Source organism: Phoenix dactylifera, chromosome 7 (assembly GCF_009389715.1).
Source record: "Phoenix dactylifera cultivar Barhee BC4 chromosome 7, palm_55x_up_171113_PBpolish2nd_filt_p, whole genome shotgun sequence".
NCBI classification, from domain to species: Eukaryota; Viridiplantae; Streptophyta; class Magnoliopsida; order Arecales; family Arecaceae; genus Phoenix; species Phoenix dactylifera.
In genome coordinates this window covers 9,011,122-9,075,933 of record NC_052398.1, presented here as the reverse complement: position 1 = coordinate 9,075,933, position 64,812 = coordinate 9,011,122, and the positions used below count along the sequence as shown (strand labels likewise).

At 41.2% G+C, this 64,812-nt stretch overlaps 1 protein-coding gene across 2 annotated transcripts; it reads right to left on the bottom strand.

Moving 5' to 3' along the window:
• Positions 1 to 15,524: 15,524 nt before the first annotated feature.
• Positions 15,525 to 41,197, bottom strand: LOC103695975 (tryptophan--tRNA ligase, cytoplasmic). 2 transcript variants are annotated; one of them, XM_008777436.3, is made up of 12 exons: positions 40,829 to 41,194; positions 40,613 to 40,732; positions 38,489 to 38,674; positions 30,198 to 30,249; positions 30,031 to 30,096; positions 29,763 to 29,849; positions 23,835 to 23,927; positions 20,878 to 20,958; positions 18,433 to 18,504; positions 17,255 to 17,323; positions 17,011 to 17,121; positions 15,525 to 15,996 (listed from the first exon to the last, which is right to left on the bottom strand). In XM_008777436.3, exons 1-12 carry the CDS (start codon positions 41,041 to 41,043, stop codon positions 15,946 to 15,948), a joined length of 1,203 nt encoding a protein of 400 aa, XP_008775658.1. In that variant the 5' UTR covers positions 41,044 to 41,194; the 3' UTR covers positions 15,525 to 15,945. The 2 variants fall into 2 exon arrangements, 1 of the variants encoding a protein (XP_008775658.1); XR_003383236.2 differs by lacking the exon at positions 15,525 to 15,996 and adding an exon at positions 17,661 to 18,113 and having other exon boundaries at positions 17,103 to 17,121; positions 40,829 to 41,197.
• Between the last annotated feature and the right edge of the window lie 23,615 nt (positions 41,198 to 64,812).

The following is a 64,812-nucleotide window of genomic DNA, read 5'->3' as shown; positions in this document are numbered from 1 at the left end:
GGCTAATGGCCAGGGGGCACTGATTGAGGTCAGTGGAATTGAGGGTCGGTGTTGAATGTTAGTGTTCCTCTGGCATCGGTCACATTTTTGAACGAAGCTTGCGGCGTCTTTTTGAAGCGTAGGCCAGTAGTATCCTTGGCGTAGAATTTTGTAGGCCAAGATCCGACTTCTTAGGTGGTTTCCGCAAATCCTCTCATGAACTTCTCGCATGGCGTAATCCACCTCCGAGGGGTGGAGGCATTTGAGGAGAGGAGACGTGAAGGAACTGCGGTAGAGCTTGCCTTCGTACAAGAGGTATCGGAAAGCCTGGCGCTTCGTACAGAATGGCTCCAAATCACTCTCTAACGGCTAGTTTTCGAATGGAACCACTTAAATAGCCAGAGTGAACAGTAGTAAAAAAAAGAGAGCTATTCCATCTAAGCATTAAAGCATTTCAACCACCAAGAGCTTCCATTGAGTAAATCCAAGAAAAAGAAGGAAGAAGTGCATTCAACTCAAATCTGAAAGTGATTCCTTCGCATTCAAGGCTCTACTACTGACCTCCATCATTCGGCACATTCAAGAGGAGACTCAGAAATCGAGATGCCCCCACTTTTCTATCTAAAATCTGTTTGAGGGCTTCTAACTCTACTTTGCTTATATTATTCTCACACTTGATTTTTAGAAACTTTCTCTGTGAATTCCCAAACTTTGTTTTTCTTACTTGATTCAATCAAGAGATTGAATTAAGGGTTGTAAGGTTTGTTGGTGAGCCAAAGATAAAACCAACGGTGTAAGGTTATGGTTGGTGAACCGAAAAAAACCAACTGGGTTTGATTGTGAACCCGGAAAAACAATCGAGTGGTTCTAGTCGGTGAGCTTATGAAAATCGACCGAGTTCGTTGTAATCTCGTGAAAACAACAAGTTGGGTTGTGAGCTTGTAAAACAACCGGCTGTAATCTGAGGGATTATAGTAAACTCCCAAGTGTGGCTTGGGGAGTGGACGTAGGAGCAAGAGTTGGCTCCGAACCACTATAAATCTTTTGTGTTTGTATTGCTTCATGTCTCTTTCATTCTCTTCACTCACTGCATCTAGTAATCTAGCTAATTCGCTTGCAATAGATTTAGTTAATTACTCATCATATTTTTAATTGATCAATATTTAATTAAAACCCAATTCACCCCCCCTCCTCTTGGGTTGTCTCCTTGGGCAACGAGTGGTATAAGAGCAGGTGCTCTCATATCGATTGCTGTTCCAATCCTTAAAAAGAATAAAAGATTAAGATGACAATCCTTTTTGGATCTTCTCTTAGTGAGGGGCAATCCACCAATAGGCCTCCATTGTTCAATGGTGCTAACTATACCTATTGGAAGGCTAGAATGAGAATTTATCCAAGCCCAAGATTATGATGTTTCGAGCATCATAATTAATGGACACATATTCCTTCTATCTATGTTGATAACATTGCTATACCCAAGCTTGAAAGAGATTGGGATGATAATGATAGAAGGAAGGCACAACTAAATGCCAAAGTAATGAATGTTTTTTATTGTGCCTTGGACCCTAATAAATTCAATAGAATCTCTACTTGTAATTCTGCAAAATAGATATGGGATAGACTTGAAGTGACCCACGAGGGCACAAATCAAGTCAAAGAATCTAAAATTAACATACTAGTTCACAAATATGAACTATTCAAAATAGAGTCTAATGAAACCAATTTTTGCATGTTCACAAGATTTACTGATATTGTCAACGGCTTAAAAAGCCTTGGCAAAAGTTATACTAATAGTGATCTTGTCAGAAAAATTCTTCGCTCTTTACCAAGGTCATGGGAAGCCAAGGTCACGGCAATCCAAGAAGCAAAAGACTTGAATAAGCTGCCACTCGAGGAGCTTCTTGGGTCTCTAATGACGCATGAGTTCAAACAGATTTATGTAGATGATATTATTTTCGGTGCTACTAACAGTCATTTTTGCGAAGAATTTGCTGAATTAATGCAGAGTGAATTTGAGATGAGCATGATGGAAGAATTGAACTACTTCCTCGGACTTCAAATCAAACAATCTAAGAAAAAAATTTTTATCAATCAAGCTAAGTACATCAAGAAAATGCTAAAGAAATTTGATATAGATGGAAACAAGTCAATTGGCACTCCCATGAGCTCATCATGCAAACTAGACAAAGATGAACCAGATAAGTCAGTAGATCAAAAGCTGTATAGAGGTATGATCGGATCATTATTATATCTTACAGCAAGTAGACCTGATATCATATTTAGTGTATGCATGTGTGCTAGGTATTAATCGAATCCTAAGAAATCACACCTAATTACAGTTAAGAGAATTTTTAAATATCTAATAGAAACAAAAGACATAGGTTTATGGTACTCTAAAGAATCAAGCATTAACTTAATAGGGTACACTGATTCCGACTTCGCTAGTTGTAAACTTGATAGAAAAAGCACCAGCGGGTCATGTCAATTTTTAGGAGAGAACTTAATTTCATGGTTTAGCAAGAAACAAAACTCGGTTGCACTATCTATGGCGGAAGCCAAATATGTTGCTGCCGGAAGTTGTTGTGCTCAAATTTTATGGATCAAGCAACAACTTGAAGATTATGGCATTAAACAAGATAAGATTTTCATAAATTGTGACAATACAAGTACCATAAATCTAACTAAAAATCCAATTCAGCACTCAAGAACTAAACATATTGAGATAAGACATCACTTTATAAGCGATCATGTGTTAAATAGTGATGTGATGCTTGAATTTGTTTGTACTGATGATCAACTTGCTGATATATTCACAAAACCCTTGAGTGAAGATCGATTTTGTATTCTTAGAAGAGGGTTAGGAGTGATTGATCCATTCCTGTGATACTTTTCTCAAATTCATTGATTTTGATGATTAGCTTATGTTGGATATAGGATTTCACGTCTATGATCATCAAATCATTCCTTAAGTTCTAAAGATTTTCATATCTCTCTCTTTTGGAACGGAATTAACTGATATTTTGAGTATGTGCCAGAGTTCGAGTCGACTCAAATGAATTTAAGAGTCGACTCGTGGGCAAGTTGACTCATGCATATTCAGGAGTCGACTCGAGGTCGAGTCGACTTGAGGTCGAGTCGACTTGCGCTTTACTGGAGTCGACTTGAGGTTGTGAATCCATCTTTTAACCCTAATCAAAATGATTTTTTCCAAAAAAAAATTTCGGCCGCCACTGTTCCAAAAACCCTAGAGTCATCTCCTACCTCGTCTCCGACCTCTTTCTTCGTCCTTTCTCCATTGTTTCTTCCCTTTTTTCCGTATTTCCATTCTTGTTAGGTCAAAAATGCCTAGGAAAGCTGTCGTCCCTAGCCGGAAGAGACCTCACAGCGAGCGGCGCCGAGAGACGGTCGAAGGCGCGGAACGAACCCGTGAGGCCACCACCTCCGGTTCCTTCTCTGCCTAGGTCGATTCCCTCACGTCCGTGCGCCGGGAGGGTTGTCTCCATCGAGAGGAAGGTTAATTTCGACTTCCTCTCCCAGGAAGGGTTCACACTAGGGCATCACCTTAGGGCCCAAGGCTTAGATTATTTTTGTTCCCTTGACCTCCCTACATACCCAGGGTTAATTAAGAAATTCTATAGGACCGTCACACGGGGTGGCGGTGGTATTCAAGTGACCGTAGCAAATGTCTCTATTTCTATTTCGGAGGATCTCATTGCTCGAGTCCTCTACCTCTTTCGAGAGGGGATTGCTGCCACTCATCCCACCGATAGGACTGAGGCCCTTACGGCCATCCTAGGAAGACCACCTCAATCTCCTATAGAGGAGGTGTTTGCAAATCAGCTTTCAGCTAAAATGCGACTCCTCCTGAGTATCATTTCTAGGACCCTCTTTCTCAAGACCGGTAAGTTTGATTTCATTTCTAAAAAAGACCTAGCCTTGATGTTCTATATCCTACATGACATTCCCCTCAACTTTCCAAAACTCATTTACAGCTACATTTGTGAACCTCTAGACAAGCCTAGATTGAGTCTCCCCTACGGAATGCTTTTTACACTAATCTTTAGGGAGTTAGAAGTTTCTATCCCTGAGGGGGAACCCTCTCGCTCACTCAGATACACAGACCATATGGGTAAGGAGACTCTCCACCGAATGGGTTTCCACAAAGTGGAGGATACTTGGGTTAGGAAGTCATCCACATCCATACTATCTGAGCCTACTACTCATCACTCACCTACCTCTGACCATGATCAGGACCACTCCACAGATCCTTCCACCTTCCCATCCACAGCTGGCCCCTCATTCACTGTCAAGCCCTCGACCTCTGCTGGACCTTCCACAGTGCCACCACCTCAGCAGCCGCTAGAGATCAGGATTAGTCCTGAGCAGCTCCGAGAGTTGAGGGATGACATAGTGAGGGAGCTCAGAGGTACCACCAGTGCACCCTTTACTGACCTCACCCCCTCCACAGTAGCAGTATCTATGATGGTAGCTGAAGTTAAGAAGGAGCTATCCAGCTTGAGGAGTCTAGTACAGGGTCAGTACTTGAGCCTCACAGCTATTAAGAAAGACACGAAGCAAATGCAAGATTTTATAAGATCTGAGCTGCTAAGGCTAAATCAAGGAGCAGAAAGGCTTGCAAATGTAGTGATAGATAAGCTTGATACAATCAATGAAAGTGTAACCCAATTGACTCAGACTCAAGCTCAGGCGACTTCTAAGATAATTGCGCAACTGGGAACATCTATGAAGGGATGAGTTTGGTTTTGCAGGCTCAAAGGCGGAGTATGGGTGCTTCATATTCTTCTACCAGACGTCCTTAGATTTGTATTTTTATGTTATCATTTAAAGTCCTTTTGGTCTTTCAATCAATGTACTCAAATTTTGTAATCAATAAACTGAAGTCATTTTCTGAAAAATTGAGCATTGTGCCTTTTGTGTTATGACTTTGTGTATTATGTGCCTCTACGTTGATTCTTTGATACTTTACCTTTTTGCTATGATGACAAAAAGGAGGAGAAAATATGATACATTGAATGTAAAGGGAATCACTAAACAAGAACATTTTTAAGCAAAAAGAAAACCAAATATGATTTGTTCTCAGTGGAGAAAATAAGATATAATTGCAAGTAAACCAAATGTAATTTGTTATTAGTGGATTCGATACCTCGAGGTTCATTATTCCTCTGTTGGGGCTCCTCAAGGAGTAATCTCCAGAATCCATTCAATAAATATTCGGAGATTAGTTAAATCATATTAAAGAACAAATTGTCAGATTTTTTCTTCTCTAATTAAAAGAAATTTTAAAAAAAAACCTGAATAAAGTTCAAACAAAATAGAATGCAAATATTGAGGGGAAGAATCTGAAATTCTAAGAAAGCAAATTAATTAAAAGAATATAAGCCAAACAATTGAATGTATATTTTTGAAGGCTTATATAATTCCAAATAAAAGGGGGAGCTTTAATTTCAAAGTATACTGACTCATACCTTTTAATTTTGGATACACTAAATGACTAGACATTTGAATTCATTTCGAAACTTTACTACAATTTACTTTTTGATTGAGCAATTCACTTTACAAATACTCAATGTTTTGTCATCATCAAAAAGGAAGAGATTGTGGAGTGATTGAGTAAACCCCTATTTGATTTTGATGAGCTCAAAGCATTTGAGTATATTTTATGTTGTACTAATGAATTCAATCTAGTGTTTCAGGCAAATATGTGTGAATTTCGAGTTAAGTGCCTCAAGTTTTGGTTCAAAATAATTTGGATAAGTATTGGACTCAATTTGAACCAAAGTCTGCATTCCGAGTCGACTCCGGAAGATTACGAGTCAACTCCAAGTGGTTTAAAAGTTCTAGCACAAGCTCGAGTCGACTCCGGTACTCTACGAGTCGACTCCAACTGAGAACAGACAGAAAGACAGAAAGAAGAGTTTCAGACCCTGTCAGCGAGTCGACTCCAAAAGGTTTTGAGTCGACTCCGATGCTTGCCGAGTCGACTCCCGACGGTTCCGATTCGACTTCAAAGGATAACTCACAAAAAGACAGAACGATGGATTTTAGACCCTATTACCGAGTCAACTCCAGAAGGTTACAAGTCGACTCCGACGTTTGGTGAGTCGACTCCTAGTTATGTCCGAGTCGACTCCCAGAGGAAAGCAGTCTGAAAGGCAGAGAACCAATCTCAAAAACCCTGTAAACGAGTTGACTCCAAGAGTTCCAAAGCAGACCCCCAAGTCAGCCGAGTCGACTCCAACAAAGCGCAAGTCGACTCCGAGGCAGATCAGTTCAACAGACAAAGAATCGATCTTTCGGACTCTGAGAACAAGTCGTCTCCCGAAGATCTCGAGTCGCCTCTCAAGACAGCTGAGTCGACTCCAAGAAAACCCGAGTCAACTCGAGGAAGAAAAACAGAAAGATGGATTTCTGGAACCCTGAAAATGAGTCGACTCCTAAGTGCTCGAGTCATCTCCAGATGTTGGCGAGTCGACTCGAGGTTTGGTCCGAGTCGACTCCAGGACGGGACAAGCACGTTAATTCAAATCCTGAACAATGGGCGAGTCGTCTCCAGTAAAGCATGAGTCGACTCCAGCAACAGTCGAGTCGACTCCAGATCGCACGAGTCGACTCCGATCCCAATGGATACATTGTCAGGATGTGCAGACGGGACAGAACGGCTCCAAATCACTCTCTAACGGCTAGTTTTCGAATGGAACCACTTAAATAGCCAAAGTGAACAGTAGTAGAAAAAAAAGAGAGCTATTCCATCTAAGCATTAAAGCATTTCAACCACCAAGAGCTTCCGTTGAGTAAATCCAAAAAAAAGAAGGAAGACGTGCATTCAACTCAAATCTGAAAGTGCTTCCTTCGCATTCAAGGCTATACTACTGATTTCCATCATTCGGCACATTCAAGAGGAAACTCAGAAATAAAGAAGCCCCCACTTTCCCATCTAAAATCTGTTTGAGGGCTTCTAACTCTGCTTTGCTTATATTGTTCTCACACTTGCTTTTTAGAAACTTTCTTTGTGAATTCCCAAACTCTGTTTTTCTTACTTGATTCAATTAGGAGATTGAATCAAGGGTTGTAAGGTTTGTTGGTGAGCCAAAGATAAAACCAACGGTGTAAGGTTGTGGTTGGTGAACCGGAAAAAATCAATTGGGTTTGATTGTGAACCCGGAAAAACAATCAGATGGTTCTAGTCGGTGAGTCTGTGAAAATCGATCGAGTTCGTTGTAATCTCGTGAAAACAACATGTTGGGTTGTGAGCTTGTAAAACAACCGGCTGTAATTCGAGGGATTATAGTGAACTCCCAAGTGTGGCTTGGGAAGTAGGCGTAGGAGCAAGAGTTGGCTCCGAACCACTATAAATCTTTTGTGTTTGTATTGTTTCGTGTCTCTTTCATTCTCTTCACTCACTGCATCTAGTAATCTAACTAATTCGCTTGCAATAGATTTAGTTAATTACTCATCATATTTTTAATTGATCAATGTTTAATTAAAACCCAAATCACCCCCCCCCCCTCTTGGGTTGTCTCCTTGGGCAACCTCATGGTTCTCGGGAGCTCGCTCATATGGGAGGTTGCCAGCTTTGATAGCAGGTCAGCTCTCGCGTTCTCTGTTCTGGGGATGTGCTGAATGTCAAAAGTATTTAGCATGGAGGTGATGTCCCGCACCTTCTGGAGATACTTTTGCATTAACGGTTTTCTTGCTTCGAAGTCTTCTAAGATTTGGCTCACGACTAGTTAGGAATCACTGAAGACCTTTAGGCTGCCGACCCCAAGCTCCTTTGCCAGTTTCAGTCCGGCGATGATGCCTCGTACTCCGCTTCATTATTCAAGGCCGAAAACTCGATGTGTAAAGCTTGCTCCGCGACCACTCCATCCGGACTGGTGAGAACGAGGCTTGCCCCACTACCCCCCGAGGTTGAGGAACCATCCACATGTAGGATCCATGGCCGCTCTGCGGTGTCTTCCTTTGGTGTGAGCTCAATCTCGGAGTCGTCGGGCAGGGTGCATTCCATTATGAAGTCTGCAAGCACTTGTGTTTTGATTGCTGGCCTCGGGCGATATTCGAGGTTGAATTCTCCAAGCTCGACTGCCCATCTTGCAATTCTTCCCGCATGATCCGATCATTACAAAACTTGTTTTATGGGCTGATCGGTTAATACGGCTACGGTGTGAGCCTGAAACTATAGTTGAAGCCTTCGGGCCGAGATGAGTAGGGCGTAGACGATTTTCTCCAATTTAGAGTATCGGGTCTCTGAATCTCGCAGGATTCGACTGGTGTAGTATATCGAATTTTGGGACTTGTCTTCTTCCCGAACTAGGACCGAGCTCATTGCTACGGGGGACACAAGAAGGTATAGGTAGAGGAGCTCACCTTGCTGAGGTTTTGTGAGCAATAGAGGAGAGGCGAGATGAGACCTGAGTTCTTCTAAGGCTTGCTGGCACTCTTCAGTCCACACGAAGTTCTTTGGCTGGTTGAGGATCTTGAAGAATGGGAGGCATCGCTCTGCCGACCTCGAGACAAACATTTCCAAGGCCGCAACTCATCCAGCGAGCCGTTGTACTTCCTTGACCGTCCTCGGTGGTGCCATCTCCTGCAATGCCCGGATCTTTTCTGGGTTCGCTTCGATTCCGTGTTGAGTAACTACGAAATCGAGGAACTTGCCCGATGTGACTCCAAAGGCACATTTCGTGGGATTGAGCTTCATCTGATATTTTCTGAGAGTAGAGAACGCTTCGTCGAGGTCAGCTATGTGATGTTCGACCATCTGGCTTTTTACCAACATGTCGTCCACATAGACCTCCATATTCTATCCTATTTGGTCCTTGAAGACTTTGCTGACCAGCCTTTGGTAAGTTGCATCAGCGTTCTTCAACCCGAATGGCATCACCTTGTAACAAAAGAGACCTTTGTCAATGACAAAGGCTGTCTTTTTCTCATCTTCGAGTGCCATTCGGATCTGGTTGTACTCCGAGAAGGCATCCATGAATGTCAGCAGCTGGTGTCCCGAGGTAGAATCGACGAGCTGGTCGATTCTGGAGAGTGAAAAACTGTCTTTCGCGCAGGCCTTATTCAGATCGGTGTAGTCCACACACATGCGCCATTTTCCATTATCTTTCTTCATGAGGACCACGTTGGTGAGTCAGTCCGGGTAGGTGGCCTCTCTCATGAAGTCGGCTTCGATGAGTTTGTCCACCTCCTCAACCGCCGCTTGCTGTCGTTCAAGTGCAAAGCTCCATTTTTTTGCCTAACAGGCTTGTAAGTCGAACTCACCTGGAGTCGGTAAACCATAACTTCGGGATCTATCCCTGGCATATCAGTAGGCGACCAAGCGAATACGTCGGTGTTGGCTTGGAGAAATTTGATCATGCGGTCTCATTCACAAGGGCTCAGGCTGGAGCCAATCTGTACAGTCTGATCCGGGCAGTTCTCTCTTAAGGGGATTTGAAGTAGAAGCTCCCAGGGCTCTGCTCATTGCTTCTTACGCTCGTCCCGCACTTCCATGGTCTCTGTAGGTAGTGCCAAGGGTGGGACTTGGGTTGACATTTCAACTGGTTATTTTGCTTTGAGCGTCACCATGTAGCATTGCTTGGCCGTTGCTTGATCCCTTCGAACTTCGCCAACCCCTCGTTCGGTGAGAAACCACATGAGCAGGTGATAGGTTGAGACTATGGCTCGAAAGGTGTTAAGCCTAGGTCGGCCAAGAATAGCATTGTAGACCGAGGCCACACAGACCACTAGAAAATCCATCTTCACTACTCTTTCTAAGGGCATGCCCGGCCGTGATAGGTAGGCTAACTATCCCTTCAACTGGGACTGAATTCCTAGTGAATCCGACCAGTGGAATGTTCATTCTCCGAGGCTGGTCCTCAGTCATTCCCATTTTTTGGAAAGCATCGTAGAATAACACGTTTGCAGAGCTTCCATTATCAACCATAACACGTTTTACATCAAATTTATTCATGACAAGGGAGATGACCACGGCATCATCATGAGGAGTTTCGACTCCTTTTAAATCTTCATCCGAGAACAAGAGGGCTTATGTTGTGCATTGACGCTTCAGGGGGGCTTCTTTTCTAGCTGGTTCTTTAGCCGAGCTTCCTTCGGCAGGGCCCCCTCCTATGGCGTTGATAGTGCCGGAAATGAGTCTGTTATTATTTTGATCTTTAGATGGCACGGCGTTTTCCACTGGTGCTCCTTCATCACGCTGGTTCCGTGCGAACCGATTGAGTATTCCATGATGGATAAGCACTTCAAACTCGTCTCGGAGTCGGAAGCACTCCTCTGTGTCGTAGCCGTGATCTCGATGGAAGCGGCAGTACTTTCTTGAGTGTTGTCGAGCTTCCGACTCTCGCATTGGTGGTGGAGCTCGGAGATAGCCTCAGCCTTCTATCTCCATGAGAATCTCGGACCGAGTAGTAGTGAGGGGAGTATAGTTTCTATACCTCATTGCTGGCATTCTCTACCGAGGCCCTGATCTCGGTTGGGGCCGCGGCCTCGAACGAGGCGGGCTCCTCAATCGAGGCATGTTCTTCTCACGGCGAGGTAATCGACTTCTTGGACGGCCGCGTTCCTCGCGACGCCTCTTTTGCCCCTTTGAAGGTCGTTCGGCAGCGTCTCGCCGAGAAGCCATGGCCTCTTCAGCCTTTGCATACTTTCGAGCTCGAGTCAGCATCTCCGTGAAGTCGGCAGAAAAATTCTTCTCAATGAAGAAGAGGAACTTGTAAGACCGAGCTCTTGTCTTTAATGCCGACATGGCGATTGATTGATCGAGCTCGCGGACCTCCCAAGTAGTGGCGGTGAAACGGTCAATGTAGTCTTTTAGGGATTCTCCTTCCTTTTGCTTGATGTCGAGAAGAGAATCCGATATTCGCTGCTGGCGCCGGCTGGCGGCAAAATTGGCCGCAAACTGCTTGCCGAGCTGAGGACACGGTGCTCGAATTAGCCCAGAGAACCAGAGGCGGGCTGTTCCTCAGAGGGTTGCTGGGAAGGCCTTGCATAACAGAGCCCCCGAGGATCCTTGCAGTGCCACGAGGGCCCTGTAACTCTCCAAATGATACAGTGGATCGGTTATTCCATTGTAAAGTTCTATCTGGGGCATCTTGAACCTCGGTGGGATTGGCTCGTCCTCAATCAGGCAGGAGAAAGGCGACTTGGTGATAAAATCAGGATCTCCCTCACGCCCTACTCTTTGATCCCGGAGCGCCTCGATTTGCCGTTCGAGCTCTTCGACTTTCTTGTTGAGTTCTCCGCCTTGGAAAGTCATCGTGGTGGTCCGTTCCGGTATTGAATGACCCATGGTCGATCCAGCTTCAGAAGGTTGCGTTCTCCTATCCTGGCGACTCTTCGCTGGCTCCTCCTGGAGGGACGCTCGGGAAGAACCCTGGTGACGGCGCCTTTCCCCATTATTGATCCTCGAGGAACAATAGGGATCACGACCTAGGGACATAAGCCCATCTGGAGGGAGTGCCGATCGGATGTGGACTCATGGAGGTGGCACAAGAGGGGCCCCCATTTGTTGCAGACTTTGGACTACAATGGCTAGTGCTTGAACTTGCTGTACCAGCACATCGAACTGTTCAGGTTGGGTTTGCGGAACTTGATCTGTCGGAGGCCTTGGTGGTGGATTCTGGACTGAGTGTCTAGGAATTGGTGCACGATGCCGGGAGGCATTAGAAGTTCCTCTGCTCCTTAGTTTTATGATCACGACTCGGGCCCTCCTTCTAGCGCCAACTATTGCTAGAAAATAAACCCGGAGGCGACCGCGAGCCGAGGAGGAGGATCTTCTGCTGCGATGCGGTGGCGGACGGCTGTCTCTGGCGGACCTGCAAAAAGCCTTTGGCCGGGGGTTCCGATGAAGGCCCTCCGATGCTTAAGTCAGAGAGGGGCTTTGGAGATAATGGACAGGTGTTTTTCTAGCCCAGGAGAAGATCCTCTCCCTAGAGTTCTCCCCTTTTTATAGGAGAGGGTGTAGTGGTTACACGCAATTAGGCATGATTGCGCAAATCTTGGTTTAAATGAGTTACCTTAGACGACCCGAGATTTCGGGCTAGCTGACGATCGGTTGAGATTGCGTGGATTCAAATATTGATAGCCGTTGTGGCGGAGATTGCAGGATTTGATCCCGGATATGGAGGATTTGATGGTTCTTTCCTTAGGCGGATCGGCTTGATTGTTGGTGGAGTCGGGGTCGGCTCGAGGTCAATCGGGCTTTGCTCAGCCGAGACCATGCGTACCGAGATCGTGCCTGCTGAGGTCATGCCTGCGGAGGTTATGCCTGCTGAGATCATGCCCGCCGAGGTCGTTATCGTCAAGATCATTCTTCTTGAGATTATGCTTGCTGTCGTATTCAGGTGCTTTAATTGTATTTTGTAGGGTGGTCCACTTTTTCCCCCATCACATACCAAAACAAGTATTAAGCTAAAACTAGGCTAAAATTCAGACAGACACGAAGCCTGGCCTGATGGTACATTATTTTAACTAGAATAATATTACTTATTGGGGCATATGTAATGCCCTAATGCTTTGTTGGTGTTCGGGATTAAACTGAGGATAACCAAAAAATGCTCTTTTTCCTGCTGTCCTCATTTCTTCCAGTTGGAAAGCAGCCTAATGCTGCTGCTGTGAAGGGGAAAGAAATCAAGGCAGAAGGGTTGTCTCGGACAAGGGATGAAACTTGCAAGAGATGTCAGTGTAGGGGATGCAGCTTGCAAGAATTGCCACAAGTTCATCAGGAAGATGCCGGTGTATGGAGCATCGTAAAGCTGAAATTGGAATACATGATTTTTGATGTGGGTACATGATTTCTACTTCATCTGTTTATTCTTCAGCATGGATCTACCTGTCACTATATCTAGGAACCATTGGGTGCCAAAGCGTCCGTCTCTCCCAGGTCCTGTAATAGGTGATGTTTGTGAATGGACGGGGAATTATGTCAAGTTTTAGAAGTGGCAAATGTTAGTTCCTCCAGGCCACTTGCGTCGTCAATCGTGAGAGTGCGGCTAAGGGTAGAATGCTGATATTAAACATAGAAATCAGGCTTTTGGAAATTATTTAGTCATCGTTGGACCATCATGCAAGCCATGCATGTTCTATAATGCTTATGCTAGTACTTCCTGGTTTCAGGAGCACACAATCTTACAAAGGATGCATCTTGATTCCTAAGCTCAGCTTGTTATGCTTGTTCCTCGGCACTTGCTCGTAGGTTATAAATATCCCCTTCAATAATTCCACCAATTTGCTTCAGCTGTTCTGCTAAGGATGACTTGCTTTGCAGGTTTTTCCACATCAGGAAATCAAATTTAGCCACCATGTTGCATCGGCTGTCAACATTAGAGGGAAGCATTGCTGCAGTCTAGGCAAGATCAATAAGCATGTTATTGTGCCACCTGATGTAGTCTCCCTCCTGGATACTATGATTCTGACCGATGCTGGTGATGTTTTCAAATTCAACTTCTCTCAAACAGGCAAGAAGAACGTAAATGCAAAGTTCTGTAGAAAAAGAGAGTTCATTCTTGTACTAGGAAGTCACATAGCAACAGAAAACCGATTGTGATTTGTATGTATTAAAGAACAAAATCTATAGCTAATGGTACTAGAGCACATAAAAGATATAGTATCAATCTCCTGGAAATTTTCCTAATATACTTACGATTTTTGCTGCTTGACAGTGATCATCGTATTCATTCCTTTCAGATTTCTTACAGAACTCAGTGGTACCAGAAGCTTGAAAGATAAAATTGCCAGTTAATTTAAGTGAACAACTTTCTTGGACTGCTCATATCTTGTTTTCAAATCCACATTCAAGTTTTCCCTCTTCACTTTGTACACCCAAACGTCAATTTATATAGTCAACAATTTTTTTCATCTTATTTGTTAAGGTTCGACAAGGGGCTCTCCTTGGTGGGATATGATGAAAATGGCTACTTAAACAATGTAACTTCTCACTCTCTGTAGGCCTGAATGAAAATTGTGAGGTATGATCCCAGGGGGGAAGTGAAATAACATAGGCCCTTAGAACAGAAAGCAGTTTTGTTTGTGGACTAGATGTGTCCACCAAGTGGTTTATTTTAGTGACAAAGCACACTGACTGCTTTCTTTATAAAAAAGGGGCCTTCAACTTCCTGAACCACAAAACAAGATGAAATCTCTATCAAAATCCAACTAGCTTACATTATCGATGGGCTGCAGTTCACAGTGCATGAAGTTTCTGTTCAAGTGAAAATAGATTACTATCCACAAACAAAGGCGCTTTGTTGCCCCGTTGTTGGTCAGATCATCTGAACTTACAGGCTACATGCTGATATGAGTGCAAGAAAGAGAACATTACCCAGGAAGTCTTGCAAACAGTTCATTCTTAGTGTTGGGTGAATGTTATGAGAATAGTCCTCTCAAAAAAGAAAGTGATGAAAATAGGGTCTTTGCAACTTTTGTAACCATGCACTGATGCACATGAAGATTTCAGGAGAAGAAACTTGAAGTACGTGGTTATCAAGACAGGGAAGCCTGTGAGAATACATTACTGAACATCACCATTTATTTCCATGATACCATCACTCTCATGCTTGCAAGATTAAATATCTGCAACTACAACTACCCAATAGACCATGGTGAATTTTGTTGAGCAAAATTTCATTGCTTTATTATGACCTAAGCCAATTACTCCAAACGGCAATGACTAGGAAATGCAGTTTATCTCATAACCGGAAATGAATCTGAATTGAAGTTTTAATATCATACTTACCAAGTAGACAGTGAAAAAAACTAAATATTAGTGCAATTGAAGGCAATTGACTACTACTCTGTTTGCATTTCTCAGCTCACACGTGCTCTTGATTGCGTCCAAGAATGCAGGAACAGCATCATAATTAGGGATTTCCTTGAACACAGGAATATAGTTTAGGTCCGCTATGACATGGTCTCCACTGCCTTCTTGAATCTGAAATTTGCACAACAGTAAATAAAGAAACGTCATTTAAGTTTCTTGCCAAAAAACGAATTTCTGATGCTTCAAATAACAGTCTTAAAGAACTTCCTAATTAGCATGTAGAGAACCCTAATAAACCTCATATCGTGTAAATCATGGTGGATATTGTCATATTGCACTCAGCAGCAGCAACAGTAGGGCTTAAAGATTTCCGGTAGAGAAGGGCATGGATCACTTACAACAACATCAAGTCCAAAAATATTTTTCAGTCGCATGGAGAATCACAGCCATTCAAATTCCTATCAGACACTCTGTTTAGCACTGTTGTATGAAAAAAAAAATTTAGCTTATGGACACTCATGGATGCAGATGTCATCTTGCTTCTAAACCACATAGATTTGATATTACACTCCACTCAGTTTATGTTCCATCAGGGTGAAAATGATAGAATTGCATACAGCAAAATGTAAGAGCATTTATCAAGCTACATAAATAAAAGGGAAAAAAATGGATCAGATAAGAGGACCACAACCATCTATGCTTCCTACCACGTACATGGCACTGCAGGGAACTAGTTAAAAATAATACAAAATTAATAGCCTCAAAATGATGAGAAGCACTTAAGTGAATTTCAGTTTATACTTTATAGACACATAGAACCACTGGTTGAAATAACAACTGGATTCAGCACAACAGCATGCAAGCTGGACAAAAGAAATAAACACCCACATATTTTGCTAGTGTTGAACAAAAGAACAAAAGCACATTAAATTAATTCTGTTTTCGTGCTGACAGGAGCAATTTTCCAACAAAAATTACTGTCAAGTTATGAAAGACAAATAAATTCACTATCCTCCCGAATTCTTGATTCTACAAACTTGATTTCTCTATAGGCTCTTTGGTTGTGATATAAATGGGAGTACTATAATAATTCGTTCAGTGATAATCAGTGAAGAGGAACTGCTTTGTTGTTCACTCATTTGCATCATTGAGACAAGTTGAGTTGACATCCGTGTGTCAAAAGCTATTTAGCTGAACATATTGGGTAGAGGTCTGACAGCCATGAAAGCATCCACCATCTGAAAAAAAAAGCAAGATTTGTTAGTCATGGAACTCAATTCTGGGTTAAATTTAAACAAGAAATGTGCATAAGAGAAAGGGAGGGCAAAAAAGTTCTTGGTACGGCAAGAAAGAGGAGATAAAAATAAGAAGACTTGACAGAGTCCATGTATGGTTCTTAACTAGATGGTGGAACAAACATCATATGAAAACTCAAGTTTCGACAAGAAGATTTGACAAAGTTAAAAGTAGAATAGACATGCTACTTAGTTCTCCTGGATATTTTTCAGTTTTCTTTCCTTTTGAATATACCGCATCTTGAGACTCATTTACTCCGAAATTTAGACAGAAATGGAATCGTTATGCTGGGATACATAAACTAAAAAAAAAGGTAGATTCTTTTTTTGTTTTGGTAATAGAAGATGCTTCTCCATCATCAAGAAGGCAGTTTAGTGGTCATTTTTGTGAATCAAGGGGTACTGTGTGAATTGTTCAGTCTGAAAGGAAGATGACAAGAACTTCTCCGTCCCCTCCACTGTAGCCCAAAATCAATTTTTCAAAGGCCCTCTTTGGATGCATGAATGGGTTGTTCATGCATATGTACCCACAGGCGAGGGAGTTAACAAAAGGAAGAGGACATTGAACAGACAGGACAAGATGATCTTCAGCATTTTCAGAGGTGGAAGATTGCGCCCTCATTATCCCTGTAAGTCAGGGATAAGTTAAAATCACCTTCTAAATCAAATTCAATATCCTAGTTTTTAGGTAGCCAGTGCCAGCAACCGCCAGCAATCTCTTCAATTTCTCCAGATATCACGGCTCCTCAACTCCAGTCATCTGGGAAGTTTATGCACGAAAAGCATGTTTGTGCATCCAAACAGGGTCTAAAAGCTAGTACCAGAACTCTAGGAGGTCCCATGGAAGATTGCAAAGAATCAAAACTGATGCTGCTACTAATTCTTCTTTATGAAAAGACACTGAAGTCTTTTGGAAAGTGAACAGGTTGCAAAAAATGGTTCTAGTTAGTTGCATACCTCATCAGTAACTGCAGCCCGAGCCTTGCGATGTCGCTCAACCAACTCTGAGAGGACCTCAATAAGACGTTTCTTGACCTCGCCGGTTAGCATCCTTCCAGAACCATATTCCTGGAATATGTTCATAAAATGAACAGTGGAATTACATAAACAAAACCCAGTAGGCACCAAACTAAAGGGCAACTTGTTTATCAATAAAAAAGAAAAAGTTGACCTTAAACTGAACAAATCTAGAAAAGTTTACCTTCTTAATGTGCTCAAGTTCATCATCATCTTCAAGAAAGAAACTAAGGTATTTGACAGGAATATCCACCTGAGAAAAATCCAGAACAGGAAAGCTATTGAATTGTTAAATTGTTCAATAAGCAGACTTTGAATGCTCAGTCTAACAGATATGGGAATCTTACAATCTTATAATGTAGCTAATCAACATAAAGTGCAGCAAATGCAGTAAACACCCTCAAGGATGAAGAGAACGATAACACAGCTATGGATGCCATGACATGGACCAGACACCAAGGACTAAGCAATAAAGGACATGCACATTGTATACCAGTTTAAAATAAACTTTCATGTAATAAACTCAATGAAACATAAGAGTGAACTATTGGCCTTATCCTATATTTCTCAATCACCCTCACGCATCACACCTTGAATTTGATTCCTGCCAATGGCCAAATCCTCAAAGGAATCTTGAATGCCCATTTCACGACCTCTATCCAAGGTTTTGTTCTTTTTGTTTTGGTTTGCCTCATTTTCCAACTTCTCCAGCTTAATCCGCTAATGCCCTTGTACCACACCCAACTTTTTATGCCTGTTTGGACACTGAGCACCCATCTTCCATGCAGGTGGGTGTTGCTAGATATAGAAAGGGAAGGAAAACTAAAGCAAGAAATTCAGTGGAAGATTCCTGGGAAGCTGAAAACCACTTAAAAAAGTGGTTCTTGAAATCCCAAACTTCTTGGGTTTGCAGGAGCTTGGAGCCTTGGATTCCTTCAATCAGTCCAACTTCATCCTCCCATCTCATCTGTTAAGCCTCTCGACTCCCATGAAGATATCAAACAGGCCTTTGATCAATGTATGATCGATTAATCAATCAATCACTGCATGCAACCAAAATTTATGCACATTAATATGCACATTATAAGCACAGAGGACCATGACAAGGGAAGCTTTGAAGTCTGAACAGCTAATGCTTCAACCAAAGAGTCAGGTGAAATTAAAATTATTTATAAATAATGTTGAAAATACTAGAAACTTTCCAATGAAAATTTTGAAAAGCCTACATCAGCACTTACATCTGCTTAGTATAGTTACAGTAATATGAACTACTAAAATTATGTCTCATGTCATATATCTGCAAGGGCTATGAACTTGATGAGCTTAACAGACATAACAAACAAAATAGAGAAGACACCATACCTCTAGGTTGGCTCCATATTTCCTGTGGTTCTCTATAGAATCTTGGCCACCAGAGAAGGCATACCTATTCACCTTAAAAAAAAAAGAAGAGAAAAAAGAAGAAAGTATCAGTATAGAAAATGCCATTTTGGATGGGAACATACAGAGATACCATACTTGTTTGTCCATGACATGCACGTAGGGTTAGTGAAGGATCAAGCTGGGCTAGGTCAGCCTTCAGCCTTTGCAAAGATTGACCAGGACCCAACCAGACCCATCAAAAGTTGCATCATTTAACCAATAGCCGTGAGCAAGCCAGAAGCTCCAGGCAAAACTGCCATCAATCCTCTCTATCCCAAACCAGATCAATCTAAATAATGGCTTAAATTTCTTTTTGGGTCAATAATTTTAAATACAACCCCTCATCAATTTTAATGAACAAAGCCTCATTCACTTACATAAGATTGGAAAAAGAAACTGCACCATGTGGAAATAATTATAATTGTTTCAGAATGAAAAACAAAGTAATAAGATTATAAGAATAACCAGCACATATATGCAAAAAAAAAATCTAGGACTCAAATTCCCTCTGCCTGATCAGCTTTGCTATGTAGCTATCACAAAAGTGAACTGATTTCATGTTGTCGGGGTTACCATGGTGTTGCGTGGAAACAGACGCAAGAATCAGATTTGGAAATGTTGTATCCAACTTGGCAAGATGGGGAGAGAGAGAGAGAGAGAGAGAGATGAAGGGCCACATAGGGGAAAAATAGCTAAACTACATATATTTATCTTTTATATAATTATTTTTTGTTATTATATGGAAAAAGCATTTGTTTTGGTTGTTCAATATATATATGTATGTATACTCTTGTCTAAACTCCCAAATTAGCTGTAGGATATAAGAAACACAACACTTTAGCAAATTTATTTTTAATATCAACATCCTTCACCAATCTCTAAAAAGAAGGCCTACTGCTAATGTTATTATAATGGGTCAAACTAATTGATTTTTTTTTTTTTCGGGGGGGGGGGGGGGGGGGGGGGGGATACTATACATTATTTCTTTGGTAATGAATTTGATGATTCAAAAAACCAATTTCAGAACATTGAGTCTACACCACCAAAAAATGCCTTGAAATCATATATTATATGCATCAGAAGTCTTGGTCTCTACCCTATGCAGCCAAATAGAGGACTACATCACATGCCTCCTTGACTTTTAGAAGGCAAGGAATGCAGTGCTGTTAAATAACACTATAAATTCGAATGTTGGATGGTGAAAAGGGTCCTAGATCTTAACTTAGTAACGGTAGATGGAAAATAAGGGGGGACACAAGCAAAAGAAGAGTCTGAAATGAGTATATTATTACACCAACAGAAGAGAAATTGAGGACTGAAATTCTATTGAGACAGCATTGGCAAGAAAGAACTGAGGATACCCCAATAAGGACAGTCATAAATATGTTTAAGGATAAGGAGTGAAGACCTCAGAATTCTAAGATGCAACAGCGTAGGTTGGCAATGAAGATGGTTGTAGCTCCTGGTAGAATCAAATGGCAGAGCCCATGTATTCAGGACGGCGGCTTGTTGGTTATGGTTGTAGGTAGCATGACACAATTGCATATAAATGACAAAATACTTGAAGCATTGTGTGTAATCAAGGCTAGGACCCAAAGCCTCAAAAATCAGCCATAACCCAGTTTTCTCAAATGAGATGTGGGATGTAGAAAAGCTTAGCAGATTTGCAGCAACCATTATATGTTATTGACAAAAATGAACAGATTCAGCTCAATTCTTGATTACATTGGCATGTCATTGTCAGCATCTGCCTTATGTTCTAATGTCGAGCATGCCATTGACTGAAATATTTTAAAGAAAATGCATGAGCACACACACACACACACACACACACACACACACACACACACACACACACACACAAAACCTTGAAAAAATAATTATGAGGAAAGATTAGGCTGCTCAATCGAGAGAAGTGAAATGTAGAATGTACCGAAAACTCCTGCACTATATTTTTTGTACGTTGAAGTTGTCATATAGGAAAAACTTCAAGACTAAGTTTCTGTTTGATCAATTTTCAAATGCACAAAGGCAGTCAATTAATTCACTAGTGTCATACAGTCTATTTTAGTTGCTAATCAAATATCTAGTATGAGGATTCTTCATACACTAAACAGTATCCTAGTCTAACCCGATACCAATTATCTGATAAAGCATAACAGAATTGTAGGAGCTCATGTGAAATGCCATGATCAAAAAAAATATATAGCAAAGAACAAATATTGATCCTAATCCTTGAACAATGAAAAGTGAAACTTCAACTAGAGGAAAATGCCTAGTTAACATTCAGGATTAGCAATACGAATTAACTCTTAATTTTAATAAAAATTAACACATAAGATACAGAGAAACATAAAATTGGCTGATGTGATACAGGAAGCCAACCTTATTTTTTATGTCTTTGGAGGAGTCTGTCACATATATTGCAGAATTTGGATCACTTGCTGACATCTTTCCTGTCTCCCCCTGTTCATATTGAGGTTCAGAAAATGAATAGGCATGAGTGGCTGGTTCATTGGAAACCATACATCTAAATGGCACTCACTCAAATCAGTAAACTCTTCCACAAGAAAATCACAGAGGTCGATAGATGGTGAGTGGATTGCAAACAGCATAGTCTCATTCAACATGCATAATGATTTTCATGTGTTTATATACCTAGTATTTTTATGTTTAGATGAACATGCGGAAAAAGTTATCATAGATCTCACTCCCTAGTTCCACAATCCACTCCATGTGAGCTGATAAAGGCAGATGTCATTGAGTGCCACAAAAAACTGGTTACCAGTTGTCCTGGTATATTGCTTACCTGGTTCAGCATGTAATGCATGTGGAATATTAGTAAGAGAAGTGGCACATCAAAGCATACATCTCGCTATAGTATCATGTTAAGCATCTATCTTGCAAATTTGTCATGAATCCAAGAACTTCATCCCCTGATGTGCCATTTTAATGTTTTGTTTAGATCTGAAATGATATTCACATATTTTAAGTAGTAAAATTATATTTTTAACATTGATAACCAAGAGATTCAATATCCGTCCGACAAGTAAAAAAATGGAACAAGCTACTTGCCCATGAGATGATAAGCAGTAAGACGAAACATGAAAGTTATTCTCACCACTTTATAGCAACAAATGCATTTCCTTGTCAATGCAAACTTAACCAGTTTATTTGTAGCCCCATTTCAATTTTTATGCAAGCAATATGTGGGTGGGGGTGGGGTGGGGAGTATCATTATGATAAATTTCGAGTGCTCATTTAGTTCTAATGCTGCTAGGGAAAAGGTTTCACATGATATAACACTTGCCCAACCAACAAGAAGATTTTCGGAAGGCGAGATAGAATTATGAAGGAATATACACAGAAAAACTTATTCTACTTCGCTCTCATTTTCGCCAAGGAACTTGATACTGTTATTTTACCTACTAATAGGGGTAAAGAACTTCTTAATTATAGACCAATATACAATGAAAGGTTCAGCAGATGTGCTATGACAGAAAATTATACCTTGATGGGGCAGCCATGGCGGGCACTAGCATACACTCCCAATCTAGTCTCCACTGTCTCATTATCACCTCAAAACAAGCCTTACATGTTAATGATATCACCACCACTCTAATTTAGAATAACCTCTGCACTTTCATATTCCTGTTCTCTAAATCTTTTAGAGATTAGACCACCAGCATCCTCCCCTAATTCCTTCTCTTCATGACAGAAATCTCCTTAGAAACTCCCACCTACTTACAAATTTTATCAGTTTACACATCCCTCCTCAATCTGAATCACCATAACCAACTATCTTTCCTTTGAAGTCATCAATTTCCACCAAAAGCAGCAGAGCAACTTCTTTCTTCCCACCGTGTGAATATCTCAAAGTGTTACCTGCTACCTGCTACCTCATCATCACACTTCATGACTTCATGTCCATATTCCTGATCACATCTTTTCCTGACCATCACTCTGGAACTAAAGGCAACCCTTTTAGATATTACTGAAAAAAAGAGAGAAAAACTAAAGGCCTAGTAAATTATAAGGTGGAGTATATAAAAGAAAGGAACAAAAAGAGACCAAAAAAAGGCCAATTATCATCACAAAGCTCATAGATGTGAAGGATCATTGCAGTTTTTCGTATCTAATAAGAAGGATATAAGCATTGAATCTTTGGAAAAGAAGATAAGCAGATGTACAGTCAAATCCTCACTTGACTATTGTCAAAAATCTTAACCAAAATATGGCACCATTTTCAATGATTATGGACAAAACTTGTATGTAAATATATGCATCCATTCAACCTTTCTGACTCTGTGCATACATATAATATGTTCCTTCTTCCTAAATTCAGGTGTCATCCATGCATCAATAATGCTCCTGAAAAAAATGTTGACCCTTAACACAGACATGCACTTCTTGCTTCGGAAAAAAAAAAAGAAATGACATGAATTAAAACCTTGAAGCAGTAATATATCACACTCTCTAGTTGTTTACATTGTCATCTTGGTGAACTTTAACCAGCAGCAATTTTTATGGATAATTTGAAAGACTGAGCATGACAAGAATTTTGGAGCAATTTGAAGATAGTCTGGGCGTGCAGATGCCATATGAAAAAGCTTGGGGGAAAAGACTTAGAATTGCACCAACTGGACTTCTAACGAAGAGAAATACATAGTCAAAACAATGATAGTTAATTGTGCCGACACAAGGCTCAATCAATGAAAGGAAAATTAAATTACTGCAAAAAATAGTGGAAATATAGAATGATGAAATGATAGGGCCTACTTGTTTCAACTGGAAGAGAGAGTGCTATCCTCTTTGTTTTAGGAGTCCATCCAAGCCTACTAGGGGTATGACTGAAACAAAATAGAAATTGTACATATTGATTTAACTTGGTAAGCCATGAAAGTATATCTACATGATGTTCAAAAATAAAGAAGAAAATGTGTTATACAGTTAAATCTTTGGTCAGGGAACCAGTGCTATTTATAGCTGATGGATTTCATGAAAGATTATTTGGTGCAATCCAGATGCCACTTCTCAATGATGGATTCTGAGTTCTCTTTCTTTATCCTTACTGTTATCCCTCATCAGCTTGCAAACCTAAAACTGTCTTGGTTTACGCTAGGGTAGTTGGACAATAAGAGCATTGTTTTGCAACTACAATACACATCCATAACATTTGACAGATGACAGTGAGTGCTAATCTTTTTTCTGAATTGAACAAAACATACAGTTTCAGATAGAGAGAAAAACCAAACATGAATTTACCTTTCTATTAAAGACTACGATAGTACAGCATGTAACTTTTGTGCAAATCCAATTGTAAATGCATTTCACTTAAGTACCTGAAGAGCAGGGAAGAATGACGATTCAATTAAAGCCGGTTTTTGGTATCCTATCCTGGGAGCAACATCTCGTGTCATTCTGAAATAAGGATCCTGGAATGAAGGGAGAAACAAAGTGGGGTTGGGATACTGATCAGAAACAGTTATATATATTATATCATAGTATACCAGGGAAATGGTCGTGAAATATAACATTTTAAGGAAAAAAGGATTATGGAGCAAGAAAATAATTAAAGATCAGGTAAAAGTACAAGTAAAATCAAATAACCAGAAAGCAAAGAAAGGAACTTATTGATCACCTACTAGGACAGGCAAAACAAGACACATGAAAAAGAACGAAAAAAGAGCATAAGACATCATATCAACCTCTTATATAATACATCTGAAGTGAATAAACAATTCATCTATTTGCTTATTATAAAAAATTCATCTCTAATTTTCAAAGATCTTTGAAAGAAATTTCATGAGATTATAGTGACTAAAAGAATACCTCGTTATTTGTATCATCAATAACATTATAAGGTAAACAATAATTTCTTAGTGGCGATAATAGCCATTATATACAAACAAAAGTATGCAAATACCAACAATAAGACTATGCTCGCATATCCTTAGATACACAGGTGCATGTAGCGAGTTCCATATTGACACCAAAAAACACACATCACCCCCTCTCAGACACAGTGAACAAAGTAGAATTTGCTGAAGAACTGAACAGCCTCATATGTCAGACAACTGCAATGTGACTGGTGATTGTAGATAGAAAAGCGAGAGCTTATTAATAAGTGATGACCAACAAAGCAGGAATCAAACTAATATTACATATGCTCTCACTGTGAATAATAAAAATAGTTGCAAAATAAATTGAATTGCATTGCGTGTATGCTAGGATTTGCCAGCTGCCGATGATCTCTAAAATGTGTTGTTAGACAGACCCAACTTTAGAGCCAGAAGAAAGATTAGAAGCTAGTACCAATCAGTGGAAATACTAATAAACAGCATTAATGCAAGAATCAATATACAGATGAATTTGATTGAAGAAGGCTGAAAGTGACTGATGATTTCAATTAAAAAACCAAAAAATGCTTTCAAAAAGTGCAAACCGGTTGGACCATGGAGCACTAACAAACCACCTCACAAGCCAAATTATAAATATACGATGGGTGAACTGATGGAGCATTTTATAGTTCCTACAACAGCGACCTGAACTTTTCAGGACCAAATGGAGGTCCTAAATGGTGAGTTGAATAGAATTTCTCCCAAAGTAAGCTGAACCGGTACCGTGCCCTATACCGATCGACTACCAGTTCGGCACGATACCAGTACGCCATTTTTTTTATTTTTTCAAAAAATTTTAAGATTTAATGAAAAGTAATTAATTTCTTTTGAATATTTTAAGTCTAATTTGATCTTTCTTGATGTCTTTTGATATTTTTATTATCCGGTGCATCTTAAATGATACGTTTTGACGTGTTGGAGTGATTTTACTATGGTATTGCTATGAAATAATGCTATCTTGGGGAGGCAAAAATTTCGCAAATCTGTGTCATTGCATTTGCTACCCCCAACTATATCTTTTGCGTGAGTGGAGTCAAGATTCCGAACTAAAGATGATTATAGATCTTCGAGTAAGTAGTTAACTAGCAACAAAAAATATAGTAGTATAAAACCAAAATAATGATGATCTTTAGAAATTAGAGCATTAGGTCGAAATCAAAATGTAAAGAAAAAAGTCAGCAATCCTAACTCAGCAATCCTAACTTCACATGCCAGAAGAAGCAATATGAAATATTCTAAAATCAATTAGTAAAAATACAAAACCTATAATGATACAATTAATTTTATGTATTTAAAGTACAACATCCATATCGACATCTAAATTCTCATCGAATGGCGATGTCTCTCATAGATATCGGAATTATTAGTATAATCAGATGGCACATCAATCTATCCTTCTAACCATGTGGCCTTGTAGTCATGTACGCTCATCTTATAAAGTAAGCACTATAGGTTATAACTAATCTCGGATCTCTCATTGAAGCTCTATCTCTAAGTGTCCTCTGACTGATAATACGGCTGTGGAGGGGCCCATCCGAATATACTGATAGCAAAATCCGATCCTTAAGGTGCTTCGAGTTGCTTAGGATAGTAGCTACTGGAAGACAATGCCTCGGACACACCATATCCATATCTGTATAGATCATAGGCTGTCTATAGCTGCAAGTAATATAATTCAGCATATGACTCGAAATCTGATACATCCATGAATTCTACTCCATGTGCAAGGTCATCTGCAGTTGCATCGTATCCTTCTAAACGACCTCGAGATATTCATCTCTTGCAACAATCATATCCTCGCATGCTTTACCAGCTCGTGCACTGTGGTCTCTATCCTGTGTGGTATGTATAAACTGAAACACATCGCTGAATCAAATACCATCTTGCAGCTATCTTAAAAATAGTGATCTCATATCCTCCACTCTTTGGCCACCAAATCCATGATCATTTGAACTATCATTGCTGCTCTCCCTGGTCTGAGTCTGAGTGAGGGGTTGCAATTGCCTTTTCTTTTTTTTCTGGCTATATTGAGCAGCTGTTTACTTTTTCTATGTGCCCTTTTCTGCCTGGCTATGCTGGGAGGATGAATGTCACCCTCTTGACTGAGTCGACCAAATAGTATAATGACCTCGTCTAAGCAACTCTCTGTCATATCTCTAGAAGGATATCTCGAAAATGGATTCATATAATGATCGGCTTCCAACTGACTCCTGTAACTATGGCTGATCAACTGGAAGCACGCATGGAATATTACGATCTACCTATTGCTCTCTGCATCCACCCTAGCCTCGTTAAAAATGAAATTGACTGATCATGGAGGCGATTCTAGCTCATTGAGCTCCTGCTGCTGGCCCACAAGCCATTTGATCATAAGATCATCCTCATCTTAAATAGAAGCATTATAGATTGTATCTATATACTTCAACTCCACTTTCTTCTGAACGCAATTAAACCTCAACCTCAGATTGTAGTGAATCTATACGGGATCATTAAAGCACCTCTATGTCAGATAGCTCATGAGCGAAAGTGAACTAGTTGCACTCGCAGCTGCTCAAGAAGACCATCTAGAAGAGAATTCGGATGTTGGGCCACCTCATCATGCTATCACTGATCATTCCGGCTTGCCTAAATGATGCTTGAATCTATGCCTCCTTGTCATCTGGAATGTAGGCCTCCTTTAATTTTCTGGAGTGATATAAAGATGCCTCTGTTGCTCAACAGTTCATCTCTACCTTCATTCAGGCAACCCTCTACATCGCTGCTCTCGAATTGGTGAAGTACTTCTTCATAAGCTGTTGGACCTCCTATAGACATTTCCAACATCAGTTGTCGGACCTCTTATGGATATTTTCAATGCATAGATACGTCGAAATAACTATCAGCTAAATGCTGCTTCAATCTGTTTATTCCTCTTTAAACTCTATGTGCACTAATTGCACCTCCAATGGTGCCAACCTAAAAGTATTTGCTGAAAATCATAACCAATGTCACACTCTAGGTTCTTTTTTCTTGATGTATGCATTCCTACAGCTTTATCAAGCATATATTAGTTTATTAATTATTAAAAATAGTAAAATTTCACTATGATGAAAAAATATATTTTCTACTTCATAAAAAACTTCTGAATTATCTAATATATAGTACTAATTTTTTATATTTTTGTATTAATTATATATTTTTAAAAAAATTTAACTAAAAATAATTTTAAATATCAAAAATTAAGAAAAGTATTTTCTACTTCAGAAAATATTTATGAATTAGAACATAGTACTAATTTTTTATTTTTTATATTAATTATATATTTTTAAAATTTTTTAAAATTAACAAATAATTTTAAATATAAAAATTTTAAAAAATAAATTTGAGCTTAAATGCATATAGAACCCTATCATGGATGCTACATATATAGTTTCTCAACCTGTGAACATGCATCAAAGGCTACTTATTTCTCAATTTTATTCAGATATGGACTTATGGCACTTAAATAAATGAACACCAAATTTAAATTGGGAGAAGTTTGCATGCCCCTAAACAAGCTTCTAATTTTACTGATATTTTTTAAAATATTTAATCCAAAAATATATTTTTTAATTTAATATTATAGATCTAATGAAAATTAAAGATTTTAGTATTATTGTGTAGATCATCCATATATCTACAACATATCATGAAATCATACCAAAATCAAAAATTTTGGCATTACCTCTTTTTTATTTTTCTTGTCGATTTTCGGCCAAAAAAAGGAAAAAAAAAGAAATAGAGAGAGGGAGGGCAGGAATACCTTGAAAATGGCTTGAATCTTGCATTTTATTGATGAAATCAGAATTTATTAGGGGGAATTAGGTGGATTTTGAAGTAGGGAGGAGTGAGAAGCAATGGAAGCTTCTCATGGCCTCTCTCTTCATTTATAAGAAGGGAGGGAGCCGATTCAGCACCAAATCGGTATGAACCACCAGTTCCGTGCCTAAACCAATTTCTAATGGCGAAGTAACCTAGTTTCCAGGTGGTTTGGTCCAGTACGCCCCAAACCGTATACCATGGGTTTACCACTTCTCAGGTACATTGCAAAGCATTAAAATATCAATATAACCCAAAATTTCTTGCATCTAAAAGCTATTGAAACACCTTATTAAGGTTCAATGATGACCAAAAGTTGTAAAGTATGACAGGCAAAATTGAATATTTATTCTCCATATATTAAGTAGTTCTAATTCTTCGAAATTAAGATGCATTAACAAGGTATCCTCAGAGTCTACATAATTGGTTACTAAACAACCAGAAAGTGGGTCAAGTAATCAAGCTATAATAATCAACCATGAGATACATGTGATACAACCATATCTGATGACTTCATTTTGTACAAACCAATTTGTCAAAATGTGATTTAAAAATTGAAATCTGATGTCCTTACATTGTCTCTAAGTTTTCTCACAACTCTTGGTTGCTTTATCATGCTCGTGAACAAGCAAAGAGTTCCAAATTCTAAACTAGATGTGCCATCTCTCTTCAATAGATAACAGCCATACTTATGCCAAGATTTTCATGAAATAATTAATACAATAGAAGACCAGTATGTTGACTACTACTTCCAAAACCAATAATAGCAACCTAAGAAAACACAACCAGCAATGCTTTCTCATAACATCAAAGAACTTGGAAATTTGTTGATGGAGAGTTTGTAGAGTCTATAGATAAATAAGGTTCTTGCATCACAGTAGCAACCGATACTTTTCATTATTCTACTGATCTATAAAGCAACAATTGGTCACTTTAAAATCCAGGAAATTTGAAATATCTTTGAACTTCAACATTTTGATACTGCATAAAATGACACTGCACTGATTGACATGATGCTTTGTAATACAAATAGCACCACTTTTCATGTCAATCGTTGGAACTTCTAATAATTATTGCTATTATGACATTATTTTCCCAAATGAGTACTTGGAATTTGTAGTGAACAGTGTCAACCCAAACATAATATTAGGGTCTTGTTAATATTTTCCAAACATGAGGAAGCAAATCCATCAAGATGTATGTTATTTGAATAAACTCGATGAAGTTATAGATAAAAGTCAGAGACTCCAACCCTTCCTCCCACCAAATGCATAAGCACATGCGCTTGCGCATGCAAAGTATAGGACAGAAACCAGACTAAACCATCAATTGATAATCTCTATGTACTTACATAACACATGAATAGAAAAGGGTGCACTAAGCTCAATTTTAAATGTTTAAGTCATTCACTTGTGCCAAATCAGTGATCAGGATGAACAATAACCTACTTAGTGGGTAAGTGAAAATCTTTACTACACAGCATACCCACCTTTATGTTCAAAACTATAGTATTTAAGAATAGGAAATTAGCACCTGGTCAATGGCACATGGTATCAAGCAACGAAGCTGGTCCTTGCCAGGGAAGAGGTGTGGAAATGAACTAGGAAATGATGGGACTGCCTGCAGAAGGAAAAAATTTATGTATGATATTAAGCTCAAGCAGTTCTTTCGAAACTGCTAATGCAGATATATTAGAGAAAAGAGCAAGTCAGGTGCACACATATATGAACCTTTATGCACGTAGACCATCAAGCAAAATATCTGAAAATTCATAAGTATTTTAACAGTATTTTAACAGAACCTGAACAGGTGGGAAGCTAATTTTTCCGATATGATCTTCTGGTGTGAAGCCAAATATTCCCACAACCTAAGTTGCACAAATGCAAGAAAAAGTTTTGCTACGTCAGGTGGTGATTTATGTACATTACTATAATAAGAGAACATATCCACAAAAGATTTAACATTTACCTTATTAAATGTGACACATTTTGCAACCTTGACCATGTTCTCATAAAAGGCACTGCAATAAAATCAAGAGCATTAGGAGGCTATGATGCAGGACGGAGGTAGGGAAGGAGAGTCAGAGAGGAAGAGGAGGAGAAGAGGGGGAAGGAGAAGAGAAGGAAGGAGGAGGAGGAAGAAGAAAGGAGGCTAATTTTCATTCATCGTTCATTAAACCCTAAACATGAGGGTGGACCCATATATATAGGGTCACAAAATAACAAATAGGCCCCTGCAAAGAAAACAATCCGAAAAGACCCTAAAGTGACAATATGCAAATAAATACAATCAACATAAAATATCATAAATCAATCCTGCCACAACGAAAGTGGCTGGACCGTCCTCCTGTGACGACCGTGACCTCGTAAAACAATTAGTCCGGTACTGGTGTCCACACTAACTCCCCCCGGGTAAGAAGAAGTCGACCTCGACGAATGGCTCTGGTAGTACTCCAAAAGATCTGGATCAATGCGCTAGAACTCCTCTCGTGTAATCCATGTAGAATCGGACTCCGGTCGTCCTCTCCAGCGAACCAAGAAATGCTGAATACCCCCATCACTGGTAGAAACAGTCTACTCATCTAAAATGGCATCAATATGTTCTTTTTGTGCTGGTGGTAAGGGTAAATGGGTCGGAGATGGTATGGAATCAGGAATAGTTGTATCATCAAGCTCAAGGGATGGCTCAGTGAAAGGGTCAGTAGGAATGGATGGTGGACCCTTGTAAGCAACCAAATCTTCAATATTAAAAGTGGAGCTAATACCAAAATCAGAGGAAAGATCAATGACATAGGCATTAGTACCAACCCGTTGCAATACGCGAAATGGCCCAGCACTACGAGCCTGCAGTTTCTTGACGGTTCCAAATGGAAACCGCTCAGGCCTAATACGTATCATAACATAATCCTCAGTTTGAAATTGCTTATCCCGCTTATGAGAATCAGCTTGTAGCTTAAATTGAGCATTACTTATATGAATGCGCTTGCTAATTTTCTGATGCAGAGTATGAATGTGTTGTGCAAATGCATGTGCAGACTCAGAAATTCTAATATGTGGTGACATAGGTAGGAGGTCTTCTAACTTTATAACCATGGACTACCTCAAATGGACTCATCCCGATAGATCTATTAACCGACATATTATATGCAAGTTGGGCGACAGGAAGGATGGAATCCCAATTACGATTGTTTTCACCTACTAGACTTCGGTTGACTACTTCAGTTTGTCCATCTGTTTGAGGATGATAAGCAGTAGAAAATTTAAGTTTGGTGCCAACCATATGCCATAAGGTTTTCCAAAAATAGCTCATGAAGCGGACATCCCTATCAGACACAATAGTTTTTGGTAAACTATATAATTTAACAATCTCATCAAAGAAAATTTTGGCTACTCGAAAGGCATCAGAACTTTTGGAACAAGAAAGTAGGCCATTTTAGAAAAACGATCCACAACCACAAAAATGGAATCATGTTTCCTAAAGGTATGAGGGAGGCAGAGCACGAAATCTATACTAAGGTCAAGCCAAGGACGATCTGGTACAGGTAACGGGTGTATAGGCCAGTATTTTGTTTTTTGTGCTGAGCTAGTTGACACGTTCGACACTAGCCCACAATTTTAGCAACATCCTGTTTCGGACTTGGCCAAAAAAATTGATGTTCAACCTCTTCTATGGTCTTATCACGCCCAAAATGTCCAGAGAGACCACCGACATGCACTTCCCATATCAAAAAATCTCTTACGGAAGTCTGCGGGACACAAAGCTTGGAAGCTTTGAATAAGTAACCATCTTGAAGATAAAAACCATCAATCAAAGGTCCTTGTCCATTAGCAAGGGCATTATAAAGTTGTCCAAAATCAGGACAAGACAAGTAATCGTTCTGAAGTCTGTCAAAACCTGTGATAGAAACAGACATAGCGAACAACAGAGTTACTCGTCGACTTAGCGCATTAGCAGCTTTTTTCGCTGCACCTGACATATGCTTTAGAACAAAAGTGTAGTCTTGGAGAAATTGAACCCACTGAGCATGGCAATTATTAAGCTTTTTCTGAGAATTAAGAAAACGAAAGTGCTTCATGGTTAGAATAGAGAACAAATTCATTTGGAAGGAGATAATGTCGCCAATATCGTAGGGCCTAGACTATTGCATAAATTCTATGTCATAGGTGGTATATCTCTGTCTAGCCTCATTCAGCTTTTCACTAAAATAGGCTACAAGATGATGTTCTTGACTAAGCACCCCACCTATACCTAAGCCAGATGCATCACACTTCACCTCAAAAACTTTGTTAAAATCAGGGAGTCGCATAATTGGCGCTTCCGTCATTCTTTTCTTAATTTCACTAAATGCTTTAGCAACAGTGCGTGTCCACTGAAAGTCACCCCTTTTAAAGCAATCCGTGATGGGTGATATAAATGTACTAAACCCCTTTATCAAGCGACAGTAAAATGTGGCAAAGCCGTGAAAACTACGGATGTCACTAATATTCTTGGGTTCAGGCCATTCTACAATTGCAATGATTTTCTCGGGGTCAGCAGATAAGCCCTCAGAAGAGACTGTACCCTAAGAAGTTTATATGAGAAGTGAAAAATGAACACTTCTTAAGGTTAGCATAGAGGCTCTTGTCGCGTAAAGTCATACAAACCTGCCTTAAATGGGCTAAATGTTGCTCCTTAGATTGGCTATAAATAAGGATATCGTCAAAATATACGACTAAAAATTTGCCCATGAAAGGTCGTAGTACTTGAGTCATCACTCGCATAAAGGTACTAAGAGCGTTTGAGAGGCCAAAAGGCATTACCAACTATTCATATAGGCCATCTTTTGTCTTAAAGGTTGTCTTCCATTCATCTCCTAGGCAAATCTGAATTTGATGGTAGCCACTTTTTAAATCAATCTTGGAGAAAATTGTAGCAGCTGCCATCATATCCAACATGTCGTCGAGTCGGGGACTAGAAAAATGGTACTTGACCGTGATTCTATTAATGGCCTGACTGTCTACACATGTCCTCCAAGTCCCGTCTTTCTTTGGAATAAGAAGTGCAGGTACGGCACAAGAACTTAGACTCACAAATAAATCCCTTTTGTAGGAGCTCTTTTTCTCCACACTTAATGTAAGTGTGGAAGATTGAGGTTCGTCTCCAGTCATCAGTTTCCTTAGGTTGGGCAATTGCACACCTCACTACATTCATATTGGATTGGTCAGATTCATGGGCAATCATCAGCGGTGTAGTTCGGATACATCCTAAAGTGTCTGATTCTTTTTCAGGTTCGTCCTCTACATCTTGAATATTCTCTAAATTTGGCTCATAAATTTGTTCCTCCAAATTATCTGTCATCTCTCTTGGATTTGTGCATCAATAACAAGGGTCTTATTTGCACATTGGGAGGCAACATGACCAAACCCTTGACATTTAAAACATTGAATTCTTGAGTTTGGCTTTGGAGGTTCATTTCAGAGGATTATTGAATCCAAGGAAGCTAGTGCCTCCCATTCATCGGGTCTTGAAGGGGACGAATCCCTAGAACAAATCCCATAACAACAAGGCTCTGTTCGGCAGGGCGATTTTAGTAATAGGTCTGTTCTAGGTCATCATCATGCCTACCCTCATCCTAGAGGACCTGGCCCCTTTCCTAGTATTGATAGAGGTTACCGACATAACGTAGATCCTCGTGAATCTCATGACCCTGATGAAAATGTAATGAGAGGCATTAGGGTTGAAGCCTCCACTTTTGACGATCGTCTTGATCCGAAAGTCTTCTCAGACTGGTTACACGAAATAGACCACTTCTTTGAGTGGTACAATCTGTCTGAGGAAAAAAAATTCGATTCGCTAGAATGAAGCTCCTTGATCGAGCTAAGCTTTTCAGGCAAAACACTGAACAACTGTTAGCTAGGAGACATCAACCTGCTATTACTGATTGGGTAGAAATGAAAAAAAAAAATAAAAGAAAAATACCTTCCATTAAGCTATCAAGATGACCTCATGTTTAGGGTTTAATGAACGATGAATGAAAATTAGCCTCCTTTCTTCTTCCTCCTCTCTTCTCTTCTCCTTCCCCTCTTCTTCTCCTCTTCTTCTCTGTCTCTCCTTCCCTACCTCCGTCCTGCATCAGCTGGTTGGTGCAGACACCAGTACCGGACTGATTGTTTTGCGGGGTCACGGTCGTCGCAGGACGGTCCAGCCACTTTCGTTGTGGCTGGATTGATTTATGTTATTTTATTTTATGTTGATTGAGTTTATTTGCATATTGTCATTTTAGAATCTTTTCGGATTGTTTTCTTTGCAGGGGCCTATTTGTTCTTTTGTGACTATATATATGGATCCACCCTCATGTTTAGGATTTAATGAGCGATGAATGAAAATTAGCCTTCTTTCTTCTTCCTCCTCCCTTCTCTTCTCCTTCCCTCTCTTCTTCTCCTCTTCTTCTCTGTCTCTCCTTTCCTACCACGGTCCTGCATCAGCTTGGTATCAGAGCCAAGCTGGCTTTGCCCCTGCTGCTAAAGCCACGATCCAGTTTCTGTTCTCTCTCTCGGCTTCCATCAAAATCCCTCCTCGTGGCCGAGTCTTACCCCATCCGCCACCTCCCATCCTCTTTCATCCATCCCCAGCACCCAAAACCCCTTCCGCCTCCACATCTCCCCACCACAGGCCGACGAGCCCCAACCCGCCGTCCCTCATCTCCTCGCATTTCCCTCTACATACCACCCGATCTTACCACTAAACCCAAACCCCCCAACCCTCGGGCCTCACAGGCCGCAACCGACACCACCCTGCATCCGCCTTCGCTACTGGAAGCTACCTGCCGGAGTCGTGACCGCCTTGCCGTCAGCTCGCCACCGAATGCCGCCATTTGTCTGAGTCTCCCGTCGCCAGTACAGCCACCGTAGCCCTCCTCCCCCCCCCCCCCCGGCAGCCGCAGCCGCAAGGATCGGAAGCCCTCCTCTCGAAACCATCGGAAGGTTGAAGAAAGGATTAACGGGTAAGGCCTAAATTCATTAACTCACAATTCAGTAGCCCGGATCTGCCCAAAAAAAAAAAACAACGAAAATGGCGGCAAAGCCGGAGGGGCGCTCAGAGGAGGCGGCGCTCGGCAACGGGGCGGCGGCGAGCAACGACAGTTGGACTCAGGCGGCGGGGAGGCACTGTGGAAGAAACGGCGGCACCTCGGCGGCTCGGCGAAGACGGCGTCGGTAGGTAGACGATCGAGGAAGAACAGGTAAGAGTTTTTTTCCCTTTTTCTTTTTTTTTAAACTCAGACCCGTTAGGATTCGGGTTATCGGGTTTGACCCGATGCGATACCCGTACGGCTCGCACATGCAACTGACGTGCATTATTTTTTTTTTTGGGCGGATCCGGGCTACCGAATTGTGGGTTAACGGGTTTAGGCCTTACCCGTTAATCCTTTCTTCAACCTCCCGATGGTTTCGGGAGGACTTCCGATCCTTGCGGCTACGGGGGATGGGGGAGGTGGAGGGCTGTGGCGGCTGTACTGGCGATGGGAGACTCCGGCAGACGGCGGCGTCCGGTGGCGACCCAATGGCAAGGCGGTCACGGCTCCGGCAAGCAGCTTCCGGTAGCGAAGACGGAGGCAGGGTGGTGTCGATTGCGGCCTGAGAGGCCCGAGGGTAGGGGGTTTGGGTTTTTTGGTAAGGTCGGGTGGCATGCAGAGGAAAAGGCAAGGAGATGAGGGACGGCGGGTTGGGGCTCGTCGGCCTGTGGTGGGGAGATGTGGAGGCCGAAGGGGTTTTGGGTGTTGGGGATGGATGAAGGATGGGAGGTGGCGGATGGGGTGAGACTCAGCCGAGAGGATGGATTTTGGTGGAAGCCGAGAGAGAAAACAGAAAGAGGAGAATAGAAACTGGATCGTGGCTTTGGCAGCAAAGGCAAAACCGGCCTGACTCTGATACCAAGTGATGCAAGACCGAGGAAAGGAAGGAGAGACAGAGAAGAGGAGAAGAAGAGGGGGAAGGAGAAGAGAAAGGAGGAGGAGGAAGAAAAAAGGAGGCTAATTTTCATTCATCATTCATTAAATCCTAAACATGAGGGTGGATCCATATAAATAGAGCCACAAAATAACAATAGGCTCCTGCAAAGAAAACAATCCGAAAAGATCCTAAAATGACAATATGCAAATAAACCTAATCAACATAAAATAAAATAATATAAATCAATCCAGCCACAACGAAAGCGGCTGGACCGTCCTCCTGCGACGATCGTGATCCCGCAAAACAATCAGTCCGGTACTGGTGTCCGCACCAACCAGTTGATGCAGGATGGAGGTAGGGAAGGAGAGACAGAGAGGAAGAGGAAAGAAGAGGGGGAAGGAGAAGAGAAGGGAGGAGGGGAAAGAAGAAAGGAGGCTAATTTTTATTCATCATTCATTAAACCCTAAACATGAGGTCATCTTGATAGCTTAATGAAAGATATTTTTCTTTTAGTGTTTCTTTCATTTCTACCCAATCAATAATAGCAGGTTGATGTCTCCTAGCTAAAAGTTGGTCAGTGTTTTGCCAAAAAAGCTTAGCTCGACCAAGAAGCTTCATTCTAGCAAATCGAACTTTTTTCCTCAGACAGATTGTACCACTCAAAGAAATGGTCCATTTCGTGTAACCAGTCTGAGAAGACTTTCGGATCAAGACGACCATCAAAAGTGAGGGCTTCAACCTTAATGCCTCTCATTACATCATCAGGGTCACGAGGCCTGTGGTGGGGAGATGTGGAGGCCGAAGGGGTTTTGGGTGTTGGGGATGGATGAAGGAGGATGGAAGGTGGCGGATGGGGTAAGACTCGGCCGAGAGAAGGGATTTTGGTGGAAGCCAAGAGAGAGAACAGAAAGAGGAGAACAGAAACTGAATCATGACTTTGGCAGCAGGGGCAAAACCAGCTTGCCCTGATACCAAGCTGATGCAGGATGGAGGTAGGGAAAGAGAGACAGAGAGGAAGAGGAGAAGAAGAAAGGGAAGGAGAAGAGAAGGGAGGAGGAAGAAGAAAGAAGGCTAATTTTAATTCATCGTTCATTAAACCCTAAACATGAGGGTGGACCCATATATACAGAATCACAAAATAACAAATAAGCCCCTGCAAAGAAAACAATCCGAAAAGACTCTAAAATGACCATATGCAAATAAACCCAGTCAACATAAAATAAAATAACATAAATCAATCCAGCTATAACGAAAGTGGCTGGACCGTTCTCCTGCGACGATCGTGACCTCGCAAAACAATCAGTCCGGTGCTGGTGTCCGCATTAGGCTAACCCATTGAATGAGAGTTAAATTCAGCATCACATGAAAGTTTTATGGATGAATGCAAGAGGAATGGCATAGAAGTTGCAATGCCACTCTATGGCTTGACTTTATTTTTCAAAACCAAGAAATTAATAAGATATAGAGGCAAGGTTCGCCGTCTCAATACTAGATCTCGTACCGATATCATCCTATTACAATGTCAGTACGCGGTACAGTACGACATGGCGAGGCGACCAAGTGCTAGTAGGGTACAAGACTACATACAGATTCAATACCGATACGGTATGATATATCCGATATGGTACAACCAGTACGGTATGGAATCAACCATTACGGCAAACATTGCATAGAGGAATATATGCATAGACACGGTTGTGACGATTTCTAGCTATTTGTCCCGTAAACACAATGTAATTATTCTTCTGTAGACTGCAATTACTATTTATTTTATTCTATCTAAAAAAATCAGGGTCATTATTTATAAATGATGAGTTCAAAATTATCCAAAACTTTGTATGCATGTTACCACTCCAGCTGAAGTTGAAGACCAAAAAATAATAAGAAAAATGATGATGATGATAACATGAATAATGCTGCAACCTATCAAGTTTAATGCCCATCGCCAGCATACACAAATGAATTTTTCGTATATCAATAATATAACAAAAATTGTTAATATCAATGATAGGAAGAACTAAACAACATCCACAATGCAAATAGAATTAAAATGATCTTGAGGTCAACCACGTAAGAATATTCAGCACAATAATAACTTAGCTTTTAGTTATAGGAGAAAAGTATCTATGCATATCAATGCCCCATTGTGAAATCTATGAACTAAGGAAAAAAAATGAAATAGAAGTCAAACAGATACAGCATTAATTCTATGTCAAACATAATCTCAATAACAACTCTGCTGTCAATGCCTTCCCACAATGAAAATGCAGCCAATAGATATCGGCATATCTATTCATGCAAGTGAAAGGAAAATATTCAACCACAACTTACCCACCAACATAATTAAAATCTGAGAAAATAAAAGTTCTTGTCATGTCAAAGCCACATGCAATTATGTCTTTTGCATTCTCACGAGCAAGCCTTTTACTCTCTTCTACTGAGAGGTTCTTCCACATGCACTTCTCATCATCAGTTAGCTGTATTACAAGAGGAACCTTAAAAGCATCCTGCAAATATCTGCAAACAATCATAAGGAAAACCAATGACTAATTACTGATTTAGCTTTTTCTAGAAAATTGATATAGCTAGAGAACTTACAGAAGATAATGTCAAAATGATGAAATGCACACCATGTGGAGGGGGGAAAGAACATTTCACTGATAAAACTTGTCTAAGACAAGTTCATCACAAGTCCAAGCATGATTAAGTTGATTGGCTGCACTAGGTCATGATTCAAGCTGGGCCAACAGATGATGGGTCGTAGAAATAGGCAACAATTCTTTTTCAATAAGTCTATTTTCATGTTGCACATGATTTTTCATCAAATTCTCTATATAAAGATTGAGCCTATGTCAGTAAGGATTTGAAAGAACTAAAAGTAACAATGGATGAAGCCTAATAGTTGACTTCTAAGACAAGGAGACTCTTAAGGAATGAAAGCACATCTTCACAGCCCTCATTTTTAAGGAGTTTAAAGCTGATATGCTTCGAAGAAAGTAAAAGGACTTACAAAAGTCTGAGGGGAAAAAAAACTTTAAGCAAACATCTTACCACAGGTTTTCATACATCCGAGCAAAAATGCTTTCAATGGAGATAACTAAATTAACAAATTTTCCTAAGGCAGAGACCATCAAAATGCTGCATAAGTGACTATGTAGCCTACAAAGGGGCTTAACCCAGCCAATCATGCTTTTCTAGAATGGAAAGAGTGAGTGGCTTATTGTTCCATCAAATCAGATTACCCAGAGAACAATTAATGATTTTGTCAAGCATACATGTTGATCAAGGTGAAAGGAATGAAATTGAAAACAATTAATGATTCTATCAAGACAACATGTTGATCAGGGTCAAAGAAGGAAATAACAAGGTTTTACTTAAAAACATCAAGAAGGCATGGGGATAAGAAAGTTGAAATTCCCCAACCTAAAGTTGAAAAAGGCATAATGAAGCATTAATACTAATTCCTTTTTTCTTGCTTGCCAATGTGAATGCAGCTGAATTTTTCAAGTTCTAGTGCATTTGGACAATATTACCTAGATATGTCATACAGATCTCAAGGTGTCTTTAAAAAAAAAAGGAGGTGGGCACAGGGGAAGGGGGGGCAGACAGCACAAATAAAAAACAACCATATTTTATATAGGCCAAAGTCCGTAATATATATTGGTTGCATGGCATAGCTTAATAATTAAACAAGATCCAAAAGTACATTATTTATACCTAACACTTTGCCTGAAATTTGAGGCAAACAAAAGATATATTTGTAGGCATATGTCAAGATAAAGCATCCAGAGAAACCAATAAGTGTTCAAGTACCCAAGTACTGAAGTATACCAAAATGCCCAGGTCTCCTAAATCACTAACATGTCAAAGAACCCAAGAGGAACATAAATTTGATGTCCAAACTCCGATAAAGCAACAGGCATAATCACTCCATCAAGGCGTACAGAAAATTCTTTTAATTGGGTTTAGAGTTCACAGAACAAGAAGAAGAACCAAATCAGGATCCATCCTCAGGACTCAAGTGGATTACACCCCTTACGACAATGAAAGAAAAATTCAATTCAACAAAGGGAAAGACACTATCAGCAAATTTTTTTCTGGCATTGCTCTGCTGATAGATTTTTATTTCTTGACATTATTTTTCATTTAATATTATATTGATCAACCCAATATGGAACAGGCATAATATTCATCACATGATTTTCAAGACTGTGAATTGGGATCGAGTTTAACTCCCCAACTTGCCATCAAGAAATTTTCATACCAATGCATCTAAAGATTAAATTTTGACAACAACCAACCACAGAAAATCAAAATTAGTGCAACAAGCAATCAAGTGAAGTTTTCATTACACCACAATAATGAATGCGAATCCGAAATGAACTCACATATACAATTATACAAACTATCAACAAAGTCAAGAACACTAAAGAGTCCAGTGAGACGAAAACTTACTTCGTGAACATGAAGGGAACCAGATGCCCCAGATGCAGAGCTTCGGACGACGGCCCCCTCCCTGTATACAAATAGAACTTCTCCCCCCTTTCGTAAACATCAAGTATCTCATTGAAATCCCTGTCAGACAACAATCCATACGGAAATCACTCAATACCACGATCAAAACATAGAGGGTAACGGAAAAGATCGGATTTTTGAGAAATCTTGAGGGACCTGTGGGCGAAGAAGACGCCGCGGCGAAGGAAGACGTGGGCGGGGCGGCCGGTGAGGCGCTCGACGCGGTCGATGAGGGAGCAGTCGAGCCGCTGGCAGCCGAACTTCTCGATCAGCTTATCGTAGTCGATCTTGCCGCCGTCTTTGGCGGTGACTTCCCACGGGTTCACCACCTGCTCCTCTTCTTCTCCTCTCTTCTGCCCGTCGTCTGCCATTGGAGGATGGCTCTCGAGATGGTAGGGCTAGGGTTTTGGCTAGGAAGAAAGGAAGGGGGAGGGGGGACGATGACGGTGGGTTGGAAGCGGAGATAGCAGGGATTAGGGTTCGGACGGCAGGGTTGGGAACTTGGGATCCTCTACCAGAGTCTGCAGTCTCGGCAACGACATCGGGATATCCGGATATCCACTGGATCAGATCTTGAGATCAGGAGATCTTGGATAGTAACGCCTTCGGAAAGCTGTTGGAAGTAGAGCTGTCTGAAATAAAGCTTTTATAAAAATCTGTTTGCTGTTTGGTAACTATATTTCTAAATTGCTGTGGCACTTTAACATATATTTGGTAAATAAACTGAGAAACTACTTTTGTATGACAAAATTACAATAAAGGACATTGCATAGTATTATACAACAGAGCATAATAAAACATAACATATATTAATACATAATATACAATATAGTATAATATTACTTTAATGTAAAATAATATTATTATGATATAGTAATATGACATTACATAGCATAGCATAATAGTAATATAATTATTAGAGTAAATTAATTTTCCATAATATAACATAATATTAAATTATTTAATATAATATATTAATTTATTATGATATAATGTAATATATATTATATTTATAATATAATACAATAATAAAGATAAAAAATATTATAATTATTAGTATAAATCAATTTCCCTTAATATAACATAATATTAAATTATTTAAAATAACATATTAATGTATTATGATATAATGTAATATAATATAATATTTATAGTATTATACAATAATAAAGGTATAAAATAATATAATTATTAGTATAAATTAATTTCTCATAATATAATTAATATTAAATTATTTAATATAACATATTAATGTATTATGATATAATATATTATAATATTATATTTATAGTATAATACAATAATAAAGGTATAAAATATTATAATTATTAGTGTAAATAATTAATAATGTTGAAATATATTTATTTATTATCTTATTTATTCATTCATTCATTTATATAAATATTTATTTATTTATTCTTTTTTATTTTTTAAATCTTCTTTTCTTCTCTTTTTTTCTTTCATTTTCTTCTTTTTTTTCCTTTTCTTTTTCTTTTCTTTTTTTCTTCTCTCCTTCTCCTTCCTTCCTCTCCCCTGTTCTCCTTTCTTCTCCTCCAACGCGGCCGGTGGCGCCGGAAAGGGGCCAGGCCGCCGCGGCCGCGGGAGGAGGTCGGGTCGTGGCCGGCGGTGCCCGCGGCCGCGGCTGGCCCCCTGGGAAGTGCTCTCCTTCCGCAAGGCCGACAGTGCCGGAAAGGGGCCAGGCCGTGGCGGACGCGGGAGGGAGGCGGGTCATGATCGCCAGCAGCCGCAGAAAGGGGTAGGGCGCCCCTTCTTCTTTCTATTCTTCGGCCCCTCCCCATCGTGGGATCTCCTTCTTCTTCGGCACCGCCCCTTTCCGTGACGGGGACATCATGCCTGGCGGCGGCCGCGGGAAGGGAAAAACCACCCGTCTTCCTCTTCTTTGGCACCTCCCCGCCATGGAGGTGGGGGAGAGGGAGTGCGACGGCGGGGCAGAGAGAGAGGGTGAGGCGGCGGAGGAGAGGGAGTGGGGTTGGGTGGGAGAGGAAGAGACGATGAGAAAGAGGTTTTGGGGAGGAAATTTTTTTTATTTTAAATGGGGGTATTTTGGTCAAAAATACAGTTTTCAGAAAAAAGCTGAAAACAGTATTTTCGGAAAGCTCCTAATTGGAGCTTTCCCCCAAAAGTTGTTTTCAGCTTCCCGCAAAAACTGAAACAGCTTCTCGAAAAATTTACCAAACACCATTTTTTAGCTAAAAGTACCATTTTTTTTGGATAGTTTCTCTCCTATTCTGAATGAAAGTGCTTTTTGGCCCTCCAAAAGCTCCCCCAAACAGAGCCTAAGTCTGGAGCCAAAATAAGAGAAATATAGAAAACTAATTTCTCTCAAAAACCGCTTTTTAAATCTCTCGAAAAATAGAGAGATTTGAAGAGAAAAAGAAAATCCTCTTCTTTCATCTTCTTTTCTCTTACATCTCCTTTCTCTTTCCTTGGTCTTGGCTTGAATTTCTTATCTCTTCATTTATTTTCTTTTCTATTCTCTCATTTCTTTTCCTTTGGTAAATTTCTTTCCATGTATATTGAAACAAGGGTTAGTGATTTAAATAATGCTTAATTTCTAAGAGAAAAAGGAGTCCAAGAGAAAAACTTCTCCTTGAGTTGTCATTCCCATAAGTTTACACATTGTGGGAGCCATATGTCATCTAGAATTTGCATTAGTTGGTTAGTTGCTGTGAAACCTAAGTTGATGTAAATTAGTTGGAAGCAAATTTTAGATAATTTCATGGGAACAGTATATTGACATTTATTTCATGTTAAATCTTTTCTTACAGAAATATATTAAAATGTCTTTAATAATTTGTGCATCTGCATGTGTATTATCACTAGCATTAAAAAATTCAGGATAGGATCTCCTTTACCCAAATGCCAAATCTATATTTTGTTGGTACGTTGGGATGCCGTAGGCACAGGATAAACTTGAAATAGAACAAAAGTTACTTAATATAAAATAGAAAATTTTCATCTTTTTTTCTCTTGAAATTATGTAATGGTTATTATAACAAATGTTCGGTGCATAATTCATATTTCCAATCAATGGGTGCATAATTTCCTTGTCTCCATCACTTGTATTTCTTATTTTGTATTTTTCAAATGGTTTCTGAGTTTGGATTCAATATCAAGCCCTGCCATCCTTCAATGGAATCTTTGACTCCCTTCTTGAGAGCCAGCTTCAAATAAGACCACATACAGGTTTATTTTTCTGGCTGGCCACGCTGAGCTAAAAATCGTTGAGCTTTATCTATGGGCCCTGATCAGGCCCAGCGACCCCAAGTTTGTGTCTAAGCCCATATGGCTTGGGCCTGGCCCACAGTCCTCGTCGAGCTTCGAGGGTCCTACTTTCACCCATGGATCGAACGGGAATTACCAGGCTAGCTCGAAATAAAATTAAGAAATACAGCCCATTTCTTTTCTTTTCTTTTTGGGTACAAGAATCATCTCAAATTTACATATAAGTAGAAGAATTAACATTCTGAAAACAACAAGCAACCCATCAACTAACCCACTGAACATAACTATTCATGCCTCTGATAGAGAATATTAAATGCATCAGCAGTCAGTATATGCGCAAAAATACAACCCATTTCTTTGATAGGAGACAGAGATGAGGATGAGAAAAATTAAGCACCCATTGATTGGATGCACCTATGAATTTATGCATTGAATATTTTTTATGTTGACCATTGTATAAAATCAAAAGGAAGAAAAGGAATGCTGAACATCCTGTCCAAGTGCTGGCTCCTAATTCCTGTTCAATAGTCATGGGTGAAAATAGGGTGTTCGGACTATCAAACGCTTGCTTGGATGGTATCATTCCTTGCTACTTAGGTAAGAAAGTTGGGTTTCGATAACCCCCAAAGGTAGAGCGGGTATGAAGTAAAAAAAAAAAAAAAAAGAGGTGTGAATTAGTCTCTCTTAATCTAAAAAGAAAAAAGAAAAAATAAAAATGAAGATAGGGCCTCTAAGGTGGAGAAGCAATATGGGCTTAGACACACACTTGTGTTGGGGGGTGTTTTGAGTTTGGGCCAGCTTCCCATCCCCCTGCGTACGAGGAGGATATTAATTCAGATAGGAAGGCCCAAGCCCAAGGAATATTGTTATGGGGGTCACATGAGACAATGAATGTAATGCATAAGCGACAGTGTCGAACTTAAGACGGCAAGAGAGAGACTCCACCCTGGTCCACCATTTTCAAGCTTCCATCCTTTATGTGACCCTAGAGCTGATTAAAATCCGAGCCGGGCCAGGCTCGGGCCAGGCTCTACAGCAGAAATTAGGCCCGATAGCCTTGCCCAGGCCCGGCCCGACCCGACTGTCGGGCTTAAATTTTTGTCCAGGTCCGACCCGACTTTATAAATCTGGTTCTAGGTCCGTCTAGCCCGGCCTGACCCGATAGGCTCGACCCGACAGGTCCGATTTTTTCTTTGTTTGGAATATGAAAATGGGCCAGAATGGCCCGACTAGGCCCGGCCCGATTTTTTTGGTCGGGCCACTTTTTCTGCCCAGGCCCAAAACATGGGCTTTTTTTTAATGCCCAAGCCCGAAAAATTTTGGGCCGGGCTGGGTGGGCAAGAAGGCCCGTGATCAGCTCTATGTGACCCGTACCATGATTCGTCTCTTTCACCACCCTCTTCTATCTCAAGTTCTCCATAAAAAATTAGTTGAGCTTATGCAAAGGAAATAAAGGCTACTTCTTTCAATTGCTCCATAGTTTCTCTCCCTTTCTCTGGTTTCTTTTTCTTTTAGCAAAACCAGAAGATTGGATTTAGCCATAAGAAGAATGCTTGGTATAAATAACCCACTTCTTGATTTTTAACCCCCTTAATCACTACGAATGCCCCTCCGATCAGTGCAGTAGGATGTGTCTTCTAATGCCAGAAGTGTTTTTTAACATTTTTTTTCTTTCCATTGGAGCCAGTTCATAAAGACTTGTCATGGTAAGGGATTGGGGTGTAGGCACACCTGAAGAGCGCGGTACAATGGAGCTTTTTTAGCTCCTAACCTTCCTCCACTTCTATTTGTCTCTTCCATAAAATGGACCTGCAGTCCCACCTTTATTTCATCAGATGGACTTTAATATAATTGAAAATCCTATAACATTCAAGTAGATGATATATATAGAAATGGATGCTGATAATTTGAGTTATTAGATATGATTTACCGATCCTAAGATGTTTAGATACTCAAAAATTATTTAAAAGCTCCAAATATATATAGCAAGTGATCAAAAAACAGTTTAAAGAATAAAAAATAATATATATTTTTCAATCACTCGATGCATGGATAAGAAATCTTCAAATCATGTGATTTTTCATATATGAACCAAGGTCTGCAGAACCGGTACCAAAATCCGTATAGGTCGGTGAATGGGTCGGTATGATATCGAACCGGTACCGTATCGACATAAGATGCGCTTGGGTATGATGGTTTCGTACCGGCACATTTTTTTTTTGAGTTTTCAATTTCAATTAATTAGTGATCACTCTTTTTCAATGATTTTAACTCTATTTTGATATTTTTTTGATATTTTTTGATTTTTTTTATGCTTATATGATTTCAATTTAACCTAAATAATGCATCTTATTGTTTTAAAATGATACAAAATATAAAATAATTAGTAGAATGTTGCATGCTATAAGAAGTAACATGTTCTGTATCTGTAATGTATGATACTTCTGTTTTAGCAAAAAAAACAACACGAAATATCCTCAAATTAATTAGTAAGGTAAAAAAATATAAAATAATATAATTAATTACATATATGAAGATATCTTGGAAAAGAAGTCATGTGGTGATCGACTCCTCTATGATTGTGGCTGATCAGCTGAAAAGATACATGGAATATTGCTTTTTGCCCATTGCCCTACATCGGCCCTAGCCTCTCTAGCTATGAAACTAGTCAGTCGTGGAGGTGATCTTCACTCATCGAGCTTCGTCTCCTGCTATTGGCCCACGAGCCATCCGATCATAGGATTATTCTCATCATCAATAAAAGAACTATAGATCGGATCGGTGTATTTTAGCTCTACTTTCTTCGGAATATACTTCAGCCTCAACCTTAGATTGTAGTAAATATATACAAGATCGTTGAGGCGTTTCTATGTCAAACGGTTCCTCTACTTGCTTTGGATGAGGGTGAACCAGTTGCACTCACAGCCACTCTAGGAGTCTGTCTGGAAGAGCATCTGCATAGCTAGCCACTTAAGATTTTTCGTGGACAAACCAAAATGAATCCACCATTTAGCTACAAAAAATTAAAAAAAATACATATAAGATAGTATCATATAAATAACCATCTAATGCCATGTAAATATCCTCTAGATGTTTAATCTAAAAATATATTTTTCAATTTTCAAAATTATATATGATCTAAAAATTAAAATATTTTATGCCATCGTGTAGATCATCTATAAATCTATAACATATAATAAAATCAAGCCTAATTTAAAAATTTTGGCATGATCTTCTCTTATTTTGCAAATTTTGAGCTATTTTTTAAACCAAAAAAATAAAAATAGAGGGAATGAGATAGGAAAGAAGAAGCATACCTTATTTAGGCTTGAATTTTCCTTCGATCTCGTTGAATCAATGTGATTTCGCAAATTGGGAGGAAGGGAGAGCCGTTTAGGTGTCTTAAGCGTAAATGAAGTAGAGAAGAAGGTGTTGGGAAGGCTCTCCTTTTAACAAAAGTAGCAAAAGGGGAGGGGGTTTGAATGGTTCCGATCGGTTCTAGGCCAATTCTGGCCAATTTGGTTTGGTTTGGAACCCGCTCTAATCGATTCAAGGTTGGAACCATTTTTAATAGACGAACTGGCTCGATTCTCCATCGGGTTGGTTCAGTATGGGCCAAACTAAGCAGTTCGGTCCAATCTGACATAACTTGATATGAATAGTTTAGAAATAGTGAACTTAATATAAGGACTTGAATCATTGATATGAGGTCCTTGTTATTCGATTAAGATTGACCTATTCAAATTGGAAATATGGTTGATCATATTGTAAACGACCTTTGGTTATGGGACCATCTAAAGAATTTCCCTCAGGGGAATATCTGGATGTTTAACCTATGACACCTAAATCTTGGCATCCTATTTGAAAGATATGTTCATCGAGTTCGAATCTTTTTCATGTCACGCATGAACCAGAGAGGACCAGTCTATGAATCCTAGCGGTTCATGTTATGCAAGACGGCTCATGATCATGCAAGCTCCATTAAACACACAAATAAAGAGCAACGGAATGGGCGGTTATCATGCATAACACAAATAGCCATTATCCAAGGGCTAGAATTCTCAGTTTATGCATGGAGACTCATGTCCATCTCTTGACACATCTATATTTTTGTTTACTTTCATAATTTTAAGCAAAATGACATCAACAAACAATACGTAAGTCATCTAAATTTTGGTGCAATTAGGCGTGATGTTCACTTAAAAGAAAGCAATCTTTTTCTTTTGTCTCTCTCCCTTTTCTTGAGGAATGAGCACTAGACCTACACGTGTTTCAACATATAAGTAGTCTTATCGTCACACAATATTTGCACGCAAAAAAAAGTTACAGAGCTACATTGCAACCATGTCTATTGATCATGTTACCGACAACTAGTTTGGTTTCAAGTACAAATTGTAAATTATTATTCCGTGTGAACGGTTTCAACGACAGATGTGTAACTTTTTTTTAAACTATAAACTTCTCAAGAAATAAGCATTGGATGTACAACTTTTTAGTATAATTTTTGCATAGATACCCTTCTAAATATAGTATTTTACGTGAACATCCTTCCAAAATTAATATTTACATGTATACCCTCGTCAAATATTTATTTTACTATTATATTCTTTTTTTTCTTATTTTTGCATATGTACCCATGCCATCTAACACCGTTAAAAAATTAAAAATTTTAAATTAAAATGACTAAAATATCCTTAATGGGTAGGCGTGTAAATAATTTTTTTATAAAGATATAAAAGTAAATAAAAATTTTACCATGCTTTTGGATAAGAATTTGAGTAAATCTAATTAGCCATATCATAATTATGAGGTGTTGGGCGACCCGTGACTTGAAAGACTTGCAATTGACCACCAGTCAGAAAAGGTGACCTAAGACCTACTAACTGAGTCCGTCTGCAAGCCAGAGCTTCTTCCAAAATCCAATTCCATTGCAGAAAACTGGCACATGACCCATATTTAGTTGAGTGTTCCCTCACTTTCTCTCTTCAAAAGTTAAAAGAAACAAAAACGAAAAAATAGAAGGAAAAGAAAAATGCCCGCTACCGAGACACGAGAGGTATCAACAGTGTAATAGATCGCGAGAGAATCCTGACGGGCCGAGGTTCCTTTGGATTCTGTGAACCTATGCTTGTTGCTATCCTTCCACACTTGAACCCTACTCCCCTTAGGGCATTTCCCCCTCATTGGCTGGCATTTCCCATCCCTTTAGAGAGTAATAAGGCCATGGGAGCAAGCTAACAAGCTCCTAAGAAACCCATATCTCCTTTCTGTCTGCCTTGGAAACCCACCATAAATTCACTTAGGGCTCGTTTGGTTCGCGGGAAAAGAATGGGAGAAAGTGTGGTCAACGGAAAAGTAATGAGATGCCTCTTATTTAGTTGGAGTTTTCAAAGGAGAGATATGGGCATTAAAGAAGCATTAAAGAGACATTAAAAACTTAATTTTTATTAAAGGCATAATAAAAATTATACATAACTTTCCCAGAAAAGTGGATGGCCAACCAAACATAAGCACTTTGGAAATTTGTCACTTTTCCATGGTCAACCAAACATGCCAAAAGTACTTTTCTAGGCATCATCTTCCTATAAAATTTGTTTCCCATAAATCATATTTCTAGAAGGGAAAATGCTTCCCGCGAACCAAACGAGCCCTTAAAAATGACCAATAGTACCACCACCCAGAAGACTCTCTTGCTTGTTATCACAAAGCAAACTCATTTCTCTGAGCTTTTGCTGGATTTTAGGTGGCTTTGTGCAGCCTTTATCCTGATTTTGTTTCTCGTTTTTTGTTTCCATTACCACCAACTCGATCAGTGCTGTTAAAGCCACCTACTTAGCATCATTTCTGGTCCTTAGACAAGCCACTTTCTTTCCAACTCAAACCAGCAGTCCTCTCTCTCTCTCTCTCTCTCTCTCTCTCTCTCTTCTAGGCCCAAGAGATTCTGAAGCAGAGCACAGCTGTGTGGATCTCCTATCTTCTTCTTCTTCTGGCACAAGAACAGCTGTCTTCTGAAGCCGGGCACCAGGGGGGGTGTGGGGGGGGGGTGGTGGGGGGGGGCGGAGGGGAGGGGAGGGAAGAGAGTAAGGCACCGTTGGAGAAGCCGAAGCAGGGCTCTGGGGGGGTGGGGGTGGGGAGGGAAGAGTAAGGGTAATAACGTTATATTAAATTTTTATTTTATTTTTAATTAATATAAATATAATTTTTTAACAACGATAGAGCAACCTAGGAATATTTGTACAATAACAGAGTTTTACGAGGGTATACATACAAATATCAATTTTGAAAAGGTATTTACGCAAAATTCGATATTTAGAAGGATATTCATGCAAAAAACCCAACTTTTTAATACGGGATTCCTCTATTACTCCATCAATTTTTCTTATAAATCTCTCCCTGTGTATAATAGAAATTATTCAGTATCCATATTCTATCAATTGTACGTTTCATAGTTCATCTCCTCATAAAAAAATAGTAAACTTTATATATATATATATATATATATATATATAAAATTCTAACATTTTTCTTAGAATATTGCCTCGAGTTATAATACTAAACAATAATCTAACCAGATTTCTAACACATGATGTCACGCCTCGGATCCGGATCCTTGACACGGCCGTGCTATTGCCGACTACCGCCCACAATAGCACGAAGCCTCATACAAAGGTATCAGGTAGCCAAAATTAGTCAAACTTTCATGTATTAAAATATTTGTAGTACAACCTTTAAGGCTGGTACAAAATACAGAATTTCTATACTGTCTATGTATAAAAAATATGTATGTTTCACCCAAAAATAAACAAGCCCTGTTGCAAAAGAAAAACACGTCTGATGGCGATCACTGGTGAGGATCTGAAAGAAAATGTAAATAAACGGGTATGAGCTACACGGCTCAGTAAGTATTCATTTATAATCTAATCGGATCAACTAAAATTGCTAAACATGTTTAAATAGGGTTTGAGAAGCTGACATGTATATTATCTAACAATTTATCATGACAAAATATTTATGCTGAGTAAACAAATCAGTATTTTATATTAACAAGAATTTTCATGGAATATACATATGAAAAATCGTACCCCCGGCATGCCGTGGACCATACTCTCGGATGCTACTTCGAAGTCGTCATCGGCCACTGGCGGGGCTAGCTTAGTTTTTTATCAGCCACTGATGGGGCCGGCTCAGTCATTTTCGGCCACTAGCAAGGCCGACTCAGTTGCATTCGATCAGTAGCATCTTTGAGCCCATTAATAGTACCTCTTGCAAGTAGCACCTCTTGGATGCTAGGGCGAATTCATTAACTGTCTGATAAGTGCTAAATAATGCATAAATTAATATCTTATTCATAGCACTTATCATCATTTTCATTCACATATTTTGTAAATTCAACTAAAAAAATATGTTCACCTTCATCAATGCATTTTAATTCAATTTTGATTATTGATTAAGCTTAATGCATGCAGGTCGAGTCGAGCTTAATTAGGTAAAGCCTAAACTGACACTGCATCATTTCACAATTTCACATTCTCCGGAGTCGACTCCAAGAACTCTTCTCCAAAATCCAGTGCTTCCCATTAATTTCTGACTTTTTTACAAGTTCACCTAAATTTCTTCCCACTCGTTCCAACTCTTTTTCCACATGATCCAATTCCCCTATTTTAATCTCAAAAACAATCCAATCCCTTCAATTATTTGTCTCTCAGATCTCAAAGCATACCATTTATAATCGCACGGATCCCAAAGCCTCATCCCTTCTCAGCCGTGCGCATCCATTCCGGGTTCAACCCTATCCACGGAGGAATCCCAGCCAAGTCCCAGTAGCTCCCAACAACTCGATCAATCACATCCGTTTCCTTTCATCCGCATGAGCCCGTGCGATGATCTCCCAGCATTCCAGATCATTTCCCCCTGCCTCAAAACAGAACCCATCTTCCCAGCAGTCCACCCGTGATGCATGCAAAAGGTTCCACGCATCGAAGGTTTCTTTCCTTCCGGATTCCACTGTGCTGAAACAGAGTCCCAGCGATTTTTCCGTGATCCACCTTCCTCGCATCCGCGATTCAAGGATCAGCTCCCAGTTCCCCTGTTGGAGTTCATCTTTATCTCACGAATCAACCATGAACCAAATCCAAACTCCCTTCATCCATGTGTTCCAGCCGTTCGTGAGATTTCCCCCAACGTCAAGATCAGATCTCTTCCCGGTCATGAAGGAATCCCAGCATCCCATCAACCTCATCTCTATCCCGCGACCAGCCGGATTCCCACGCTTCCTCTGTGCATCTCAGCATGATCCATCCTTATCCACTGCTAACCGAGTCCCAAGCTTGATCCCGTTCGTGATGATCATCCAGGATCCATGACAGCATCCCGAGCTTCACGGGTCACCTTTTATCCAGCTTCTTCCGAATCATTCCGGATCATCCTTCCAGCGGAACAGAGGCCGAGTCTTCATCCCAGAACAGTCGTATCCTTCTTCCAAACCAAATCCCGAGCCCGTCCCAGCCTCCCTCCGGATCGCGTTCGTGATCTATCTTCATCCCACGACTGCATCAAATCTCCTGCATCTCGGATTATAGCTTATCCCCTGCTTCGGAACCAACTCTCAACATCTTCATCTCCACCGCGTTGAACCAACATCATCCTCTTCCGGTTTGATCCCATGGAATCTCCCAACGTCCAAGTTCATCCAAGCTGCCAGCCGAATCCAGTCGTTCCTAGCTCCAAATCCGGCATCAAATCCAGAGCCTCATCCTTATCCTCCACTCGGAAATAGGGAAGAGGAGAGATCAAGGTTGCAGCCTATAAAAGGCCCCAGCGTGAACAGAGGAGGATTCATTCCCCACCGGGGGCTGATCCCAAGTTCTTCTCAGAGGCGAAATCCCACATAGTTCACCGGGAGAAGAAGAAGCTTGGGTTCACAAGCCGAATCCCACAGAGCCAGGAGAGAGAAATATTTTGGGTATTTTGGGAATGACTTCCTATAAGAGCTAAGAAGGAGCCGTTCTCAAGAAAATCGCAAGAGGAAGAGAAGAAAGAGATGGAAGCCCGCTGCTGTGCCACTGCTGCTGTCGCCCACGACTCCATGGAAGGCTGATCTCCTCTCCAGGGCTGAATGCAATCCTAACAAAGGGACACGGGTTTTATGTATTTAATTTTATATTCTTGGAGTTGTATGAATCCTCTTACCCTTAAATGAATATTTTTCTTTCATCTTATATTTAATCTCTGTGACTTTAAATATGATGTTCGTACAACTATTTTTCATGATCACTGAGTAAGTATAAAGATAATCCATGCTTAAGGAAGATGAAGTGTCCTGCCACCTTATTTTAGGGTAGACATTTCATACCTACTGAAGATTGATTTTCCTAAAATTACTTTAGTGAATTTTTTATTTGAATGCTTATTAGGCCTGTAGCCAATTTGCATGTTAATCCAAGAACGAATTAAAATACAAATAACCCTTGTTCCGATGTTAGTGGTGAATTTCTTGCCCTAGGTTCTCTCAACTGATCCTTTTAATTGCTTTTTTAATTAAATTTCTTAGTTTAATTTTTTTCACAAACTTTTTCTTTTAAATATTTTTTTAAGAAAACAACTGTACCCCAATCTCTGTGAATCGATACCCGTAATCACTATTCTACTAGATATGTGCTATTGCGTGGTCCTTAAAGTTGACTATCACTGTCACTGGTGGGGCCAGTTCAAGTTTTTATCAGCCACTGGCAAGGCCGGCTCAGTCATTCTTTGCTACTGGCAAGGCCAGCTCAGTTGCATTCAGTCCGTAGCATCAAGAGCCCATAGCACCTCTTGCAACAGTACCCTTAGCTGGATGCAATTTGCTATATTAACTTGCATGCATGATACTTTAAAATCATCAGCATAAACATAATGCATGCATAGCCATAATTTATAAGATCAGGCATGTTACTTACTTTTCATAGTATGCTGCACATGAAGCATGTATATAAACAAATACTTAAAAAAATCTTAATAAACATGATGCTCACAAGATCTATATTAAGATTAAAGAATAGACTATTTGCATACAATTAACTTGTACAATGATAATTCATGTAACATAACATGATCCACAAAAGATTAGGGTAAGTTATTTGCTTACATAATCCATATAAGATTAAGAACATGCTACTTACATATGTGATCCATAAATATAATAAGATTAGGACAGGTTACTTACAGAATTTTGTTATCCAATTTCTTAAGTCCAGGTGACAAATCTTTAATCACCTAAAATCACATCATAGGAATCATGTTATTCTCTATTTATTTATTATAGAATTTAGCCCATCTTACTATGGACTTGCTTGGATCCCATCCAAGGATTTTAGCCTAATTCAATTTACCCAATTAGAAGCCTTTGGGGTTCAATTAAAGCCAATTTGGGTCCATATGGTTTAATTGGGCTTTTAATAAAAGGATTGGGCTTGATTTACAATTAAGTCAAGCTTTTTCTAGCCAATTTGGCCTTCTACCAATTTAATGGGACTTAATCTAGGCCTAATTTAAAATTAATTGGGTCTGATGAGATTAACATGGCATGAATAGGGTTCGGATCCAGCTCAATTGAGCTTAATTGGGTTTGGATTTAACCCAATTTGCTTAATTAGGTTCGTCCAGGCTCAGTTAGGTTTAGACCCGATGCTTTTTGGGCTTAATTTAACCCATTTCATTCAATTGGGCTCGGTTCAACCTTTTTATTGGTTTACCAAACCCATTTTAAGTTACTTGGGTCTAACGAGTTTCAGATTCGAACCCGGATCCGACCCGATAGGCCAGCTCGCTTAAGGGCCTTCTCATTTCTTCTAGAGGCTTCGGCCTCTTCTCGTCTCCCGCGCCTCTCTCTCTCCTCCGATCTTTCCCTCTCTCTTGTTCTCTCCTTCGTCTCCACCGAAGCCCTCGCCGCTCCGGCCGAAACCCCCCGGCCTCCTCCGGTCCCCTTTCTCCTTCCTCGCCGCCTTCCGGCTCCCCTCTTTACTCTAGCAGGCGACTCAGGAGGCGAGGCTTCCTCGATCCGCCGGCCGAGGCGGAGCTTCACCTCGGGGCAGCGACGGACGGAAGGTCAGAGTCGGGAGGTGGTGTCGGGGCCGGATCTCCTTCGGAAGGTCCTCATCTACTCCGACCATGGCGAGGTAAGGCCATCATCCGAGGATGAAGCCTCAAGGGTCCGGTAAGCTTTTTTCTTTTGTTCTTCCTCTGCTTCCGTTTCCCTTCTTTTCTCTCCTTTTTTTTTTAAAAAAAAACGGCGCCACCACCTCTTCGCCGAAGAAGAGGTGGGGCTCGGCTGGGGCTGGCGGACTTGTGGCCATGTTGTTGCCGGCTCGGCTAGACCCGCGGCCCGTGGCCGCCCTTGAGCCTTAGGGTAGCTACAGCCGAAGCTGCGGTGCCCCGTTCACCTGCAGGCTGAGTCCGGTTGGGCTCGGCCTGGATGAATAACGGGCCTAGGCCTGGGCCCGAGCCGTTCTCAGGTCGGCCCGCGGCCTGTGGGTCCGGCCCGTGGCCCTTCTTCCATCTTCTCTGTGCCAGTCTTCTCCCCTGTGCCGGTCTTCTCCCCTCTGTTTCACTATTGAAACAGGGGGGAAGAAGTACTCCACAGACGAATGCCCACCCTTCTTACTTTATTTAAACCTTACCTATCAGGTGAAACACAGCTTACCTTGCTCCGTTTGGTTGTAGTCGGGCAGTATCACCTTCACAAAATCCCTCCTCCCTCTCCTTGGACTTCAGGGTTCCTTTGACCTCCAGCTCCAAGTCTGGCTCTCTGGTGCAGTATTTCAAATGGTTAGAGGTGAAGAGGGTATAGTAACAGCGGGTTAGCAAGCTTAAGGGTTATATAGTGTAGATTAGGATTTGACCCCTTAGAGAAGTGGCATCCTCTCCTTCACCCTTGCTTCGGGAGCCACCAGCTGCCCCCTCTCCTCAGGCCAGCTCAGTGCTCCTTTAACCGAGGGTGAAGAGGTGGCGGGCTCCCGTTTTGCATGGTTAAGGCCTTTTCTCTGATAGCCAGCTGGGGTCTTGTCCTTTCAGCCCTTAGGCGGGAGATAGCAGTCCTCCATGGGCTGCTCTTCATACTGGCCCACTAACCACCTGGCCCAAATACTCTTCAACTGGGCCCTAAAAGCATTGGGTCTAGTTTGTATTGGGCCTGGACATTACATTCTTTCCCCCTTAAATAAATTTCGTCCTCGAAATTAAATATGCCTCAATTTTTGAAGAGCTGAGGGTAACTCTGACGCATCACTTCTTCTAGTTCCCAGGTAGCTTCCCTTTCAGTGTGATTGGTCCACTGGACTTTAACGTAGGAATTGGCACGCCTTCGGAGGATCTACTCTTTTCTATCAACGATGCGCAGGGGAACCTCCTCATATGTCAAATCTTCATTTATTTGCAGATGTTCATATGGCACCACATGGCTGGGATCCGGGATGTACCTCCGTAGCAGGGAGACACGTGAAAGACGTCATGTACGCCTGACAACTTTGGAGGCAAGGCCAACTTGTAGGCAACCTTGCCTACTCTGGCAAGAACCTCAAATGGACCGATGTAGCGAGGACTCAACTTGCCATGTCGTCCAAATTGGGTAACACCCTTCGAAGGAGAAATTTTTAGGAAGACAAAGTTCCCCTCTAAAAATTTCAATTCCCTTAGCTCAGCAAGAGCCTTGGAAAATAGGTCCCATTCTTGGTACGAGATCGATAGTGAATTCAATCTCTCGATCAGGGGGTAATTCCGGTAATTTATCAGGGAAACATCCGAGTATTCTCCTAACTACCGGAATATCTTCTAGTTTGATCTCTTCTCGGGTACCCGTTACACAGGCCAGATAAGCCGTACACCCCTTTCTTAGCGCCTTTCCAGCTTTCAAAGCGGAAATAAAATGCATTGTTGAAATACTTTGAAGGGGTGTGTCGCCCTGAAAGAACTCTTATTCTCCAGGCATCCAGAATACCACTATTTTATTGTAACAGTCAATATGGGCGTGGTACTGAGACATCCAGTCCATTCCCAAAATGATGTCGAAGTCTTGCATGTCAAGCTGCAGAAGATTTGTCTCTAATACTCTTTTCTCTAACTGAATTATGCAGTTCTTGTATTTAGTATCAACAACTACTATTTTCTTAAGGGGTGTGGCGACATGCAATGGTTCTTCTAATTTCTCAAGTGTACAGTGTAATTATCTGGAAAGACTAACTGACACGAAAGAATGCGTAGAACCAGAATCAAATAGAATAGAGGCATCAACCGAGTTGATGGGTAATGTACCTGTCACCACTCGATCATTAGCACTGACGTCCTGAGTCAGGGCGAAGACTCGAGAGTTGCTCCTCAGCCTTTGGTCCTCTGGTGCAGAGGGTCTGGGCTCATTCCTTCTTCGGGTCGGGTAGTCGTGTACCATATGTCCCGTCTGCCCGCAGGTAAAACATGCCCCTACTTTCTTCAAACAGGGCCCACTATGTTGTTGGCTGCAGCTAGGACATGGCCCATTTTGCCTCTTCTAGGCCTGAGTATTTCTTGGCCTATCACCCTGGCTTTCAACTGACCTGGGTCTCTTTAGGTCAGCCCTTTCTTTGTCAGACCTTCTTAAATCAGCCTCAACCTTCAAGGCTCGGTCCAACACATCTCTATAACTGGTGAACAGGCGAGAGAATATCCGGGATCAAATCCTGTAACTCAATTCCTGCTCAAAACGGTTAACTTTGCTTCTTTCATCCTCCATGAATTGGGGACAAAATCGTCCTAGCTCATTAAATCTATTAGCATACACTAGAACATACATCTGATCGAACTGGGTCAGCGCCAAAAACTCTTTTTGCTTCATCTGACCGATTGAGTCCGGGAAGTACTGAGTATGGAATAACCTTTTAAAGTCCCTCCAGGTTATTCCATTGACGGCATATGCCGTCTCCATGGTCGTCCACCAAAATTCGACATTCCCTTTTAGCATAGGGATAGCCAGTCTGACCATTACTTCGTCGGGAAAATGGAGCACTCAAAACATTTTCTCCATTTCCCCGATCCATGCTTCTGCGGCCATGGGATCTGGTCCACCATCAAATGTCGGCAGGTTCAGTCGGCGGAATCTCTCGTAGTAGGAATTTGTCGGTTGTATAGCAGCCATCTGCATCTGCTGCTGTTGCTGTAGTAGTTGCGCCAACAACTGGTACACCCTGGCAAGGTCTGGTTGACCTGCTACAGAACATGGAGTATCTTAGGAAACCGATTGGTAGCTAAGATCTAGGGACAATTCTCTTTCATCCTCCATGTTCCTTATAGCTACCTAGCAATCAAAATTTTAAAATAAGATTACTATAATCTAACATATTATGACAATCTCTATAAGCTATAACATTCTTAACTACCCGTTACCCTAGATAATTTTATAGTTATTTTCTTTTTTAACCTGGCTCTAATACCACAAGATGTCACGCTCCAGATCCGGATCCGTGACACGGCCGTGCTATTGTCGACTACCGCCCACAATAGCACAAAGCCTCATACAAGGGTAACAGGTAGCCAAAAGTAGTCAAACTTTCATATATTAAAATATTTGTAGTACAACCTTTAAGGCTGGTACAAAATAAAGAACTTCTATACTGTTTATGTATACAAAAGTATGTACGTTTCACCCAAAAATAAAGAAGCCCTGTCGCAAAAGAAAAATACGTCTGATGGCGATCATTGGTGAGGATATGAAAGAAAATGTAAATAAACAGATATGAGCTACATAGCTCAGTAAGTAATCCTGCATAATCTTATCAGATCAACTAAAATTGCTAAACATGTTTAAATAGGGTTTCAGAAGCTAACATGCATATTATCTAACAATTTATCATGACAAAATATTTATGCTGAGTAAACAAATCAGTATTTTATATCAACAAGAATTTTTATGGAATATACATATGAAAAATCGTACCCCCGATATGCCGTAGACTATACTCTCGGATGCTATTGCGAAGTCATTATCGGCCATTGGCGGGGCCAGCTCAGTTTTTTATCTGCCACTGGCAAGGCCGGCTCAGTCATTCTCGGCCACTGGTAAGGCCGGCTCAGTTGCATTCGATCAGTACCATCTTTGAGCCCATTAATAGTACCGCTTGCAAGTAGTACCTCTTGGATGCTAGGATGAATTCATTAACGGTCACTGGCGGGGCCAGCTCAGTTTTTATCAGCCACTGGCAGGGCCGGTTCCGTCATTCTCGGCCACTCGCAAGGCCGGCTCAATTGCATTCAACCCGTAGCATCAAGAGCCCATAGTACCTCTTGCAACAGTACCCTTAGCTAGATGCAATTTGCTATATATGAACAAATACTTAAAAAAATCTTAATAAACATGATGCTCATAAGATCCATATTAAGATTAAAGAATAGACTATTTGCATACAATTAACTTGTACAATGATAATTCATGTAACATAACATGATCCATAAAAGATTAGGGGAAGTTATTTACTTACATAATCCATATAAGATTAAGAACATGCTACTTATATACATGATCCATAAATATAATAAGATTAGGACAGATTACTTATAGAAATTCGTTATCCAATTTCTTAAGTCCAGGTGACAAATCTTTAATCACCTAAAATCACATCATAGGAATCATGTTATTCTCTATCTATTTATTATAGAATTTAGCCCATCTTACTATGGACTTGCTTGGATCCCATTCAAGGATCTTAGCCTAATTCAATTTACCCAATTTGAAGCCTTTGGGGTTCAATTAAAGCCAATTTGGGTCCATATGGTTTAATTGGGCTTTTAATAAAAGGGTTGGGCCTGATTTATGATTAAGTCCAGCCTTTTCTAGCCAATTTGGCCAATTTAATGGGACTTAATCTAGGCCTGATTTAAAATTAATTGGGCCTGCTGAGATTAACATGGCATGAATAGGGTTCGGATCCAGCTCTATTGAGCTTAATTGGGTTCGGATTTAACCCAATTTGCTTAATTGGGTTCGTTCAGGCTCAGTTAGGTTCAGATCCGACGCTTTTTGGGTTTAATTTAACCCATTTCATTCAATTGGGCTCGGTTCAACCTTTTTATTGGGTTTACCAAACCCATTTTAAGTTACTTGGGCCTAACGGGTTTTAGATCCGAACCCGGATCCGACCCGTTAGGCCAGCCCGCTTAAGGGCCTTCTCGTTTCTTCCAGAGGCTTCGGCCTCTTCTCGTCTCCCGCGCCTCTCTCTCTCCTCCGATCTCTCCCTCTCTCTCATTCTCTCCTTCGTCTCTACCGAAGCCCTCGCCGCTCTGGCCGAAACTCCTCGGCCTCCTCCTCCTCCTCCTCCGATCCCCTTTCTCCTTCCTCGCCGCCTTCTGGCTCCCCTCTTTACTCTTGCAGGTGATCGGGGAGGCGAGGCTCCCTTGATCCACCGGCCGAGGCGGAGCTTTCCCTCGGGGCAGCGGCGAACGGAAGGCCAGCCCCTCCTCTTGTCCGACGTGATGCCGGCGAAGAGGAAGAGAGCCAGGAGGTGGCACCGAGGCCGGATCTCCTCCAAGAGGTCCTCATCTGCTCCGACCACGGCGAGGTAAGATCGCCGTCCGAGGATGAAGCCTCAAGGGTCCGGTAAGCCTTTTTTTTTGTTCTTCCTCTCCTTCTGTTTCCCCTCTTTTCTCTCCTTTTTTTTTAAACAGCGCCACCACCTCTTCGCCGGAGAAGAGGTGGGGCTCAGCTGGGGCTGGCGGCCTTGTGACCGCGTCTGTTGCCGGCTCGGCCAGACCCGGCGGCCTGTGGCCGCCCCTGAGTGTTAGGGTAGCCGCAGCCGAAGCTGCGGTGCCCCGTTCACCCGCAGGCCGAGTCCGGTTGGGCTCGGCCCGGATGAATAACGGGCCTAGTCCTGGGCCCAGGCCGTTCTCAGGCCGGCCCACGGCCTGTGGGTCCGGCCCGTGGCCCTTCTTCCGTCTCCCCCGTGCCGGTCCACAGAGGAATGCCCACCCTTTTACTTCATTTAAACCTTACCTATCAGGTGAAACACAGCTTACCTTTCTCCGATTGGTTGCAGTCAGGCAGTATCACCTTCACGAAATCCCTCCTCCCTCTCCTTGGACTTCAGGGTTCCTTTGGCCTCCAGCTCCAAGGTCTGGCTCTCTGGTGCCGTATTTCAGAGGGTTAGAGGTGAAGAGGGTATAGTAACAGTGGGTTTGCAAGCTTAAGGGTTATATAGTGTGGATTAGGATTTGACCCCTTAGAGAGGTGGCATCCTCTCCTTCACCCTTGCTCCGGAAGCCACCAGCTGCCCCCTCCTCAGGCCAGCTCAGTGCTCCTTTAACCGAGGGTGAAGAGGTGGCGGGCTCCCGTTTTGCATGATTAAAGCCTTCTCTCTGATAACCAGCTGGGGTCCTGTCCTTTCAGCCCTTAGGCGGGAGATGGCAGTCCTCCATGGGCTGCTTTTCATACTGGCCCACTAACCATCTGGCCCAAATACTCTGCTCTTCATACTGGTCCACTAACCATCTGGCCCAAATACTCTTCAACTGGGCCCTAAAAGTATTGGGCCTAGTTTGTATTGGGCTAGACATTACACATGAAGCTACTAAAAATTCAGAGAAATGATGCTATCTTGCACCTCAGTCTTCTCTCCCCTCCTAAAAATGTATATATTTAACATAAATAAAAAAAATAAATCATGGACATCTACGTGCATTGTACATGTTGAGATCTAGTACATGTAACTCAGCGAAAATCACCTGCAACACTTTCCAGTTTTAAAGCGTCCGGAAATTTGTTCTCGAAGGTCCCACGTCGTTATTTGGGGAGGGCGTGGTTTAGGCTGCGTTTGTTTCTGCCCCTTTTTAGGCAGCGTAGTTCAATCAAAAGCTCTTTTAGTGCACAAACAACATTGCTTTTAGTACTACTCTTTCAGAAAAGAAGTTAAAGTAAATTAAACATGCACTCGGTGCTGCTCAAGGAATCCTCAACAGCTCGAATGCCCTCAAAAACAGAAGGGAAGAGGACGAGTGCAGATATGGTCGGCCCCATCGCTGCACCCTAGATTTGCCGTACAATTCACTGCATTATTTGTTCCAAGGTGAGCTTGTCGTATCTCTACCTATTGAAGCCCAAAGGCAATTCTTTGATGTCCCTTGTAACGTGTGGAGGGGATTGGAAGAATAAAAATATTGCAATCCTTCAAAATTTAATTATTATTATTATTATTATATATATTTATTTATTTTTTATCTTGATTCAAATTTTGGTTACGAACTAAATATATCCTCGGATATAATTATTTTTATTTTTATTATAATTAATTTTAATTTTAATTTCAGTTGTGAATCAAACATGTTTTTGCATGGCACTAATTTTATTTTTTATCCTATGGCATGCTAGGAGTGGAGGAACTTTTCGTTGGACTTACTAGGATTGCTCAATTATTTTATGTTTCGTTCATGCAATAAATGACAAAAGGTTTGGATAAGTCTCAACCTGCCAGCGGTATTCAAGAAAGAGGTATGGTTAAAAAATAGTTAGGCTCAAGAAACTTGCTTACGAGGGGCATGAGCATTCCAAGGAGAAGCGGTCATAAGCGGTTTGTTAGCCGGATGATACAAATATTATTAAGAGGTTTTGTCAAAAAGGTGAACTTAGCTATTCAAAAATGTAGCCTAATGAATTTAGTATAACTCATGGCATAACTATTTCTATGGGCAAAATATTTACTTGTTGCAGGAAATTGGATCCGAGGGTGACCACTGGCCGAAAAGGAGGAGCTCCGATGCTTGTGGTACGTCGGCGGGCTGCGTCCTTCGGGAGACCTGCAAAAAGCCGGTAGTCGAGACTTCCGGCCCCGGCCCTCTGATGCTTAAGTCAGAGAGGGGATTTAGTGGAGAAAGAGAGATGAGTTGTGTATTAGAGTCTAAAGGTCAGAATCAAGGAGAAGAATCCCCCTTTAAAGAGGAAGAAGTTCCCCTTTTATAGGAGGGATACAGGATTACCTGTGATGTGACCGGACGAATTAAATGAGTTACCATCATGAGTGAGTGTGGTCATTTGAATTAATGCGTTGCCGTGGAGAGCGGGACTGGAGCCAATGAGTTGTTGTGGGTGACCGGACGTAGTTGAGTGAGTCGATGAGTTGCCGTGGATGACCTGAGATTTTGGGTAAGCCGGAGATCCGTGGAGACCATGCATATTAATTGTTGACAGTCATAGCAGGGTATGGTCCTTGGTTGATATGTCGTGGCGTGGCCAGCAAGCAAAGCATGGTATGGTGAGACTGCTGCAGGGCGTGGCCGCAGCATGTGAACAACGAGCTCGGTCTTCTAAGCTCGGCCTTCTGGGCTCGACCTGCATGAGCTCGGCCTTCTAAGCACGGTCTGCATGAGCTCGGTCTTCTGGGCTCGGCCTGCATAAGCTCGATCTTCTGGGCTCGGCCTGCATGAGCTCGGCCTGCATTAGCTTGGTCTGCATGAGCCTGGTCTGCATGAGCTCGGCCTACATGAGCTCGGTCTGCATGAGCTCGGCCTGCGTGAGCTCGGTCTTCTAGGCTCGGTCTGCATGAGCTCGACCTGCATGAGCTCGACCTGCATTAGTTCGGCCTGCATGAGCTCGGTCTGCATGAGCTCGGCCTGCATGAGCTCAGTCTTGCTTTGTGGGGTGGTCCATTTTCCCCCCAACATTACCCCCCGACTTCCGAGTTCGAGCTGCTTTTTGGCTCGAGCGAAGGAAGTAGTTCAGTCGTCGATTGTTCTGTAATATAGCCAAATGTCTATGGAGATGTATGTGCTAAGTAGGGTATACCTCAACTGGAGCTAAGTGTCTCAGGTCGAGCTGTCCGAGCCGAGCTAAGCGGCTCTGCTCCGTCGACTTCAGCGGCCTTCTTTGGCTTGTGGTCGACTCAGCAAGGCGTCCCGAATGCAGCTCGAGGGACGTCATTGGATATGTACCCGAGATCGAGGGAGCTCTTGGGCTCGCGGTCGACGCAGCGGAGCAGCTTAACTCAGAGCGAGTGGTATCGTCCGCTTTGGGGATCGAGAGCTCGCGCAGAGTTCGCTTAGCGATATGCCTCTGCGGAGGCGCCACCTCTCACGGTTTTGTCCCCCGCACAGAGTTCGCTTAGCGATATGCCTCTGCGGGGGGCCCCTCTCGAATGAGAGTGCTAGAGCAGCTCAGCTCAGAGCGAGTGGCATTGTCCGCTTTGGGGATCGAAAGCTCGCGCAGAGTTTGCTTAGCGATATGCCTCTGCGGAGGTGCCACCCCTCACGGTTTTGTCCCCCGCACAGAGTTCGCTTAGCGATATGCCTCTGCGAGGGGGGGGGGCTCTGACGCTCTGCCGAGGTCTTTCTGAGCTCGGTAGGAGCTTCGGTGATGGCGATGCTCTGTAGGAAGGCGACGTCGCGAGCACTGTTCTGAGGTCTTGCACCCATGAGGAGGGAGTACATGCTGGTTTCTTACTTGCTGCAGGAAGACAGAAGACTTTGAAGGGCAATAGGATTAAATGGGACTATACCCTTTGCTACAGAGGCTTACAATCCCATTTTGAAACTCCATAACTCTCCTCCTCCAAGCTTCATCTTTTATTTCTCTTCCCCTCCAACTCGTTGACGTGAGACTCGGGCTACTACTTCTCACTGGTTGCCCCCACGTCCCACGTCATTGCAGCAGGAGTCGTGCCTGATTTGAGATGGCTCGGGTGAAAGTTTCTTCCTTCGCTTAACATGAATCCGTGGAGGCAGCACGGGAGGGCCTCCACTTGTTGCAGGCTTTGGGCTGCAATGGCTAGCGCTTGAGCTTGCTACACCAGCGCGTCGAACTGCTCGGGTTGGACTTGTGGAACTTGATCTACCGGAGGTCTTGGTGGTGGATTCTGGACTGAGCATCCGGGGCTTGGAGAATGATGTCGGAAGGCGTTAGAGACTCCTCT

Excerpts from the sequence above, each read along its gene's own strand:
- LOC103695975 (XM_008777436.3), bottom strand. The coding sequence starts at position 41,043 with ATGGCAGACGACGGGCAGAAGAGAGGAGAAGAAGAGGAGCAGGTGGTG. Across the intron at positions 17,122-17,254 it reads AACTTGAGCACATTAAGAAG|GAATATGGTTCTGGAAGGAT; the intron begins GTAAACTTTTCT and ends AACATATTCCAG. Across the intron at positions 15,997-17,010 it reads GGGCTGCAGTTACTGATGAG|ATGGTGGATGCTTTCATGGC; the intron begins GTATGCAACTAA and ends TTTTTTTTTCAG.